Below are 72,089 nucleotides of genomic sequence, written 5' to 3' on the forward strand. Positions count from 1 at the left end.
CTGAATGAATGAGCTAGATGAGAGCCAGGAGATGACTTGGTAGATGATGACTGGGGGCCCAGAGAGGTCAAGTGCTACAGGGCTGCACAACAGAGCTGGAACGAAGACCTAGGGCTTTGTGATTCCCAGTCCAGGATTCTTGCTTTTGTGCTGGCGCTCATCTCTCCACTGCAGTGCTAGTCTGGAAACAACCTCAGGGAGACTTCACCATAATTAAGTTCACATCTCGAATATTGTTTTGCATGGGCTCCATGAGCTTTTCACACATTCTAGTCCTGTCATTTGCACTCATTCATTCATTCATTCATCCATTCATTCAGGGTTCACAGAAAGGAAACATCAGGGTATATCTCCAGAGGTGTTTGTGGGGGTGCTGTGTGCAGGGCAGTCCTGCTCTGCTTTGCAGTGGCTGGTCCTCACCAGGAGCAAGAGCTCATTCTAATCTGTTCCACTTCAAGAGGATAAAGACAAATTGGGTATCCGGGGGAGGGAACCGGAGTGGGGAGGGGACTTGAAAACAGGTCCCATAAAGATGATTGGGGGAAGTAGAGCAGTTGTCTTGAAGAGGAGGTTTGGGGAGCCTGAGTTAGAGAGGGCAGAGGGTTCTGCGCTGGTCCTGAGAAGAGGTAGAGACAGACTCCTGGAAGCTGTTGAGAGGGAGTAAGAGTGGACACTAACATCAGAGAGGTCCAACCCTGGGCTGGGCAGCTCTGAGGGGTAAGTGTGTCATTCCTGCTGAAGACCTTTCAGTGGAAGGGTCTTCCACTTCCTTTACTGTTAGAATGAAGGTCAAACTCTTTACCATGGCCTGTGAGAGCCCACATGCTGTGGCCTCCTGTCCCCGACACCTCCCCTTTAGCCTCATCTTATGCTACCGGGCCTTCCTTCTTTAGCTCCCTGATCACGCTTACCTGCCTGATCACGCTTACCTGCTTACAAGCAGCCCTTGCACATGCTGCTGCCTTTAGAATGAGACCAGTGAGATTCCTTCCTTAATGGGATTACATGAAATAATAATACCAATGATAACAGTAACAGCAAATACATTTAGAGCACTTCCCACACGCGAGATTTTAAGCACTTCATGTGTCTACTCATGTAGTGTGCACAAAAGCCCTGTGAAGTGGGTGATGTGCTTGTTCTCATTTTATAGATAGGAATCCAGCAGATTGTTGCTCAGGAAGCCAACACTGAGATGGACATGGGCATGCAGGCTGTTTAGGAGGGAGAGCTCTTGGGACCAACAGCAGTGGGAAGAGGAAGAGGCAGGAGGGGCCCAGGGAGATTTTGAGCTGTAACATGGTCTCAGCCAAGACCTCAGCTGGCCTCATGGGGTGCTCTGGAACTTGGATTGTCCGGAGCCATGAGGCCCGGAATTAGCCGACCTCTGTTGCTTGATCTCCGCAAAGTGGAGACAAGATGGCATATTTCCGGGTTCTTCATTATAAACTGTTCCCGCGCGTGCCTAAAACTTCTCCCGCGCGCGCCTAAACTGTTCCCGCGCGCACAAAACTTTCCCGCGCGCGCGCAAACATTTTCGCGCCCAGGAAGATATGCAGCCTACGGCGCAGGCGCGATCCCGCGCCTGGGAAAATTACAAACCCACGACGCATGAGCAATTGTAATTTGAGAAAACCCGGCCCCCCGTTACCGCCCAGGCCCAACCTCTTCCTCTGCCAGCCTGTATAAGACATTGCACCGCCACCATTAAACGAGACTTGATCAGGCTATTTGTCTTGTCTCCATTTCTCGTGTTTTCTTGTCTCCTCCATTCCCACTCCCCCTTCCAGGGTCCGTTCGACTGTCCTGCAGGTCGGGACATTGGATGGTCCTTCAGTTGATCCAAGTTGGGGTAAGGGGATTAGGCTTTGCACTCCTATGTTTATCAGACATCGAATGTGAACATGAACTTGGGTGAGTCAGTTTTCTTGATCCAAGCGGACTTCCCAGAAAGGACTGACAGTTGTGGGCTGTCTTGCCACAGCACTTCCAGCCACTGAGGGCAATGAGTTCTTCATTCTGGAAGGAGTACCCAGTGACACATCACAGCAGCCACCACAAGAACCCAGGCATGGAAAGGCCAAGTAACTGCCCTAAAGTCCTGCAGCTTTAAGTGGGGAGGGGGTATCAGGATTGGAACTCAGGTTACATTGCCTCCTAGGGAATTTTTGTATGCATTTAGAATAGTGTCTGACAATAAGTGCTCAATAAATGTTAGCTGCTCTTATTATTGTTGTTATAATTTTATAGCTGGAAAACTAGACAGTGGTGAAGTTCAATCATGTTCCCAAGGTCACACAGCTGCTGGGGACTAGAAGTGGGGTTTTAACTCCATTTCATTAGCTAGAAAACGAATGTAAGTCCCATTAGTGTGAGGACTTCTTTATCAATAGGGTCTAGAATGCCTGGCACATTGTAGGTGTGTGGTAAAAATTTGCGGAGTTAACTATTTGCTTATTTAATTAAAATATTTATGAAGCTTTGAGTCTGACTCCCCAGGCCTTTGTTCCCTCCACCAGCAGATTTGAGTGTTTTCTGTCCGACATTGGAGACTATCTGGTCTAAACACTCTCATTTTACGGATGAGCAAACCGAGTCTCAGAAGAGACTCACCCAAGGTTTCAGAGCCTCTCAGTGGCTGGTCAGGACTCCTACTCAGCTCTCTGGACTTTGTGGTCTTGTGTTCTTTTGCCCGTGTCAATGTGTACTGCAGCCGCCTGGAGATCAAATGCGGAGGCTGTCTCAGAAGGTCCTGGTTGGATCCTGAGTTTCCGGATTTCCAATGAGCTCCCAGCTGGTGCCGATGCGATGATGCTGGTCCATGGACCACCCTTTGAGAAGCAAGGGAGTCAGCGGTCACAAACATTTGAGAGCAGGAGATCCCCAAGAGCCAAAGCAGGTCGGTGCTATGATTTGGTGTTGAATGGCCGGGGCCTGTTCCTCTTCCTGCCACACGTAATCCAGGTGCTGTCAACAGGCAGCAGGAACACCTGGTTGTGGGGTCACAAATTCACTCAGGTGCCTGGCTGTTCCCTACTGAGCCTCTCCAGTGAATCAGTCATCTGTCAGAACTGGCTTAGACCACCCGGTGTGCCGGAGCTGTAGCAGCTGGGCCTGGTGGGTTCCCAGAAGGGGCGCCTGCAACATTGGCTGCACAGGCAAGTTGCAACTCTGACTCTGCTCAGGCGGGCCAGAGGCAGGCCTCAGTTTGAGCCCAGGATCTGCTACTTACTCACCTGGAGGTCTTGGGTGAGCCTCCTATGTCACTTCTCTGAGCCTCAGTCTCCTCACTTGTAAAATGGGATCATAGTACTTGCCTCCTCATAGGTAGCTGCGAGGCTTCAATGACATAATGCATGTAAAGTCCTCAGCAGGCACTTAGTAAATGCTTGATGAATATTTATTTCTCTTATGTTTATTTTTATGGGAGCTAGGTCTTCTAGAGAAATTCTTGGCAATAGGAAGGAAGGAGTGGAGGATTACTCAGCTTCCTATACATGGGGCTAGTAGGCATGAGTCAGGCTGGGGTCTGTGTGGGAGGGATTCCCACATCTTAACATCCACTTGTGTGTTCAGGCAGAAATCTGAGCATCAGCCTGGCCTCTGCCCTTGCCCTCACCCCCACATCCAGTCAATCACCAGTTCCTCTCCTTTCTAACTTCTGAGTATCTTTCGGTATCCTCTGAGTATCTATTATTTTCTGTGACCTAAGTAAACGGACCATGCTTGGTGATGTACTGGTATTTTCTCTAACTTTCCCAGGCCCCTGCAAGACTTGTGAGAGAGAGACCTTATTATATTCACTTTACAGATGGAAATATCTAGGTTCACAGTGGTCAAGCGGCTTCCCCGGTTAGTCAGTGACCACATCCAATGAAACCCAGGTCTGCTGGGTAACGGAGACTGTGCTTTAGATCCTACATATTAGTTCTAGGTAAGCAATCTGTGCAATGTGTTTTGCTTATCATTTTTATGCATTTATCACTTGATCTTGCCTGTGCCAGATGCCTCTCTTTGCCCAGTCATTGAACCAGTTTCCTAACCGCTCATCTCCACATTCCAAAGCCTCCAGCATCTCTGGTTGGGGGACAAGGTTTGACTGCCTGCCCAGGGTCCCGTGAGTCAAGCACATCTTTGGATCAAAAGTGACACAGATTTGTCCTGAAGTCCTGAATTTCCTCAGAGAAATAATAGATGATGAGCCTTTCACCATAAATGACTACTAAGCTCTTTGAAATCCTTTTCACACTTCCCCACTCCTCTCTTCACTGTCACTGGTCCAAGTCACCGTCATCTCTTGGATTTCTTTCTAAGTTTCTTGAATTGACTTTTTTACTTTTTCAATCTCTGCCTCACACCACAACTAGACCTTGCTTTATAAATGCAAATCAGATTCCTATTTTTTTTTTTTTTTTTGAGATGGAGTCTTGCTCTGTCACCCAGGCTGGTGTGCAGTGGCATGATCTCAGCTCACTGCAACCTCTGCCTCCTGGGTTCAAGTGATTCTCCTGCCTTAGCCCCCTGAGTAGCTGGGATTACAGTCACGTGCCACCACACCTGGCTAATTTTTGTATTTCTAGTAGATAAGGGGTTTCACCATGATGGCCAGGCTGGTCTCGAACTCCTAACCTCAGGTTATCTGCCCACCTCGGCCTCCCATAATGCTGGGATTATAGGTGTGAGCCGCCGCGCCCAGCTGCAAATCAGATTCTTACACTCCTGCATAAAACTCTGCAAAGACTTTCTTTTACCCTTGGAATAAAGTCTGGAGTCCTCACCCTGACCTACAAGGGCCTTTACAATCTGGTTCCCACCTACCCCCACCTCTCCAGCCTTTTCATGTCCATTTGTCCTGCCATTGCAGGCACATTAACTGTCTGTTTCCTCCCAGGCCTCTGCCTGGATGGCTGTTCATCCTGTAGGTCCCCTCAGCTGGGCTCTGAGCCTATGTTCTGTCCCTCCGAGAAGCCCCTGCCCCTCTCATTATAATGGGCCTCATGCTTTTAAATTGGCACATTGAATAGGTTGGTCTTGGTGAGATTTAAGCACGAAACGATTTTATTTTTCCTTGAATCCTTACCTTCACATGTGTTCAATGGAATACACCTTTATGGCAGATCTGAGCATTTTCTGGCCAGTTAGTCTTTTAAAACTGCAATCTCATTTCCAATTTGGGATTCATCTTTCTCCCTGGTCCAGGCAGGTTTTGGCATCTGGGTCTTTCAGGGTCATGAAAGCCATGGGTGGAACAGAGCATAAACATCTATTATGTGCTAAGTACTATATTTTAAACAAATGAGTGGGTGAAGGGCATGGGGCTTTGGAATTAATCCCAGTTTGGGGATTAAGATTACTTATTTCTCAGGATCTTGGGCAAGTTATTTGCCTTCTCAAAGCCTCAATTTCTTTATCTCTAACGTGGGGTTAATAATCTCTACCTGGCACTTTGGGCTGAAGAGTAAATATTAAATGAGATGATAACTACAAAGTTCTTAGCATAGCACTGAGTGCATAATTGGTGCTCCATAGATGCCAATTCTTCTTCCTTATCTGTGACCATGGGGATGGTAATCTACTCCCCCACCACAGCTGTGTTCACAACGGCATGGGAAAACATGGAAATGAGGGCTTACTAATTGTCATTTATTTTTTCAGGATTCCCGTTATGGTGTCTTCTAATGCCTCTAACTTTGCATTGTGCAAATCAAACTCTCTAAAAAATATAGGCCAAATGGATTGAGGTGGGAGAAACCCCCCTCCTCCTCTGTGGGGTCACACAGCTAGCCTGTGTGAGGAGGGGTCTTGCTCAAGTTGAACTGGCTATCCCTGCCCTCCTCATACCCCCTCATTATACCCTGCTAGGAACGTGAACTCACTGAGCAAGCTGTCCCTGGCTAGCTGCAGAGCCTGCACCTTGCACGGTGCACGTCTGATGCCCCTGCAGCTTTTGAAAGTGCCTCATCTGGGGAACGAGTACCTCTCCAGGTCTGGGAGCAGGAAATTAACCGTTCAAGGCTTTTAGGTCCATGAGCAGGTGGTACAGAAGTAGGTGGTTGGGACACATGCCAAAAACGATTGGCAGAATGTGGGGAAAGCATTTCATTGAGGAAGTAGAAATGTGTGCACATGGGCACATATGTGCGTGCATGTGTGCATGTGTGTTTGTGTAGGTGTGGGGTACTGGTGGCAGCTGCCACACCTCAGTTCCAATTTCCCTTCAATCATGTTCCACTCAGCACCCTCTCCCTAAGTCCCTGCTTTGTGCTGGGCTCTGTACTGGGTGATGGAGGCGGATACATGAGATAAGACTGCATCCCTGACCTCAGGGAGCTCAGAGTCTCACCAAAGACAAAGATACTCCCAGTTTAAATTTTGAATAATGTAATGTGTATTTTTCTAGGATGCGAAAGAGAGGTGGGAGCAATTTTTCTCTTGCCTGAATTAGATGTCAAAGATGCCATAGGCTTTTAGAGCTTAAAGGAAATTTAACAGGACTCAGGCCACCCATATATTGTGTGAGTGGGAAACTAGAGGCCCAGAGAGCGGAAGGAAGCTGCTTGAAGTCACACTGTCATTTGTTGGTAGGAACAGAGGCACAGCACACTTTGCTGATTCCTTTCTCCTTTTGCTAGCCAGTTTTTACTGCTCCTTCCACTTAAATGACATTGCGTTAGAGAAGTCCTTCTTGTTATCCCCTTGCCCCTTGCTAGGGAAAGGCCTCACTTTTAAACTCACTTGCCCTTTAAGCTTCCTGTTGGATAATGGATAATTACTCATTCAACCTTCTCTCTCCAATTAGATTGTGAGTCCCAGGAGAGTAGGAGCCACATCTGTCTTGTTCACTGCTCTATCTACAGCACAGTAGGTGCTCAATAAATATTTGTTGAGGGATTAAATGCTTCATGCCCCCAACATCTGTCCTCTGAGTGCATTGGGGTTTTCACCTGGCTCTTTTTTTCTGAGCATTACTAAAAAGGGTTGCATGGGAAGTGAGGAACAAGGAAATAGGAAATTATATGTTCAGAGTCCCCTCTGTGCCTGCCACTGGGTGATAGCATTTCCAGGTGTATTAGTCCATTTTCTTTTTTTTTTTTTTTTTTTTTTTTTTTTTTTTGAGACGGAGTCTCGCTCTGCCGCCCAGGCTGGAGTGCAGTGGCCAGATCTCAGCTCACTGCAAGCTCCGCCTCCCGGGTTCACGCCATTCTCCTGCCTCAGCCTCCCGAGTAGCTGGGACTACAGGCGCCCGCCACGTCGCCCGGCTAGTTTTTTTTTTTTGTATTTTTAGTAGAGACGGGGTTTCACCATGTTAGCCAGGATGGTCTCGATCTCCTGACCTCGTGATCCGCCCGTCTCGGCCTCCCAAAGTGCTGGGATTACAGGCTTGAGCCACCGGGCCCGGCCGTATTAGTCCATTTTCATACGTCTATAAAGAACTGCCGGAGACTGGGTAATTTATAAAGGAAAGAGGTTTAACTGACTCACAGTTCAGCATAGCTGGGAGGCCTCAGGAGACTTACAATCATGGCGGAAGGCAAAGGGGAAGCAAGCCACCTTCTTCACAAGGAGAAGTGCTGAGTGAAGGTGGAAGAGCCCCTTATAAAACAATCAGGTCTTGTGAGAACTCACTCACTATCATGAGAACAGCATGGGGGAAACTGCCCCCATGGTTCAATTACCTCCACCTGGTCTCTCCCTTGACACGTGGGGACTATGGGGGTTACATTTCAGGATGAGTTTTGGGTGGGGACACAAAGCCTAACCATATCACCAGGTGATCTCACTGGATCCTCCAGAAGCCTGAGTGCCTCACAGGGCTGGAGAAGGGAACAGAGTCAGGAAATGGGCAATGGGATGACAATGACACTCAGAGGCAGCCAGAGCCTTTCCAGGTGAGCTAGTCATTCAAAGTTCAGTGGGCCTTATGTCATCAAAACCAGCATGGGGAGGGCGTGGCTGGGTTTTGTTGGTGATGGTTCAAGCACAGGCACATCTTGGCAGTCCTGTTTGCTGGCTGGTCTGCTGCATGCCAAGTATTCATCAAATCAGTCAAGGGGGCAGTGGCTGTTGCCAGTGGCCTCTTAACAGTTCCCTGCTGGACATTCATTTGCTGTCCAGTATACTCAACCTTCCTGGAAGCTGAGTGTTGTCTTAGATAGCTGTGTGATCTTGGGTAAGTGCATATCCTCTCCGGGCTTCAAATGCCTCATCTGTAAAATGTGAAATAAAAGAGTACTCAGCTAATAGGCATTCCACGAGGATTTAATTTCTTGAAACAAGCCAAATGCTTAGATGATGATATTAATACCTAATAAGACCCTGTTCTCTCCCTAACATCTAGAACAGTGTCTGGCATTGAATAGGTAATGGTATGAGTTTGCTAGGGCTGCTGTAATCAAGTCCTGTTGACTGGGTGGCTTAAACAATGAAATTTTTTCCCGCAGAGCTCTGGAGGCTGGAAGTCCAAGAACAAGATGTTAGCAAGGTTGATTCCTTCTGAGGCCTTTCTCCTTGGCTTATAGGTGGCTAATCTCCCTGTGCCTTTACATTGTCTGTATGTGTATGTGTCCTCATTCCCCCTTTCTTATAAGGTCATTGGTCATTTTGGATTAGGGTCCATGCTGATGACCTGATTTTAACTTAATTACCTCTGTAAAGACTCTATCTCCAAAACTTTAGTCTATTTAGGAGTGCATTCTCTGTTGCAACTACACACCTCTGCTGTTGTAGTGCAAAAGCAGCCATCAACAACATGTCAATGAATGAACATGGCTGTGTTCCAATAAAACTTTGTTTATGAAACAGGCCATGGGCCAGTTTGCTCACCCCTGGCCCTCTGGGCCTCAGTTTCCTTATCCACAAATGGAGATAATAATAATTCCCTCCTTGAATTGTTGTCCCAAGTAAACACGATAGTTAACAGTCCTCAGCTACATCTTATTTAGCTCTTAATTTATGCCAGGCTCTCTGATATTTTTATAACATTATAAAGGAAACACTCTTGTACAAGAGTCCTGGATTAGGAATCAGGAGATTTGAGTCTATGATGGTATGTTTCTCACTATTTATGTAGTCAGGGGTAAGTGATTTCCCTTCTGAACTGAGTGTCTTCATCTGTAAGGCAGGGACCGTAGTGACTAGCTCAAAGGCAATAGGTGGGAACATGCTAGGGCAACACAAACCCACTCTTTTTTTTGAGATGGAAGCTTGCTCTGTTGCCAGGCTGGAGTGCAGTCGTGTGATCTCAGCTTACTGCAACCTCCGTCTCCTGGGTTCAAGTGATTCTTGTACCTTAGCCTCCCAGTAGCTGGGATTACAGGTATGCGCCACCACATCCAGCTAATTTTTGTTTTTTTAGTAGAGACGGGGTTTCATCATGTTGGCCAGGATTGTCTCGATCTCCTGACCTTAGGCTATCTGCCCACCTCGGCCTCCCAAAGTGCTATGATTACAGGCGTGAGCCACTGCGCCTGGCCACAAGCCAACTCTTACTGTTCCCCATAACCCACAAGGAAGAGAAAGGAAGCCACCCCATCGCTTGATGTTAGGTAAGTGTGGGAAGGCTTTTATTCAAGCTGCTAGATGGTTCCTGGCCGATTAAGTTGCCTCCAGGTGCCCCTTTTATCTGATACCCTGAACCCTCTTCTTGACCTCCTCATCCTTAGGCTCTCACCAAAGCATGACTACTGTAGAACTCAGACTCTCCCAGAGATTAGAAAGGAAACTTGCATAGGAAGTGCTTTAACTGGCTAAGGCAGAAGCATTTTTTTTTCCAGAGCTCTCCAACTTAGACAGTCCAAGGCCCCAAGGAGAAGTTTTCTTTTGGTGGGGCTGAGGTGGGACTTGCATGGGGGTAGGAGGCCAGGTAGAGGTTTTGCATAGCAATGCTTCTCACAGTGCTGGGCTGTGAGATGGGAGATAGACCTGGTCTGGTCTTAAGCAAATAACCTTTTCAGAGCTGTAATTTTTCCAGTGCCTTGCAGAACTTAAACATTTGCTGAGATAGTTTTAAACCCGATTCTTTCTTCTCTTTCTCTATTCATGTGTGTGTGTGCGTGTGTGTGTGTGTGCGTGTGTGTGTGTGTGTGCATGTGCACACAAAGCCGTGGAGGCCGTTGAAAGACTTTCTACTTTCTTAGCTTGCTTAGAGGACATGAAGTTGGGGAGTGAACATAACTGTGATCTCTCCAGCACTTCCTATGTGGCACTCTGCTAGGTGGTTTGTACACATGATTTCTTTTAATAATGAGATAGACATTATCCTTCACAATTTAAAGATGAGGAAACGAAGTCTCAGAGAGGCTTAAGCTCCCTCCCAAGGCCACATAGCTAGGAATGGAGGGAAGGAGGGCAAAACCCTGATCCACCTGGGTGTGAGAGTACATCGAGAAGGTCTCCATGATGGGAAACCTCACTCCATCCTTCCTACTGCTCAGTTCTGAGCCCCTGGTTAGGTTTAGGCTCCTAGAGGTGGAAGATAGAGCAGCAGTTACCCTTTGCCTCAGGTGTTTATATACCTCCACTCACTCCTGCATGGGGGATGTCCTTCGCATTGGGACTCCAGTTGCACAGAAATGCTTCCTGCTGAGTCTGGCTTTGGGTTCAGAAAGTCTCTCTAATACCCCCTCTCTGCATGTGGCCATTTCAACGGTGATGCAGCAGCTCTCACTTATTGAGCTGCTACTCTATGCAGGCAGTGGGCTAAGTGATTTTCACATTTTAATTCTCACCTAACCTTATGAATTAAGTAGGACTTCATATTTGTATGTTGCAGATCAGAAAACGTAGAGAGTCTAAATAATGCACCACACAGCTAGTAGGTTACAGAGCTGTGTAGTGCCTCTAGGTCTGTCCAAGTTTAAAGGCCATGCTCTGAACCTCTCTGCTTCATTGTCCTACTTATCACATGGTATGACACGTTTCCATTTATGGGTCTGAGTCTCCTCTAGTATGAGACTCCCTGAGAGCGGGGCCCTAGGTGGTGGAGAGATGCTGGATTTAGAGCCAGAAAGAACTGGTTGGGACCATGATTTTGACGTTTAATGACTGTGTGCCCTTGGCACTTAATCTTTCCAAAGCTCTGTTTTTTGTTTTTCTTTTTTAAGATTTTTGAAGTTGGGGTAATCATGTCCTGTATAGTGATATGATTATGGTAATACCACTCATGATAATATCAAAATGCCTTGTGTATGTGCCACGAATGTCAGATGATTGAACAAATTCAAGCTCAGCCTTCCTGCAAGGCTGACTCTGCTGATACCCTGGGTGCGCCCTCAAACTTGCAGTCCTGGGTTAGAGAGAGGCTATTTCTGCTTTCACTTCCTTACACGGACAAAGCTACTTGATAGGGATGCCTATCTGGTGCCGCAGGAGATGGCAAGAGTCCAAAATATTCTCCCCACACAAAGAAATCCAGCCTTATTAGGTTTCATATGACTCTCTCGCTTCCCGCTTCCCTTTCCTTTCCTTGACTAAAATAAACCTTGCACATCAAAATCTTACTCCGCATACCCTAAAGGGACAAGTGCCTTCTCTGGAACCCCTTGGAGTCTTGAAACGCAAAGGCTAACTCAGTCTCTAGCGAGAGGGGCTATTTTGAATTTCTCAAGAAACTAATTCAAGAAGTGTGCCCTCCCACTGGCTCCTACTCCCCAGTTTCCCACAGTTGCAAGGACATTCTGTGTAACAATTGGGACTGAAACATCAGATAGAAACTCAGGCCAGGCTGGGAGGATGCTGTAAACCCAGCCTCCCTGTCTGGCCTGAGTTTTGTTGCTCCCTGCCCATCCCAGCCCCACCCTGGCTTCAGGACACATAATGGGGGCTGAGGAGACACCCTTGGAATGGATAGGAGAGGTAAGCTGAAAGGGGCATGGGTTTTGAAATGCGAGAGGAAACAATTGGGCTTGCATCTCAGTGCTTTACTTTCTGACCACATGACTTTGGGTTTATCCCCAAATTTCTCTGTGCCCCAGCTTCTTTGTATGTTAGCAGGGATAGTGTTACTAATTTGCAGATGGGTGTTACATGGCATGTTATCAGAAAATTATCCTGCTTGGAGTCTGACATTGAAAAATCACTACTATTTATCAAACACCTGTCATCATAGATAGGTCTAGCCGAGCCCAACAGAGCCTGAGAACATAATCAGGCCTGCTCAGCCTCTGGCTCCTGGTTCCTGATGTGTTTGTGGGGTAAGGGAGCTGCTGTGGAGGTTTTGTTCATAAGAGACTGAGATGAGGGAGGAAGAGAGCGTGGGAGGGAGAAGTTGATCAAAACCGCTAAAGATGCTAAAGCTGTGTTTTTTACAAAGACCTTGGTGAAATTTGGGTTCTAAGTAGGGCTTTTTTGGAGCTCAGCCAACAAGGTAAAATACAGCTTTGGGGCTGAAGGCCCTTTCCCCAGTTATCCATGGAGTACGGAATGAGTGGAGGGCTGCAGTGAGGACTGAAGAGAGTTCAGTGAATTTGGTGCGTGATGCTCAGGGAGCTGTGGGAGGGAAGCACTGCTCTCACTGTGGGGATGGCAGCCAGGAGGAGCCCTCCTCGAGAAGCCTGTAAGCTGAGGATATCACTGAGGGTAGCACAGAATGTAGTGTTTGTGAGTCAGATGTCTCAGAAAAACCAGGCGAGACTTTGAGGAAGGCCAAATTCCTTTATCAGCATGTGAGGGCTCTGAACCAGTAACATCTGAATTACTAACGTGACCTCATTTGTGCCGCCAGCCTCCTGGGACCTGGGGACATTATTTTAGCTGAGGGTCCCAGGGTAGGGGATGGCATCTGGATCAGCTGTGGTGGACTTGGAGCAAACCAGCATCTGGCAGTGGCGTGAGCTTTCAGGAGGAACTCGGGCTACACTTTGCTAGTGACCACAGGCCCCTGCCACTACACTTGGCTAATTTTTATTTTTATTTTTTGTAGAGATAAGATATTGCTATGTGGTCGAGGCTGGTCTGGAATTCCTGGGCTCAAATGATCCTCCCACCTCATCCTCCTAAAGTGTTGGGATTATAGGCAAGAGCCACCATGCCCAGCTGAGAAATAAATTGTGTATGATAAAATTCTTCTGTGGCCTTCATTCAATTTCTACAACCATCAGCATTTTCCTGCACTTGGTTCATCCATCGAATAGCCTCCCCAGCTTTTATTTTCTTGTAATATTTTAAAACAAATTGTAGCCATCATGTCATTATGCCCTAAATATTTAAGTCTACTTTTTAAAAAGTGAAGGGTTTTAACCTAAGCATAGTATCATTATCACATTTAACAAATTAATACTTTATTGATGTCATCTAATACCAAGTTTCCTTTATTGCCTAAAAAGTGTCTTTTTACAGTTGGTCTACTGGAATGAGGATTCCAACAAGGCCCACATTGTTCACACTAATTCTTATACATAACATATAGTTGAGAAACTCTAAGCCCAATTAGGAGAAAAAAGGAAAGGACGATTATAATTGCAACCAATCATAATGGCTTAATGGAGGTAATGTTTTGAAAACTATTAATGTGCTTTTCTATTTTGCTTCCTTCCTTTCTCGACCTTTGCTCTAGGTGTCTTGAGGCATCCATCATCCGGGAAGAAGACTGTGATTTATAACAAAAGGAATGCAAAAAGAAAGAACAAGTTAATATTTCTCTTTTGGCATGTCAAATAGAATTATTCAGCAAGAAAATAACCTTGCAAGCCAGGTGTTGTCTTGAAAATCCGTTTCTAAATTGCTTCAATCCTCCCCTTTGGTTTTTCAACAATGCAGCCTGATTGAACCAGTTTATGGAGTTCCCCCCAAGTGCGGAGAAAATACCCACATCCTTTATTAGGGTATCTCTAAGAAACTGCAGTATAGAGGGCACGATGCAGGGAAAATCTGTCATTTTGGGGCCCTTTGTGATAGAGAGAAAGAGATAGAGAGAAAGGAGCAAGAAGAAGGTGAGAGAATCAGTTTAGATCATGTATTCTCCCAGCTTTGGCCCAGAAAGTAGAGAGGCCTATTGGATAAGTGGGGATATCATCAAGGGCAGAGGAAGCTTTTGTCCTTCTCCCTGCTTGAGACTCTGTGGAATAGACTGTCATCCTGGGGTGTAACCACATCCACATGGCAGTGTGGTATGATATGGCAGAGGGAGGCCTTGACACTTAGTTTTCCTGAGCCATTCTTATTTCCAATGAGGCACAGATGGACCCAGAAAATGGTGGGATTTTGGCTGGGGAGTATTACTAATGGGAGTCACCATGGTTGGGCAAGGTCAAGGTACTCTGTAGCAAGGGCTGCCCAGTGGACCACCTGGGCCCGGCCAGTTGGAGTCACAGCAAATGGGAAGGAGCCTAGACCCAATAGATGAGTCCAAAGAGCTGCAGAGAGTGAGAGCTAGCAAGGCAGTCCCCTGGGCTCTGATCAGCTTAGGAAAGCCTAGGCTGTAAGTTACTCTTCTACAGACACAGACTTCAGCTGTGAATGCCAGTAAGGTAAGATGCACGCAGGTGGATCAGGGACCTCCACCTAATCCTGCCTAGAAGAGTAAGAGGAATCTGACCTTTTGCCTGCTGTGAAGGTGTTCAAGCTCGACCTCTCCCTCTTCATATGCAGATGTCATCTTGGAGGGGAGCTAGAAGACTGATGCGTTTGAGAAACTAAGCCTTTATTTCCCCTTAGAGGAGACCATTCTTTGAAGGGACCATTTACATTATCGTGCAATATGAAGGTTCAAACCTTATTAGATATTAAAACAATCAGGTTGTCCTTTTGAATGGCTTTTGGCTATTTCCAAAAATCAAATGGGTTAGAAGACAAAGATTAGACATACTGAAATGCTTCTAAAAATATTCTAACTAGTGAATATATGAGAAAAGAATTAACCTCATTAATTATCCACTCAAATGTAAACTAAAACAACTATTCTATACTTCCTTCTTTGAAATTCATAAACATTGGAAAAAAATAGAGGAAATCTACTAGTTAGTAGGAACAAAGGGGCCACATGCTCTTGGTCAATCTGAGTTTAGATGGAAGTTAAATGTTGCTGCCCTGGCATAACACTAACATTTATTAAGCACTTTCTTTGTGCCTGGTGCTGTTTTAAGAAATTCAGGTGCATTATTTCACTAAACCTTGTCAACAACCTTACGAAATATATGCTATCATGGCCTCCTTTTATCAATGGGGAAACTGGGCCACAGAAAAAATAAATACCTTGTACAGTTAGAAAATGGCAAACTTGCCAGGTGTGGTGGCTCATGCCTGTAATCCTAGCGCTTTGGGAGGCTGAGGGAGGAGTTCAAGACCAGCCTGGCCAACATGGTGAAACCTCATCTCTACTAAAATACAAAAATTAGCTGGGCATTATGGCGGGTGCCTGTAATCCCAGCGACTCAGGAGGCTGAGACGGGGGAATCGCTTGAACCCGTGAGATGGTCGGTGGTTGCAGTGAGCCGAGATCACGCCACTGCACTCCAGCCCGGGCAGCTGAGCAACACTCCATCTCAAAAAAAAAAAAAAAAAAAAAGAAAAAAGAAAATGGCAAACTTAGGATTTGAATCCAGGAAGTCTGATGTGAGTGCCACTGGCCTTAACCCCTGCCCTCTGCTTGCCCACAGGTTGGGACACACTCAAACCCTTCTTCCTATGTGACAAACATCAGATCCTTACCACTGACTAGGGGGTGGGTGCGTAATTCTAAACCATCTCTTCTTGTCTCTATTTCAGTTTTAAGCCTCTGTAAACTTAATGCTTGTCGACAGATCTGTTTGAGGATTGATATGATATTTCTGAAAACAACTAGCAAAGACATAGCTGCTTGATCAGTGTTGCTTGTTGAACCCAAATCTTGCTTAATTAGGCAAATTAACACACTCTATTCTTCGAAAATTTCTAGGGAAAACTTGCCGCTTTCTTCCTGCCTTTCCACGTGGAATTTGCTGTTGAGGCTTCTCTGAATAGCACTGTCAGGCTCTGGATCATTTATATCCCCTTATCAGGGGCTGTGAGAGTTTAGGAAATCTTCCAGCCAAGCCCAAGAGATTGGCTCTTGGGCTCCAGTGATTGATCCACCACAAGAAGAGCATATGCTTTTGGGTAGCTGCTGCCCCTTCAGCCTGAGCCCTGGAATAAATACATGTGGAACAGACTTGACCACAGTTTGCCGCTACATTTAGCTGTCCAGCAGGCTGAAGTGGAGCTTCCCGGTCAAGCCTAGCCTGAATTGACTGAACCATCGTTGATCTGCAGATCTGTAATTGTGAGAATAAATTCTCATTGTCGAAAGCTATTGAGTTTTGGGGTGTTTGTTATGCAGCATTATGGAAACAAAAGCTGACAAATACAGTGGGTTGTGTTCTAAAGTCTGGGTGCAGGTTAAAAATGTGAACGATGGGACCTACACCCTGCTGCATCTGGAAACATAAAAGAGCATAAATTTAGGAAAGCAACATGAAGCTATATCTATATGAAGATCTTTATTTTCCACCTTAGAAAATAACCAGGGGCTGGACACATTGGCTCGTGCCTATAATCCTAGCACTTTGGGAGGCCGAGGCAGGAGGATCACTTGAGGTTAGGAGTTCAAAACCAGTCTCGCCAACATGGCAGGACCTCGTCTCTATTAAAAATACAAAAAAATTAGCCAGGCATGGTGGCAGGTGCCTGTAACCCAGCTACTTGGGAGGATGAGGCAGGAGAATTGCTTGAATCCAGGAAGTGGAGGTTGCAGTGAGCTGAGATCTCACCACTGCACTCCTAATAGTAAAAATTGGAAACCATCTTAAAGAATAACATTAGAATTATGATCTAGTAAACAATAGCCATATAATGGACTATTACATAGTCTGTTAGGATTAGGCTTAGCTAAGAAATACCTAAAATAGTGTTTTAAGCCAGATTGAAACTTATTTCTCTGAATAAGTGAAGTCTGGAGGGAGGCAGTCCACACTTGGTGAGATGACTCAGTAGTCAGCCTCTTTCCAGCTTTCCACTCCCCATCCTTAGAGTGAGGCTCAGTCTTCATGGCTCAGGATGGGTGCTGGAGCACCAGCCATCCATCACATCCACATTTCAAGCAACAGGATGATGTATGTATGCTGTCACTTTAAGGGGATATCTTAGAATTCCACATACAACACTTTGTTTATATTTCAGTGGTAAAACATAATTACAACAATGTTCCCAACTAAACATTTGGGTACCGTAACCATGGAAGAAAAAGAGAATACATTTTGGGAGGCACACATACACCTACTCATTAAAATTATAACCATGGAGACCTCCAGGGTGTTCTGCCTTACAATTTACCTTGGTGTCTGATAGCTACTGACTCTTTGCCTCCGTTATAAAATAACTACATTCTCAGAGTTTGTTGGAACAAAGAATGCCCGAGTGTTTCCCATGGACTGAGCATGGGCCATGTGTGAGAGGGAGCTAGTGTGAGTGGTAGAGGGAGAAACAGACTCTGTAGAAAGAGGTGAGAGGTGAGTTTCTGGGTTCCTTGGGGCTGCAGGAGCAGTGCATCAAGGGAACTGCAGGTGTGGGGCTTAGAGAAGCCAGGAGACTAGGTTCACAGAATGAGCTTTAAACACAGCTGAACTGAGAGTGTGATAAAGCTGTCTTATGACAGTACCAGTCCATTAAGAACTTCCCTGCCTCTCTCACTTTACCTCTCTTTCCTCTCTCCCCATCCCTGGGAGCGAAGAGGAAGAGGCACAATTAGTAAGAAGAGTGAGGAAGTGTGGAAGTATCAAGTGGAGAAGGAGGGAAGAAGCACCATACCTTTTCTCAACCTACTCCCCTGCAAAGAAAACTTCTGGCTTGCAGCAGACTCCTAGCTATGGGGAGGGGAAGTAGCTGACCCTTTGAATGAAAATTGGGGCTCTGATTATTCCATGGGACTTTTAATAGTTGAATTGAGACTACATCTTTGATTTAAAAAGAAGGTAGGGCTTTTTTTTTTTTTTTTTTTTAAATCACATACGTGTGAACAGAAGATTCATGAGAACTGTCATGGTTTTCATCTAGAGGCAGAGGAGGAACAATTTTTTCCAATGTATTTTAGAGGCTATTATGAGACAAAAATAAAAACACCACATCCCATGAGTCCTATTTGTTCACCATCCCAGTTACATATAGGGCAATACTTATGTAATCATGTTAGCCAAAAAGGCAATGTGCAGATTTATATAATATGACCCAACTATGTGAAAACACTGAGAAAGAGAGAGAGAGAGAGAGAGACAGAGAGGGAGAGAGAAAGAGAGAGGTGGGGGGAGGTGGGGAGAGAAAGAGGAGAGAGAAGAAAAAGAAGGCATGTTAGGAAATAGCAAAATGTTCAAAGCATCTTTGTCTGCCCTGGGATGGAGGGCCTAGGGGCAATCTTGTCCTCTGAGCTCCCCAGCCATTCATTATTCCATGGCCTGTTGGCTTCCATCTCTGCATCATAACACTTTTTAAATAAAAAATTTTCACCGGGCGCGGTGGCGCATGCTGTAATCCCAGCACTTTGGGAGGCCGAGGCAGGTGGATCACTAGGTCAGGAGTTCAAGACCAGCCTGGCCAACATGGTGAAACCCTGTCTCTACTAAAAATAAATAAATTAGCTGGGCATGGTGGCAGATGCCTGTAATACCAGCTACTCAGAGAAGAATCGCTTGAGCCCAGGAGGCTGAGGCTGCAGTGAGCCGAGATTGTGCCACTGCGCTCCAGCCTGGGTGACAGAGCGAGAATTTGTCTCAAAAAAAAAAAATTTTTTTTTGAGATTATTGGTTTATGTGTCTCTGTTTAGACAGTAAACTACTTGAGTAAAGGAAACATGGCTTCATTCAGCTTTCTCTCTACAGGGCCCAGAACAGAGCTTAGAACACAGTTAGTGTAGAATAAAGGTTAAACACTTATTAAAAAAGGAGGAACATTATTAAAGCAAAACCAAACAAAAACAATAAGCAAAGTTGAGGTCAAATGCTTTAGCTGGGTCGCCAAATGTTGCAATCATTCTCCCATCTCTACGCCCAATTTGCTTACCTTCCCATAATGCCCCTCGCCCTGTATTAATGATCTCTGCGCTCGTATTAGTTATCTGTAAACAGCTTGAGGATTGGACCCACATAATAACAATAATAGTATTTATTTGACACCTATTGCCTGCTGGGCAGGGTGCCAGGGCAATGCTGCCCACACTCTAATACATACCTGGGGTCTTGTTAAAAAACAGATTCTGATTCAGTAGGTCTGGGGCGGGCCTGAGTTTCTGCATTTCTTTTTTTTTTTTTGAGGCGGAGTCTCGCTCTGTCTCCCGGACTGGAGTACAGTGGCCAGATCTCAGCTCACTGCAAGCTCCGCCTCCCGGGTTTACGCCATTCTCCTGCCTCAGCCTCCCGAGTAGCTGGGACTACAGGCGCCCGCCACCTCGCCCGGCTAGTTTTTTTGTATTTTTAGTAGAGACGGGGTTTCACCGTGTTAGCCAGGATGGTCTCGGCCTCCCAAAGTGCTGGGATTACAGGCTTGAGCCACCGCGCCCGGCCGAGTTTCTGCATTTCTAAAGGGTGATGCCTATGCTGCTGGTTCCAGGACATGCTTGGAGTAGCAAAGTGCAAAGGACCTTGACTTATTTAATTCTTCAATCAATCCTTCAATAGGCAGGTACTATTTTACTCAATGCGTTTTGCGATAAGAAAACCGAGGGTCCAAGCAGGTGAGTGAGGGTTATGCACTTATTAGCAGCATTGGCGTTTGGACACAGTGCTGTCTAACTTCAAAGTGTGAAATCTTTCCACAGTTCCACATGCTCAGCTTGCACAGGGGGCCTCTTACGGGGGCCATTTTGTGCTATCAGACCCTGGAAGGAAAAAGAAAAGGGAGAAAAAATTGTGTTTCTAAAAATAAACCTTGGGCTGTGTTTTGGCTCTGGAGGAAGGCAAGGGTCTGTGAGGGATTACTGTCCACTGGAGAAAGCACGAGCATCCTTTTCCGGAGTGTGCTCACAGGTTCCTCTCATAGCCCCAGGCCTGCCAGGAAAGGGCTCTCAGCTCCAGCTGGGGGAGGGCCTGGATCTATCCCAGTCTGCTCAGTGGGATAGCACCAGAATGGAAGCATTAGCTTTAATGGGAAAGGCCTGTTTGCAGGGGAAGTAAAGTCAGTAACTCACACTTCAAGCACTTGCAGGTTCATTAGAATCCTGACAACCCTCATGTGAGGCAGGAGCTATTATCTCCATTGATGGGAAAACAGGGTCAGGCTGGCTCTCAAACCTGAGTCTTCTGATTCTTTCAAATCCTATGTGACACTACACTGAGCTCTTTGGGGTTCACAAAAGGAGGACCGGGAATGATGGAAAAGATCCAACATACTCCTCTTTGAAGGAGGGAAATCTGGGAGGAATGACCCTGGGTTCAAATCCTGCCATTTAGGAGCTATACTGCAGTGAGCAGGTTAGTGGGCCTCTCTGAACCTCTGTGTCCTTCTCTATAAAGTGGGTATAACGATTGTGTGTATATACATATCTACAGATCCTCATTATTCATAGATTTCCTATTTGCAAATTTGCCTACTTACTAAAATTTATTTGTAACCCCCAAACAATGCTCCTGGTGTTTCTGCAGCCATCTGTGGACACGTACACAGTGGTGATAAATTTGAGTTACTTGATGCATGTTTCCATCTGAGGTTGAACAAGGCAATTTCCTGCCTTTTCGTGATCTGTTTAGTGCTATGTTGTTTGCATTTTTGTGCTTTTTTTGTTGGCGATGTTGCTGTTTATGATGGCCTCAAGAGTAATACTAAAGTACTGTCTAGTGTTTCTAACAGCAAGAAGTCTGTAATATGCCTTCTGGAGAGAATGTGTGTTACATAAGCTTTGTTTGTGTATAATTTGCAGTGCTGTTGGATGTGAGTTCAATGTTAAATGCATCAACAGTATTTGTTTAATAAGGTGTGTTTAAACAGAAACACATGAAACAAAGTTATGTACTGATTACTTGATGATAATGCAACAACCGGAGGTTGAAGGAACCTAACTCTGCACTTTCCCTAGGAACAATGGTTCAGCATTCACAAATTCTGTGTTCACAGCAACTTTACAGAAGATAACTACTGCAAATAACAAACAAGAGTTAACTGTATATATTTCAGGGACATATTGAATGTCAGTTCTTTTCTTCTGCAGTTTTACTCGTCGACCTTTCTTGGAAAGGCCATGATGGTGAGCCTTAGCGACTGTAGCCATGGTCAGTGGCAGTGTGGAGGGGTAGGTAGAATAGTTTAGTGCATGAGTGTGAAATCTTCTTATAAGACCTTGAGCAATCTACATCACCCCTCTCTTTCCCACGTCTGCAAAGGAGTGTCTTTGTTGTCCATGTCTATAGGAGGTGATGATATGGTATCTGCTTTATGGTTTGTTATGAGGACTAAATAAGCTAAGATGTATAAAGTGTTTAGAACAGAGCTTGGTAAGCAGGGCTGGGACTAGGGTAAGGGGTCTAGGGTGCAAAAATCTGTGGAGACACTCACCCTGTGCTTGCTTGCCTCACTAAATTTTGTGCTCTGGGTTGGATGCAGTGGCTCACGCCTGTAATCCCAGCACTTTGGGAGGCTGAGGTGGGGGGAATCACCTGAGGTCAGGAGTTTGAGCCTGGCCAACATGGTGAAACACCATCTCTACTAAAAATACAAAATTAGCTGGGTGTGGTGATGCACGCTTGTACCCCCAGCTGCTTGGGAGGGGCAAGAAAATCGCTTGAATCCAGGAGATGGAGGTTGCAGTGAGCCAAGATCACACCACTGCACTCCAGCCTGGGCAACAAGAGAGAAACTCTGTCTGAAAAAACAAACAAACAAAAAAAACTTTTGTGTTTTGTGTGTCTTTCTCATTTTGCTGTTGTCCTGGCCCTGCTGGCAAATGAGTCTTAGTTACTGCTGTTATTAGCAGGAGGTCCCCTCTGTCCTTCTGGAAAGGGTCCTTGGGCCACTGTCAGCTGGCCTAGTTTTCTTTGAGGCTTGGCCATCACTATGGGTGCAGCATGCTCTCTCTTTGGGCCTCTGTTTCTTCATCTGTCAAATGGAGATGACCTCATTCTTGATATCCTTGACCACACTGCCCACCTCTGAGGGTGGTTGTGAGGATCAAACGAGATAATGGGTGGGCAAGCTTTTGCAAACTGTAAAGTGCAGGACAAACAGGAGGTGTTGTTACTTATCTATAATACCCCCTTCTAGCTCTGTCATCCATCAAACAATCACAGCTTGAGTTGAACCTGCTCATGGCTTCAGCCCGCACCGCCAGTCAGGGAAATGAGTTCCATATGGCTAACCCCCGTGGTAGGAAGGAGAACATTATTTTTTATTTATACTAAAAACTACGTTTGAAAAAGCTTCACTCCTGGCCTTTTCCAAATCTGGAATCCTGGACTTGGACTTTTACTTTGGTAAGGCTTACTTTGGTCTTTGAAGATACTGCCGTAATTTTATAGGAAGACAGAGATGAGACATTTGTTGAGGACCTATTGTGGGCTAGGCAATGTGTTAAGTGCTTTAGGTGAACGCTCAGTAGTCCTTAGAATAACTCTGCCAAACAGGTCCTTGTATTCTCATTTCACAAGTAGGGAAATGGAGGCTAGTGAGATTGAGTAGCTTACCTGGAGTCACAGTCAATGGTGTGGTCAGGATTTGAATTTGGTTCTGTCTGAGTTTAAAAGTGAGGATAGGGAGGTGTTGGAGGCAGGCATTTCTATCACTGGCAGGCTTGGGGGGGGCCCACACAGATTGTATATAACCTCTTTCCTCACCTGCTGGGTGACCTTGGGCAAGTTACTTGAAATTCTCTTAACCCTTAGTTTTGTTTTTCACCTGTAAAAACAGTGATCATAATAATGTTTACCTTGTAAGGTTGTTAGGAAATTTAAGCGAAGTTAATGTGTGGCTAGCATTTATCACAGTTCCCTGGCTCAGAATAAGTACTCATCAATGTTAGTTACTGTTTTAGGATGAGGAAACTGGCGAAATAAATGGCCCCTTGGTATGGAAGGATAGCTGTGTGTTGTGGGGTGCAGAAATGACGTACTTACAAATGCTCCCAGCCCCCTTCCTGTGCCTGAGGGGGTGAGTGCCATTTTTCAGGCTCAGCTTCTTCTCCATCCACTCCCTCTCCTTTGGAGCCTCTTGTAGTCAGCTCTGCTCAAGTCCAAGAGCTCACAGTCATTCGCATGTCCTCCGTCACCTGAGAGCATTATTCAGTACTTAGAAAACATTTTTTGCTGACTTCATGATTTTGTCTGTAGCTCACTTTGGGCCTTGCAATGAGAAGGAGAGGCCTTGAAGGCTGGTTGGGTGTGTGGAAGAGCAGAGACAGGGGCTTTGGGCAGCCAGGTCCTGAGCAGAGCACCTTTTCACTCGGGAGGTGCTGGGAGAGAAGCTAGGGTCAAAGCCTGGGTTCAGTGCTTCTTCTCCATGCAGAAAGGAGTGATTCCTCTGTGTGTGTGTGTGTGTGTGTGTGTATGAGAGAGAGAGAGAGAGAAGGAATGTGAGCAGGAGGATTGGGAGGGCTTGTGTAAGAGTTTGTACGTATTAGAAACTTGTAGAGCGATGATAAACTCAGTGTTTTTAAGACAGGAAGCGATTGGATGTGCTGGGTAGTGAGTGTGAGGATGTGTGTGAGGGAGTCCGTGTGTTTTCCCCGTGTGAGAGCGAACAGTGGGGGTGCAGCAGATGTGTGGCCATCAGTACGTGTTGGGGTCTGCAAAGGATTTATTTTGTCTCCCCTTCTATGGATCTGAGTGGGGAGGTCACCGTCCCAGTGGCTGGAATATGGAACAGAGCGGGTTGGGGAGTGGGGAGTTCTCTTTATTCCTGCACAGGAAGTCCCTTCACAAAGAGATTGGGTAGCAACGGATGCTGGGAGACAGCTGTGGCCTGGCCTAGTGGCCCGTTCCACAGAACAAGGAAGGGAAAACAGATACGGTGTTTGCACAAGAGATACTGAGAACCAAGTGCTTATGGGATTGTGGGATCAAATTCTTATGGGATTACCAAATTGGGCAGGCTGTGAGGGATGATCTGGAGAGGACCTACTTCCTCAATGTAAGGTGGGATCCTGAGGTCCAAAGGCAAAAGTCATTAGCCTCTGGTCACGGACTTGACCTTGAGCTTCACAGGGGCCTCAGGGGCTTGGACCAGTGAAAAGGAGGAGGCCCTGGCTGGTACCATGGAGTGGCTGTGTGGGTGGACAGGACGGAGGTCTCTGGGGGCAGTGGTTCAGTGCATAGATGTGGTGCCATCCAGAGTCATCTGGTGGGATGGCAGTGGGTGATAATCAGCTGGAAGGGGCACAGCAGCACTTATATGGCTGGTGGCAGAGTTGTGGGGGTCAGTGTCCAGCCCTCTACAGTATCTGGGAGGAGTCAGAGAGAAACTTGTGGCAAGGAACAAAGGGAAGACAGGAAATGGGGGTAGCGAACGGGGCAAACAAGGCAGAGGAAGGCCCATCTTGGGCTTTGCTGGAGGAACCCTGGGCAGCTGCATGCCCTCCCAGGCTGTTTGACTAGGGTGGCCAAGGCCTGGGTGGGCACAGTGATGGCTTATCCCTTCCATCTGCCCTTGGAGGCAGGCTAGCCTCATCCTGAGACACTCAGCTGACCCCACAGCAGTCCTAGGTGCACCCGAGGTAATCTTTCGGGAACCCATCCTCTCCTGTTTCATCCAAGTGTACTCATTCTGAATCCTTTCCTCTGGGTCTGAGCTCCCTAGTCCCTGCTCCAGTTGTGACACATCTGTGCCTCTCCTGGATTTGGTGCATAAGACCTGCAGGTGTCTCCCACCCTGGTCACTGTCATTGTTTTAGGCAGGGATTTCTGTGAAGGTCCCTCAGATAGGGCCTCAACGGGGCCACCCTGGCTCTGCCTTAGGAGACATAAGCTGTGCCCACCAGGGACCCCACCACCACTGTGGAGGATGTATGGGTGGTGGAGGCTGCCTCTCAAGCAGGCCACTTGTGGGAGAGGCCCTAGAGCTGTGTCTGAGGAGGCATGGCCCAGCCTGATGCAGGAGCCATGGGAGGAAGATGAGGTCAGTGCCAGGAAGTGGTGTTGTGTTGGAGGCTGGGAGGGAGGTGGCTGGAGGGTCAAATGAGGGGGGCAGAGTGCCCCGGAGTGGCAAATAGGCCGACATCAGCATGAAGGAGGTGCAGAGAGCTGAAGAGGTCTGAGAGAATAGAGCAGGGGATCTGGGGATCCAGTCTCCAGATGCTGGTCCTCCCAGTGTCTCCTGGGCAGGGAGAAATGAAGGACATCGGTCTCATTTGCTGATCACGTGTGAACTCATCTCCAGCAAAGAGGAAATGCTAGTTCAGGTTCTCTGAGAAGCACATGCCAAGAAGGATTACTTGTTCAAGAGATGTATTCGGGGAATGCTTATGAAGGTGAAAGGGGAGAGAGCAGGAGTTGGCAGGGCAAGCCAGCAGTCTTGTTGCGGATCTGTTACCTGGGAAAGCACAGGGGAAGGAAGGAGGGTTGGGCAGGAAAGTCTCAGACTGCAGCACACCTCAGGGTAGTCTTGGCCAGGCTGCTGTCATAGTTCTCAAGCCAAGAAGCCCACGGCTGGAGGCCCACATCTGGTAGGAGTGGGTGGGCACCAGCACCCTCACCGTGCCTGTCATTGGCTGGGTGCTTGTCCGGGGAAGGTTTGCCTCAGTGCACATGGGGTAGAAGGTGTAGAGGGGCAGCAGCCGTGGCGGTCACATCGGCATCCTCGGCTGGGCCTCCTGAAGGGCAGCTGGTGGTGTATTTCCGTGGCCTTTAAATGGCCTAAAGAGGCTGGGGGAGGTGGCTCCAAACTACTTCTAAGGGCACATGACTCTTCATATTGCCTCTTCCAAACACTCACTGGCAATTAGTTCCTTCATCCAATTCACCTGGCACTTACTGGGAATCTACAAGGTGTACTTTCTGTAGCAACTTTAAGACACGCAGTCTCTGCCCTCAAGGGGCCTGCTCCCTAGTGATGGTGATCACATGTGCTAATGCCATCAGAGTCATCAGAGGTGCAACGTGAGCATTGCAAGGGGTTGGAGGAGAGGGAGAAATGTCCACTTAGAAAAGTAGGTTGAAGGAGAGTTCAGGAAAATGGGGTATATGAGTGGGTTCTCCTGAGTGATTGGGATTTGTTGGTGGAGGGAGGGAAAGGGAATTTGGCTCCAGATGAGGTTGGTATGTGGCAGAGAAGAAGAGTTGGAAAGAGCCATGTTTGAGCAATAATGGGGGGCTCCTTTTGGCTTGAGGGGAAACACAAGGGCAAGCAGCAGCGGATAGATCTGGAAGAAGGGGTTGGAGCAGGCAAGGGATTTTATGCTATAACCTGCAGGGAGTTTAAGTATGGCTGGGACATGATCTCTCTGGGGCTTGAAGGATGCTTATATGATAGACCTAAAAAGTTTCATTAGTCTCCCACTCCTAAATTGTCCCAAACACTACAGCTAGGTAACTCAAGGTATCTTTCATTCTCTAACAACAGAGTCATTCTTTTGGCTAAATAATACCCTGTTTAATGCAACTTCTCTTTGATGAGATGACGGAGCAAGCCTACTCAGCAATCAGTCACACCTTGCTATAAATGAGTTTATCAGCTGTTTTCTACTCAGACTACTCACTGTTAGGAGGGCCCTTAGGAATTACGTAGTACCATCCCCCTCCTTGTTCACAGATGAAACTACTAAGAGTCAGGGAGCAGAAGTGATTCTCCAAGATTATGCAGCTGGTTGGTGCAGAGCATACCCTCAAACCAAGATCCCCTAACTGAGAGCACAGAGTCTGGAGGAGGAGGTGGGGAAGGTTTATAGTAGGCAGCAGAGGCAGAGGAAGGGGCAGTAGCGAGGGTGGGGTGGAGCAGGAATCTGTGGGAAGAGGGTGGGGAGGTCAGCAGCAGGGAGAAGAGTCCTGTAGTTGATTGTTTTTTTTTTTCTGGAGATGGAGTCTTGCTCTGTTGCAAGACACTCCCCAGAGGTGGTATTAAATCTGGCGGCTTCCACTCCAGGTTGCTCTGGCCCACAACTAAGTCCAGCTCTGTGACCTTGGACAAGGCATGTCCCCTCTCTGAGATGTTTTGTAGAACAGAGATAATAAGAGTGGCTATCTCACAGAGGTGGAGTAGCTCCACACAGGCTGGAGTGCAATGGTGTGATCGCAGCTTACTACAACTTCTGCCTCCAGGGTTCAACCAATTCTCCTGCTTCAACCTCCTGAGTAGTTGGGATTACAGGCATGTGCCACCACGCCCGGCTAATTTTTGTATTTTTAGTAGAGACAGGGTTTCACCATGTTGACCAGGCTGGTCTCGAACTCCTGACCTCAGATGATCAGCCCACCTTGGCCTCCCAAAGCACTGGGATTACAGGCATGAGGCACCGTGCCTGGCATGGCAGCAATTCTTGTACTTGAGGTTTTCCATATTGTTCGATTTTATTCCGTGTTTGTCTCTGCAGCTGAGTCCTGTAGTTGAAAAAGCACTGGTGCCCAGGATTGAGACCTGGGTTCTCTGGTTCTGTCACTAATTCTCCTTGCCACTAGCAAGTCACTTTCCTTCTCTAGGCTTGTTTACACAGCTGTAATTGGAGATAATAAAAGTGTTCACCTAGACTCATGGTGAAGATAAAGGAAATTAAAGATGTGAAAGTTTGCTTTAACTAAAAAAAAACCCAAAAAACCTACATAGATATATGGTGTTATATGCATATTATTCATAGGGGTAGGCTAGGGTTATGATGATGAGTAGATAAGTCACTCTATGTGACATACTTAGCAAGGGATAAAGTGCTTTTTTATAATTTGACCAAGAGCCAATTCATCCAGAAGGGATAAAGTGCTTTTTTATAATTTGACCAAGAGCCAATTCATCCAGAGACACTTTTGGAATGTGTTTAGGTGTAAATCATTTTCCTTAAGAAATCTGAACCTGAGCTGCTGTCCTGAGGCCAGAGTGTCGGGACTGAGCTCTCACTCCTGCCCCAGCCCCTGCTCAGTTCAGGGATCTCTGTGGAGGGCGGCTGCAGCTTAATGTTTCATACTGTCTCTGCTACTCCACCTCTGTGAGATAGCCACTCTTATTATCTCTGTTCTACAAAACATCTCAGAGAGGGGACATGCCTTGTCCAAGGTCACAGGCCTTAGTTGTGGCCCAGAGCAACCTGGAGTGGAAGCCGCCAGATTTAATACCACCTCTGGGGAGTGTGAGCGATGGCCCGAGGTCATTGTGTGTGAAGGCCTAGCACTGTGGTGGCAGAGGCAGGGGTGGAACAAGCAGTCCTAAGCTCTCACTACCTTCAAAGGACTCATGTTTTTAAGGAGATGGAGGTGTTAACATTTAACTGTGGCAAGAAAGTCATCTTTACATTCCTTTAAATTCCAATTCAATCCCATCTCCAACATTTACTAGCTATGTGACTTGAATAAATTAAGAATAACAATAATAATCACAAAAAGCTTCCACTATTTCATACTTGTCATTAACACCATTCTAAGTGCTATATATTACAGCAGCTCTAATTTTTTTCTGGTAATTTGGCAATAATTTGGTATTATTATTTTCATCTTGCAGAAGGAGTTGAAGCTTAGAGAGGTTAAGTGAATTTCTCTAAGTGTATCAGTCAGGGTCCAGTCAGAAGATAGAAAATGCACACTCATTGGAGTAGGGAAAGTTTAATATAAAGAGCTGCTAACTAGCAACAAGTAAGATTAACTACTGAGGGGTAAGGGTTACTTGAAATAATGCAGGAATAGAGGATTTAGGGAGCAGTACTACCCCTAGGGCTGAGGCAGGGTACCCAAGGAAGGAACACATCTGGAAGATAACACCCTCTCCTCAACGCTGGGATTCAGACCTCGTTGGAGGGGTGTGGCTATAGCCCACTGGAGGATAGAGAGTTTTGTTGAGGTGCCACAGTGGGAAACCAGACTCTGGGGTGCTGAGAAAACTCTCCAGGGATTTGTCCTCTGGGGGTGTGACAAGACTTTCTGGGGAGCCACTCCTGGAAGTGCTGCTGAAATTTGCTGGGAAGCTGCCCTCTGGGATGTCAGTGAAACATGCTAAGCTATGAGCATAACTGGATGTCCTTTACAAGCCGGTTGCTACTGACAAGGAGCAAGCAGGCAAACATGTGGAACAGGAAGAAAAGTCCCTTGTAGTGGGCCTCTAGTGCCCTCTACTGACAAAGCATAATATAATACCAGCTGGTGAAGGAGAAATGTTCATAGGGTCCAGCTGTAGCCTCACAAGACTGGGCAGTTGAAGGATGAATGTGTCACTGAGAGGCGAAACACTGATGACTGGCACAGTAAGTATTAGAACCTACGAAAACCCAGGCTTATCTGACACAAAAACCCAAATTCTTTCTACTATAACACTGCCTGATATGATTTGGCTGTGACCCCACCCAAATCTCATCTTGAATCTTAATCCCCGTAATCCCCATGTGTAAAGGGCAGGACCAGATGGAGGTAACTGGATCATGGGAGTGGTTCCCCCATGCTTCTCTCATGATGGTTAGTGAGTCTCATGAGCTCTGATGGTTTTATAAGCATCTGGCATTTCCCCTACCACCCAGTGAAGATGGTTCTACTTCTTATTGGCCTTCCACCATGATTGTGAGTTTCCTGAGGCCTCCCCAGCAATGTGGAACTGTGTGAGTCAATTAAACCTCTTTCCTTTATAAATTACTCAGTCTTGGGTTTTTCTTCACAGCAGTGTGAGAACAGACTAGTACACTGCCTTTTTTTTTTCAGTGCCTATGATTTTTATTGGAACATGGCCATGTTTGTTTACATATAGTCTTTGTCTGCTTTCATTGCTTCTACTGAAGAGATGTGTACTTGTGACTGAGACCTTATGTCAGAGTGCTTACATTCTGCCTAGCACCCTACAAAGCTCAGTGATGGAGTTATAATGCCACAACGTTTTGAGGGTTGTGTGTATCTCTTTACTTCAACATTTTATTTAGTTTAACTACCAGTTCATATCCAGAACACTGACTTTTTTGACCTTTAGTCTTCCCATCTCTACACTGGCAACAACAATACTTATACCTCATAGTAGGCTGCATGTATCAAATGAGATGACATAAGTGTAGGTTTGGGACATGACAGAAGTTCATTGAGAGTGGCTTACTGGCCTGCCTTTTTGATAGAACTCTGTAAGAGATGTGAGGCATACTCAAGTCCGTTTATCTAATTTCATAGGGGACAAAACTGAGGTACAGATAGACATGATTTAGCTCAGGTCTCAACACCTACCAATGGTGTTGAGGACAATAATTAGAATCTGGGCCACCTGACGTTTATTTCATTTCTATTCTTAGTCAAACTCTGCAGCTTCAAATTTGAGATCTTAGTTAGGGTTGAAGTAGGGAGAGGGTATAGTTCCATATGAAAGTATTTAACAGTGGCTGGCCTTACACTGAGGCCAATACCAAGACTTAAAAAAACATTTCCGAGGAGAAAAGACTATTTTGACCAGTTCAAAATTTTTTCTTAAAGATCAAGTTAGAGTTTTTATTTTATTACCAAATTCACAACATGTGACAAGTCAAATTCATTAACAATAATAACGTTTTGACATGGAGAGGAATAGAAATACATATTCCATTGCCATAAGAGTGTCCTCTTGGACTTCTCATTTCCATTCCCAATTTCCTCCTGTAATTGCTTGGAGACCTGGTAACAATATTCCAGCCTGAGTCATCTGGGAAGGCTACAGTCTCTTTCTCAGTTTTTCAAGAGTTTCCGCTTGTGGGTTTCTCTTCACATCTACATATCCTCTTTGGGGGATTGCAAACGTAAATCTGGTTTTAGCTGTGTCCTCCAAACTAATAATTGCCAAACCACTGTCTTTGGGTCAGACCTCTCTGACTACCTTCAGACCTCCCTTTCTAATGCCATCTGGGCATGTCCACATACATTTCTCCAGGCACCTTAACCTAGTAGTCCCTCCCACAATGAGCTCAGCATTTGCTTCCAGACCTGTTGCTCCTGCCTTTTGTCACTGCTTACTGCACTTTGGGTTTTGATTCTAGATTCCTATCATGAATCACAGGCCCTGCCTATGTTGGTCTCTGCTACTCTCTCTCATTCATATTGTGCCACTCTTCCTTTTACTCATTTTCTTACTTTTTCATTTACATCTTCAAAAGCCTTTCCTGCCCCAAGGTCATCAAACAGGATTTTTTTATTTGTTTGTTTTTGTCTGATGTACTTGTTCTCTGACTCTTTGTCTGGTTAATTTCTTTTCATTCACTAGGCTTTAGTTTAAATTTAATGTCTCCAGAGAGACTTTCTCTAAGTGCTCCTGCCCAGTTGTAAATTGGAACTTTCTTATTATTCTATTTCATGCCACTTGTCCTACTTTGTAAGTGTGTGTTTATCTAAGTGTTTATTTGGTCAATGATCTTCACTACCACACTTCAGAAGACAGGGTTCCTGGCCAGTTTCACTTACCAATAAATCCCTAATACCTGCTCAGTGTGCTTGACATATAGTGGACCCTCAGTAAATATTCATTAAATAAATGAAGAAGTAATTTGTTGTCATATACAACTCTGCTTTTCTCTTCATTTTTCAAATAAAAATGACTGGCAACTTCTTTTAACATTACCTCCTAAATATTTCTCAAGCTACTCCTTTTCTCTCCATCTTCATTGCCAATTCCATGGTTTAGGCTTCCTTATTTTCTCACTGGTTCTATCAGAGCACATTTCTAATTGGTCAGTGCATTGCAATTCTTGCTCCTCTCCACAGCTACCAAAATATCTTTTTAGAATGAAAATCTACTTATATCACTTTGCTGTTTAAAAAACTCTCAGTTGCTACTCATTATCTCTTGAAATGTGACCAAGATCTTCTGTAATGCCTTTCTGGCCTTCAAAAATTGGTCTTGCTTTACCTTTCTCCACCTTCATTTCTCTTTACTCTTTGCTGGAATGTAAGCTCCATGAATACAAGAGTATTGTCTGTTTTTTCACTGCTGTATCCACATTGCTTATGTGTCAGTTAGCTATTGCTGTATCACAAACTATCCTCAAATACTTAGTGGCTTAAAACAACAACCATTAATGATTTCTTATGAACCTCTAAATAAGCATGATCTATTAATCTGGGCCAGACTCGACTGATTTTGGCTGGGCTAGCTCATGTCTCTACCATGTATCACATCAGTTGGAAGGCTGGCTAGGTGCTGGCTGGCTTAGGATGACTGTGATGGGAAGACTCAACTTGCTGTATGTGGTTTCTCAGCCCCCAACAAGTTATCCCAGACTGTCTGGTGTGTGTATGTGAGGGGCAGGAGGATGGCGAGATGTCCAAGAGGGGAAGTGGAAATGTGTAAGTGTTTTCTCAAGCTTCTACTTATGTCAAGTTTGCTACTGTCTCACTGGACAGGGCAAGTGACATGGCCAAGCCCAGAGCCAGAATGGAAAAGACTGCAAAGTTACCAAGCCACTGGTAGATATAGGAAATCTATTCTTTGGGGCCACTAATACAATCAGTCAGCTACAGTCTAGAACAATGCCTGGCACAGTGTGATGTGAAATACATGCTTTTTAAATGAATATGTGATACTTTCTGAACATCTTGAATGAGCACAGTCTTTTCCATAGTCATACCAGAATACAGGCTGACTCCTAACCTGTGGTTCTCAATCTGAAGGTCATGATTAGACTTTGAATGTTCATGAACACCCTGAAGTTGTAGGTAAATTTTTGTGTGCTTGCACCTATATGTGTTTCTTTGGAAGACAGTATTTATATCTCTCACCAAATTCTCAAAGAGCCTCTGCCTGCACCAAGAGCTAAAAATCACTTTTAAAACCAAATAAACTTTTATATATTTTTGCTTTTGTATATGGTGTTTCCTTTGTTGATAGGTTCTTCTTTCCTTTCCCAAAATTGGCATGTTCCTATTCATCCATCAATGATGAATGGAGTTGGTTATCTTTTTGTTTGACCATATAAAAGGAAAAGAGGTCCTCATGCCCAAAACGTGTTATTGAAGATGAATAAACTTAAAATGAGGACAATGGCTTCATAGAGAATCATAAAAGGCCAAGATTTGGTGGGAAATTATTTTGAAAATGGAACAAATAATTGTCATGTTTATTTAATAAAATTGAGTTGCATTGCAATTATATGTGAATGCTTATGATGAACCAAGAATGAAATCAATTGTTTCTTCAGTACAGTTATCCCAATACATTGTATGCTAGCAAAAATGTATTCTTTACCTTTGGCCTTTGCAGCATGATCAACAACAGAGTAATTTTGTAAATATGATAACAGTCTTATTAAGTTTTTTTTGTTTATATTAGAAATATTTTCCTTTGAAGCACCTATCATGTCATTATCGTTTTTGATTTTCTTCGATGGCTAATGTGTCTAATTCTGCCATCTGTGATCTGCCAAATGTATCTAACTCTGCCAGATTATCACTTATTGGTGATTCTGCTTGTGATTTATGCAGTTCTTCTGTGTTACTTTCCTTGACTTCATGACATCCTGCATCTTTGGTAAATTGCAGTATTATTTTCTGGGCCATTTGCATTTTATATTCCTTGTATTATAGAAGGGGTACATTTGGCCATGAAGGAGAAGACTTTTTTTTTTTTTTTTTTTGAGGCGGAGTCTTGCTCTGTCGCCCAGGCTGGAGTGCAATGGCCAGATCTCAGCTCACTGCAAGCTCCGCCTCCTGGGTTTACGCCATTCTCCTGCCTCAGCCTCCTGAGTAGCTGGGACTACAGGCACCCACCACCTCGCCCGGCTAGTTTTTAGTATTTTTTTTTGGTAGAGACGGGGTTTCACTGTGTTAGCCAGGATGGTCTCAATCTCCTGACCTCGTGATCTGCCCGTCTCGGCCTCCCAAAGTGCTTGGATTACAGGCTTGAGCCACTGCGCCCAGCCCCCAGACACTTCTTTGTGGGTCATAATCATCAGTGTCAAACAGCATGTGTGTGTGTGTGTGTGTGGGGGGGGGTAGTGCTCTTTGAATGGGGGTTACGTTTTATAAATAGTAGGTGCTATGGTTTGGCTCTGTGTCCCCAGCCAGATCTCATGTTGAATTGGACTCCCATAATTCCCACATGTTGTGAGAGGGACCCGGTGGGAGATAATTTGAATCATGGGGGCAGTTTCCCCCATACTGTTCTCATGGTAGTGAATAAGTTTCATGAGATCTGATGGTTTTATCAGGGATTTCCACTTTTGCATCTTCCTCATTTTTCTCTTGCCACCACCCATGTAAGAAGTGCCTTTTGCCTACCGCTGTGATTCTGAGGCCTCCCCAGCCATGTGGAACTGTAAGTCCAGTTAAACCTCTTTGTCTTCCCAGTCTCAGCTGTGTCTTTATCAGCAGCATGAAAATGGACTAATACAGTAAATTGGTATCAGTAGAGTGAGCATTGTTGAAAAGATACCTGAAAATGTGGAATCAACTTTGGAACTGGGTAACAGGCAGAGATTGGGACAGTTTGAAGGGCTCAGAAGGAGACAGGCAAATGTGGGAAAGTTTGGAACTTCCTAGAGACGTGTTGAGTGGCTTTGTCCAAAATGCCAATAGTGATATGGACAATAAAATCCAGGCTGAGGTGTTCTCAGATGGAGATGAGGAACTTTTTGGGAACTGGAGCAAAGGTGACTCTTCTTATATTTTAGCAAAGAGACTGGTGGCATTTTGCCCTGCCCTAGAGATTTGTGGAACTTTGAACTTGAGAGAGATGATTTAAGGTATCTGGAAGAAGAAATTCCTAAGCAGCAAAGCATTTGAGATGTGACTTTGGTGCTGCTAAAGGCATTCAGTTTTATAAGGGAAGCAGAGCATAAAAATTTGGAAAATTTGCAGCCTGTCTATGCAATAGAAAAGAAAAACCCATTTTCTGGGGGGAAATTCAAGCTGATTGCAGAAATTTGCATAAGTAGCAAGGAGCCTAATGTTAATTCCCAAGACCATGGGGAAAATGTCTACAGGCCATGTCAGAGAACTTCATGGCAGCCCCTCCCATCACAGGCCTGGAGGCCCAGGAGGAAAAAGTGGTTTCATGGGCCAGGCCCAGGGTTCCTGTGCCATGTGCAGCCCAGGGACTTGGTGCCCTGTGTCCCAGCTGCTCCAGTTATGGCCGAAAGGGGCCAAAGTAGAGCTTGGGCTGTGGCTTCAGAGGGTGCAAGATCCAAGTCTTGGCAGCTTCCATGTGGTGTTGAGCCTGTGGGTGTACAGAAGTTAAGAATTGAGGTTTGGCCTAGATTTCAGAAGATGTATGGAAACGCCTGATGCTCAGGCAAAAGTTTGCTGCAGGGGTGGGGCCCTCATGGAGAACCTCTGCTAGGGCAGTGCAGAAGGAAAATGTGGGGTCAGAGCCCCACCACAGAGTCCATACTGGGACACCACCTAGTGGAGCTGTGAGAAGAGGGCCACTGTCCTCCAGACCCCAGAATGGTAGATCCACTGACAGCTTGCACCATTCACCTGGAAAAGCCGCAGACACTCAATGCCAGCCCACGAAAGCAGCCAGGAGGGAGGCTGTACCCTGCAAAGCCACAGGGGTGGAACTGCCCAAGGCTATGGGAACCTACCTCTTGCATCAGCATGACCTGGATGTGAGACCTGGTGTCAAAGGAGATCATTTTGGAGCTTTAAAATTTGACTGCCTCACTGGATTTCAGACTTGCATGGGCCATGTACCACTTGGTTTTGGCTGATTTCTTCCATTTGGAAGGGCTATATTTACCTAATACCTGTACCCCCATTGTATCTAGGAAGTAACTAGCTTGCTTTTGATTTTACAGGCTCACAAGTGATAGGGACTTGCCTTGTCTCAGATGAGACTTTGGACTGTGGACTTTTGTTTGTTTTTTGAGATGGAATCTTGCTCTGTCGCCCAGGTAGGAGTACAGTGGTATGATCTTGGCTCACTGCAACCTCCGCCTCTCAGGTTCATGTGATTCTCTTGCCTCAGCCTCCCGAGTAGCTGAGACTACAGGTGCACACCACCAAGCCTGACTAATTTTTGTATTTTTAGTAGAGATGGGGTTTCACCATGTTGGCCAGGCTGGTCTTGAACTCCTGACCGCAAGTGATCTGCCCACCTTGGCCTCCCAAAGTGCTAGGATTACAGGCATGAGCCACCACGACTGGCTGGACTGTGGACTTTTGGGTTAATGCTAAAATGAGTTAAGACTCTGAGGGACTGTTGGGAAGGCATGACTAGTTTTGAAATGTGAGGACATGAGATTTAGAGGAGCCAGGGGTGGAACGATACGGTTTGGCTGTGTCCCCCACCAAATCTCATCTTGAATTGTACTACCATAATTTCCATGGATTGTGGGTGGGACCTGGTGGGAGATAATTTGAATCATAGAGGTGGCTCCCCCTATACTGTTCTTGTGGTAGTAAGTCTCACGAGACCGGATGGTTTTATCAGGGGTTTCCACTTTTGCATCCTCCTCATTTTCTCTTGCTGCCACCAGGTTAGAAGTGCCTTTCACCTCCTGCCATGATTCTGAGGCCTCCCCAGCCATGTGGAAGTGTAAGTCCAATTAAACCTCTTTTTCTTCCCAGTCTCGGCTATGTCTTTATCAGCAGCATGAAAACAGACTAATACAGTAGTACAATAGTGAATGTTTTCATGACTTTGCCTCCAACCTGACCTCCTAATGGTGGGAAGTCTGACGATGAACACTCAGGCCCTGAAGATGTCCTATAGAAGTCTGCTTCTCAGAGCTTGCCCCTCCCCATATTTATTCCCCAACATTCCTTACACTGGAATCCTTATGAACTATTTTTGTTTTCTGAATCTAATAAATGTCCCCCATGCTAAAGGTTGTCCAAGAATGCTGGCCTCCCAGTGGGGCCCAAGCCATCCTTTCTGGACATGGTCTTGTGAGACAAAGAACATGTTCTCTCTTTTGGTCCCTTGCATTTTCCAGGTCATGCCTTACACAGACCTGTAGAATATTGGAACCAGATGGACAACATTTATTCAGTGTCTATTCTGTGCCAGGAATTTTTTCATATGTGCTGACATTTGACCTTCAGAGTTTTCCAATGAGGTCACTGTCTTTTTTCATCCCCATTTTAGAGATGGGTGTATTAGTCCATTCTCACACTACCATAAAAACTGCCCAAGACTGGGTCATTTATAAGGGAAAGAGGTTTAATTGAATCACAGTTCTGCAGGGCTGGGGAGGCCTCAGGAACTTATAGTTACGGTAGAAGGGGAAGCAAACACATCCTTCTTCACATGATGGCAGGAAGGAGAAGTGCTGAGAAAAAAGGTGGGAAAAGCCCCATTATAAAACCGTCAGATCTCTTGAGAACTCACTATCACGAGAACAGCATGGAGGTAACTGCTCCATGATTCAATTACCACCCACTGGGTGCCTCCTATGACATGTGGGGATTATGGGAACTATAATTCAAGTTGAGATTTGGGTGGGGACACAGCCAAACTATATCAATGGGGCTCAGAGAGAGTAAGTGACCTTTATCAAGTCACACACCAAGGAGTGGAGCTGGGGTAAAGACTGTTGTCCTTTCCTAACTCCAGGCTCTTTCTCTCAATTCACAAATGAGAAGACCTGGGCTTAGGAAAGGACTTGCCTGAGGCACATCAGTAGGTTAGTGGCGGGACTAAAACTAGACCACATGCACTCTAGCTCCCTGTTTATCTTATTCCACTCTGCTTTTCTTCTTAGACTTGTTATTGTATAGCTATTGTTTCAGAAGAAGAAAACTAATTTCACATGAAATTATTTAAAAACATCCACACGCTTACATAGTTGCACAACCAAAATGTTCCATTTTATTTACAAGTGGTTTTTTTTAGCCTTTTAAGACTTCCAATGATACATTTATTTCATTACTGAATTGGCAACATATGATAACTCAAAATTCATCTGATTCATCAAACTTTCAACACTCTTTGACACAGGGAATATATTGTACTGAGATTTCATTGTCCTAAAACAGCTACAAAAATTGATATGTGATTAAAGAGAAGTATCTGTCTAGAAGCCAGGTTTTCTGATTCCAAGTCTAGTGTCCTGCCCAAACTCATATTATTTATTAAAGAAAGTTATATTTTTTTACTGATTAATGTGAGAGCTATAATTAGATAGTATTTGCTATGTGCCTGGCACTTTCAATGTTACTTTGCATATATTAAATCATCTAATCCTTAGAATACTTACCATACGATAGATATTACCATTTCTATTTTATAAACAGAGGCATTCACAAGGGAATATATTGATAATACTAAACATTCACATATATTTTCCAGTTTTTGTAAAGATTTATTTTCTACTTTTAACTCTGGAATTACTACTCCCCCTAAATTTCCTTCATGTTCCAAGATGTTGTTATGCTAGGGTTTGATAATGTGTGAGGTGTCAGCTAAGATACTTTTGACAGTAAGGAATAGGATACCTGCCTAACAGTGGCTTTAAGAAGTAGGCAGTTCTAAGCTGGTTCAGTGGCTCAATAAGCAAAACTACCCATTCTCTTTCCACCCTTCTGTTCCTCTTTCCTAGAGCACTGGCTTTTGTCTTCAGGTTTGTTGCCTCGGGATTTAAATAGTCCTACCTTAGTTTTAGTCCTAAAATGTCTAATTTTTAGAGACAGAGTCTTGCTCTGTCAACCAGGCTGAAGTACAGTGGTATGACCATAGCTCACTGCAGCCTCGAACTTCTATTCTCAAGGAATCTTCCGGCTTCAGCCTCCCTAGCAGTTGTGACTATAGGCACACACCACTACACTTGGCTAATTGAAAAAAAAAATTGTAGAGATGAGGTCTTGCTTTGTGGCCCTGGCTGGTCTTGAACTCCAGCCTCAAGTGATCCTCCTGCCTCAGCCTCTCCTGCCTCAGCCTCCCAAAGTGCTGGGATTATAGTTGTAAGCCATAACACCCAGCCTCGAATGGTAATTTTCAAAGGCAGGAAGCCAAGGGATGGCCAGAGATGCCAGAGTATCATCTCTGTCTTTATCACTTTTTATTAGGGAAGAACATTTTTCCCACAAGCCTTCCTGTATTTTTTTTTTTTCTTATATATCACTGAGTTGAACAAAGTCACACGGCCACTCCTACTTGTAAGGAAGGCTGGGAAAAAGTGAACTTTGTATTTTTAGCTGTGGGGTGTGTGTGTGTGTGTGTGTGTGTGTGTGTGTGTGTGTAGCTGTCACCACGAAAAAAGCGGGAAGGAAATGGCTATTGGGCAGTCAACCAACAGTTTCTATGATATACAGTAAATTGTTAGTGGATAATTATCTTTCAATGCGGTCTCCAATGGGTAATCTTGGGAGGTTGTCAAGTTAAATGGTAGAAGTTCACGGTTACTTTGAACATTTAGATGTCATAATTCTATGACTTGAAAATGCTCAGTGGATCAGGAATCTTTTCTCTCTCTCTAGCAACCATCCTTCCTGTGAGGTTTTTGTATGAGAATATGGGTACCACTTCTTGCCTTAAACCTTGTCCTACAGTTTATTTTAGCTGAAGAGTGTAGGTGGAATAAAGGACCACCGTGAGGCAACCTCAGAACCCTGGGACTGAAACAAATAAAAATACTCATTTCATAAAATGAGATCAGTGACGAGATGAGCCCCCTCAGAGATGGATTTGTCCCAGGCCCAGAAAAGGAAGAGCAGGTGTGTAAAGAGGGCCTCAGCATCATCCTGAGGGAGGGGTGGCTGGGGATATCTCTGGGAACTCGGCCCTTCCTTCATGGGAACATGCCCCAGGCATTGTTGGCTTCTTCTGGGAGCCCTCATTGGGGGAGAGCTCTCTCTGTGGGCCCATCCTCAGAAATTGCAAAGCAGATGTTTGCTTTGGGGAGGTAAATGTTTTCCCTTCTGTCTTACTTTCTTTTTTTTTTATTTTTATTTTTATTTTTTATTATACTTTAAGTTCTAGGGTACATGTGCATAACGTTTATATCATGTATAACTCCCCAGTGCAATCCCTCCCTCCTCCCCCCTCCCCATGATAGGCCCCAGTGTGTGATGTTCCCCTTCCCGAGTCCAAGTGATCTCATTGTTCAGTTCCCACCTATGAGTGAGAACATGCGGTGTTTGGTTTTCTGTTCTTGTGATAGTTTGCTAAGAATGATGGTTTCCAGCTGCATCCATGTCCCTACAAAGGACGCAAACTCATCCTTTTTTATGGCTGCATAGTATTCCATGGTGTATATGTGCCACATTTTCTTAATCCAGTCTGTCACAGATGGACATTTGGGTTGATTCCAAGTCTTCGCTATTGTGAATAGTGCCGCAATAAACATACGTGTGCCTGTGTCTTTGTAGTAGAGTACTGTCTTACTTTCAAAGATCAGCAGAGAGGGCTATAAGATCAACTGTCTAGCCTGCCTAGTTTGGAGGCCAGTTTGCTGGTAGGCCCAGGGCTAGCATGCCCATTGCTACCTTCTGTCTGCTTCTCTGATGGGCAAAAATGTTTCTTTTGGTGTGATCTGGTGGAGGTCGGCAGGGGAGGGGAGGGGAAGGGTCTCTTCTGTCCTTCTAGAGTTTGGTCCTCACTCTACATAGTGGAGGCAGCAAAATGCAGTACATTCTCCAGAGAACGGCCACATTCTTACTCCTGGAGTTAGACCAAAGAGAGGCAGAGAGAGCACAGCCAGCACCTTGCCTGGAGCCAGGTCTGTAGCATTCACCTGTCTGGCAGGTATGCAGGGAGCTCCTGCTCTATACCAGGTGCCCAGTGAGTAGTCAGCCCAACAGAAGAGTCAGGCCCCACACCTCTAAGTCTAGTGCCTTTTGTTCTATTCATGTGAAAAGAAGAAAGAGACTTAACACTGTGCACGTTCTGTATGCATGGCATTGTATTGTTCCTATTTTGCTGGTAAAGAAATGGAAGATCAAACATGTGGGTACATGATCACAGCTACACAGGGGGTGGTGAAATCAAGGCTCAAACTCAGATTAGTCTGTCTCTAAAATTCACCATCTTCCCACTTCAGTCAATAAACTCAACTCAGAAGACAGAGCCTCACTCGTCCAATCCTTTGGGTGAGAACCTGCTGTATTTTAATTTTCCCATGATGGTGAGGAGAGAGGAAATGTTTGCTGTTCTTTCCACCATCATCTCCTGATGTAAATGGAGAGCACAGGAGAAGAGAAGAACTTCGCATCCATTTAGTTCAGCTCGACTCAATTCAACCTTTCTCAGCACCCACTGCCACCAGGCACAGTGTTGTGCAGTAGAACCCAGAGATGAGCATGGCATGGCCTTTGCTCTTACAGAGGACATTGTGACGTTCCAGCATCACACACAGGACTTCCAAAGTGGGTCTCACAAGGTTCAAGGTATTTGGGAAGGTGATTTGTCCCAGAACCCCTTGAGGAGACTGTAAAAGTCCAGCTAATCCAAGGTCTATCCTAGACTTGAAGAATCTTGGCCTTCGGGGGCAGAGCTGTGAATCTGCGCGTTCACCAGCCCCTGGTGATTCTGATGCATGCCAACGTTGTGAACCTTCCTGTCATATGGACATAGTGGAGAGAGAAAATACAAGAAACTGTAGTTGTTATTCCTTAAGGTAGGGGCAAGATGACATCCCAGATAAGGACAGACTTAGAGAAGGGAGGAGGAACTTCACAGTAATTCCTTGTGGGACTCATCTGTCAGGTACAGCAGGCACAGTGCCTCCGACCCACAAGACTTTCAGCGGACCAAGGCAATATTTTAATTTCTTTCAAAATCAGAAGGAAAAAAGTTCCCTGAACATGGAATGTTTTAGTTTTTTAGAAAAATGTTTTAATTTTTTTTTCATGTCAGAAAAAAAGGGGAATTTGTAGGGGTTATGGAAATCTATTAAATTTTGCCAAAAAGAGAAAAACACCTCAAAGTATTTAAAATTATACCAGTAATAATTTTTAATATTAATCTTCTTATGGAGGGAATGGCTCATAAGACAGAAGTGCATAGGGCTGCGGTGGGAACTGGCCACACACACTGGGTTGGGTGTGGTTTGATTGTAAGTGGGGAGGCTGGGGAAGGAGGCAAGGGCCACCCTCTGGAGGGTCCCAACTACCAGGCTGGAGAATCTGGACCTTATCCTAAGCACACTGAGGACTGCTTAAGGGTTTAAACAGGGAGATATATGGTTAGATTTTCATTTGTTAAGGCAATCCCTTTGCAATCCTCATCTGTGGGGCTGTGGAGGGATTGGTGTGAGACTGGTGTTAGGGAATCCTGAAGGAGACAGTGTGTCTAGGGCAGAGGTGCTAAGGAGGAGATGGAGGCAGAGACCAGAGGATGCAGAATCAATGGCACCTGGTGAGAGTTGATTGGACATGGAGGCAAGAGCGGCAGATGCCACGGATGTCTCAAACAAATGATTAGGATTGTAATCAATAACCCTCATAATCAGCACAATTCTGGCTTCATAGTATACTTCCTGCAAATTACATTGGCTTCCAAACATGAGAGCCTGGCCATTCCCACCATGATCCCTCTGTTGTATGGGCTTTGTTGAAGTTGGTCATCTTTTGCTCTACATTATTGCCATCTTCAGGGTCCTGGATGGTCCCTCTCACTGTCTGCTCCCAACTTTACTGTAGTAGTTAGGATAATGCTTACTCCTGTAACAACAACAAAACCCCACCCCCGCCCACCCTGCCAGCCCACATTTCAGTGGCTTAAGGTAATCAGTTCCTTTCTTTCTCACCTAATAACTCAATGTGGGTGTTCCTGGTTGGTAGGTAGCTCCCCACCAGGTTGTGAATCAAGAAGGTGTCCCCTTCCATCTTGTGGATCTGCCAACCTCTAGGGCCTTGGAGTCCTCTTAGCTGGAAGATAGGCAAACAAGAGGGTGGGGGAGGCCCACCTGATTCTTACCAGCCTTCATCTGGCAGTGACATCTATCATTTGCAATCACATTCCATCGTGGATGCTCATCCCCAGACCCACCTGGACATAAAGGGACTGGGAAACTTAGTCTCTGTTGGGTGGCTGCTTCCCATGGCAGCTCCAGGTTGTAGATGGACAATCATGAATTTTACCACCACACCCCAGGACTATTTCCAGCCCTAACCGTGAACACATCGAGGCTGCATAACAAGTAACTTTCAAGGCATTCATAGCCCATTTGTCACAGCACATTATCAAATGTGATAATCGAGGTACAAAACATGTGAAAAACCCCTATTGTACCTATTAGGTTAAACCATATGGTTTGTAGATCAAAACCAGTCAAAAATTGACAATTTCATATGATTCAACCCAATATACTAGAGAAGTGCTTCCAAAAAAGTTTTTGTTGGAACTCTCCATCATAAATTTGGGAAAATATTGCAGTGGGAGACACTATACTTGATACTCCTCTGGGAGATTTAAATATGCTTTAGTCAAGTAAGAGCTCTGAAACATTCCGTATGCAAGAAAATCCCGTGCTGTTTCTTAGTTTCTTTAATTAGTGATTTCCTAAGAAATTGTTGCTTAATCGGTGATTTCCAGGTTAATTTGTGCATATAACTCATTTTTCCCAAATGCCTCTTCAGCTCTCCTCAAATTACTCTTCTATCTTATGCACTTTGGGAAATTTCATGGAACACTGAGAAAGTCCATTAATGAATCGTTTTATCTAGCAGAAAAAAAAAAAAATAAGATTTCTCTTTGCAGAAATCCACACCAGGCACATTGGTGAAAATGATAACATTTGTTAAGTGCAAGAATGACTTTAAACTAGTCACACATCTTTCTGAGCCTTAGATTTTTCAACTACACAAGTAAGATGACAAATTAAATGAGAAGACCCATTTAAAAGAGCTTAAGAAGAAATTGCGTGTGTGCTAACTTCTTCCTTCCATTAGCATCCCTGAGGTTGAGGAAGGCAGCTCCTTGCCACGTATAGGACACCTCCTTTCAGCAGCCACATGTGGGATTGCTCAGGGCCTGACGTGCAAACATGTGTAAGCCCAGCTTCTTGAGAGTTCACATGGATATTTGGGTCAGGCAGAGTTATTTTTATATATTCAAAAGAGAAGAAAATAAAGAGCAACATCCTCATGTTGACACGAAATGGCTGCCCTGTGACTCTGGGCTGGAGGTGGGGGGTAGTTCTGGGGGTTGGAGAAGTGACCAAACCTAAAGGGCCACATGGAACCACTTTTTCATGGTCTAATCTGGGAACCAGAACACTCTGAGCTTGGAATAAAGTCATGGTTCTGGTTAGAGGATTGATTCTCTGGGGCCAGCGTGGCTTCTGGCAGAGCCTTGGCCTCATCTGTCCTTCCCCTGGCCTGGTCTCCTTCTGGCAGCCTCATCCCCAGGTCTGGCAGAACCCCCGGAACAGATCATTCTCCTGGCCCCCAGCAAAGCTGTTCACTGACTTCCAAACATGTGTGACTAGTTTGGCCATCTGGGCCTGAGTCCTCTCTGCGAGGTGGGCTTTGTTGGGTTGGGTCTTCCTTTCCCCTACACACCTGTCATGGCCTTCAGCTGAGTATACTTACCTGGTTCCCCTGCAAAACCTCCACCTCCAGGGCTCTTTCTAGCACTAAGAGGACACAGCAAAGAGAGCTGATTTAAGAATGGATACTGTGTCTGTTTTAAATATTGCTGTGGATCTAATGCCTTCTATAGGACCTCCTGCTGGCAGACCCATAATGGTCCTCAGAGCCAGAATGACCAGGTTTGAATCTTGGCGTGGCCACTTGTGAGTCATGTAACCTTGGACAGATACTCTAATCTATCTGGACCTCAGTTTGTTCTTCTATATATTGGGATAATTGCTGTTGTTTCATCCATCAAACCATTACACATTCATTGAGGATGTTTTTCTACATGCCTGGCATTGGCGACACAAAGATAAACTGTAACTTGTCCCTGTCTCAAGCAGATGATATTCTCTAGATAAAAAAGAATGTGAAATTGCCAAGCCCACGGCTTAGGGACCCAGAACCCAGGGAAGTGTAAATAACTGAGGCTTTAAAATCAGACCCTCTGCTTGAATTCCAGCTCTGATACTGAACAGCTGTGTGATGTTGGGCACAATCTTTGTGCTTTCTGGTCCTCAGCTCCCTCATCTACTTGAGGAGGCTGAGACATGAGAATTGCTTGAACCCAGGAAGTGCAGGTTGCAGTGAGCTGAGATTGCACTATTGCACTCTAGCTTGGGTGACAGTGCAAGACTCTGTCTAAAAAAAAAAGAAAAATAAATCAAAAGGAAAAATAAGTTAGTTGAATTGGTTACTTGAAATCATGTAATGAAGCCAAATGGATGCCGTGGCACTTATAATTCTATCCTGGATATACTGCATTGAAGATATTTTGAGGAGTCCCGTGTTTTCTTGGGGAAAGGGCCTGAGCTTGACATCTAACAGACTTGTAATCCAATCCCAGTTGTGTCATTTACTGGCTGATTGACTTTGAACCAGATACTCAGTGTCTCTGAGCTTCCTTGGCCCATCATAAAATTTAGAGAAAAACATGCACTTTGCAGTGTGGTGAGAATGAGAGAGTGCTTAGGTGAAGTCCTGGCTTAGTCATCCCTCACCACTTGGTTCTGTGACCCAGCCAACTGTGAGTCCATTGGGAGCAGGCTCTGCATCTGGCTTCTTGTTTTCTGTGAGGCCTAGCACAGGATCTGGCAGAGAGCAGATTCTCAGTGAGCATTTATTGAATGAATGAATGAATGAATGAGCAGGTTTCAGCATGATGCTTTGTAACCTGGGCCCCAAAAGGGGCAGTATAATTTCCTTTGTTGCAGGTGGTGTTTAATGGGGAAATGCAAAGAACTTTGGACCCAGATATAGGCTGGACATATGAATTGTATAACATAGACCCTGCTCGTCAATAACTGTAAGTCCCTGGGCAAGTTAAGGCGCATCTTGGAGCCTTGACACCTCAACTTCCTCATATGCGAATAGTCTTGCCTAATTTGCTGGGTTCCAAGGAAGTCCGAAGAATTTCCAGCTGTGAAACTACTCTGTAAACTCTAAAGTGCCATCCTCACGTGAAGGGTTGTTGTTGCTGATAGCATTTGTGAAAGGCCACAGAGCTGTTGACATCTGCTGCTTGGCACTGGCTGGGGAAAAGGTCAGAGGGTCCCATACTCATGCATGTGAACTTCTGGGATTTTCTCATTCTGGGAACATTATCAAGAGGCACCAGTTGACTCCCTTTGTCCCCAAGGGAGCAAATATGCTTGGCTCACTGTCCCTGTGGACATTAATGAAGCATTTGTGACAGCACAGCAAAGTTTCCAGAATATCCTAAAGCACCTCTGTCCAGTGCTTCATAGTTAGCACATCATCAGTACACCTGTTATTTCGTTTATTTGATCTTCCTAGTGACTCTGGAGGTCACTGTGGATAGAGGGATTATTTCTATTTTATAGGTGAGAAGGACAAAACTTGGAGAAGCTAGAAATGTGCAAAACAACACAGAGGTAGGTAGGGGCAAAGCAACCCATGCTTGCCGACTCTAGTTCTGATACCCTTTCCATTCATTTCTGTGAGAAAAAGCATCTTGATATTACCCAGAAAGTAAAACCTCCATGTCTGATTTGTCTTGCTATTCCCCATGGCACTTTGTCCTTGCTGGGAACATAATAGGTATTCAATAAACATTAGAATTGTAGACTCAATGAGTGTAGGTTTTGAACACTCAATCAATGAGTGTAGGTTTTGGATACAGACAGATCTGTATTCAAATCCTGATCAGCTGCAGACTAACTGTGTGACCTTGGACAAAGCATGGTACTTCAGTGCTCTGATCTTCAAATTCTTCCTTTGTCTAGGAGTGAAGGGTGTACCTCCTGTCTGGGGCTGCAGTGAGCATCAGTGGAGAGAGCATCCCTAAGGCATCAAGTACTCAACCTGGAACATAGTAGGCACTTAGTAAACATTGGGATTTCTAGCTTACAAAAGCTCTAAAAACTGGCCTTTAAACCCTTTCATTTGAGTGAAATGAATGGAGGGTGACTGTGAGAATTCAATTCTTTTTTACTGCTTTCTGCCTCTCTCATTAATCTTTAAAATCATATGCACAAAAATGGTGATGGGACCACATGCTTCTGGTTCACTCATGCTTGGGTTAGCAGGCATTGTGTGGTGGTCAGAGGCCTTAGGCAGGCTTCCTGCTCCATGGCCCTGACTTCCTTGGCCCTGCAGAGGTGGAGGCTCCCTTTGCCCTAATCCAGATGCACTCCTACATTGAATCAAAAACAGGGCACTTGCCCAAACTCACCTGGAAAAAAGGCAGATTAAACCTCTACCTCTTATCTGTGCAAAATACACTATACCTCAGGTTGCTGGCAGCTGGGTCCTGACTGTGTAAATGGTATGGTCCTCTGTCTCATTTGAGTTTCACAAAGAAATGATTAATATACCCATTTTACAGATGAGAAAACCAAGGCCCAGATAACCATTTAACAAGCTTTTATGATGTGTCAAGTACTGTGTTAGGTGTTCTGTTTGCCTTCTCTTTAGGGGGAATTTAGAGATGTGGTTATTGAGGCTTAGGGATGTCAAGTAATTTGTTCAAGGTCACACCATTAGTTAGGGTAAAAGTTAAGATGCTCCAACAGAAACCTCAAAATCCCATTTCTTTTTTTTTTTTTTGAGACAGAGTCTCGCTCTGTCACCCAAGCTGGAGTACAACGGCGTGATTTTGGCTCACTTCAACCTCTGACTATCGGGTTCAAGAGATTCTCCTGCCTCAGCCTCTTGAGTAGCTGGGATTACAGGTGCTGGGATTACAGGTGCATGCCACCAGGCCTGGCTAATTTTTGTATTTTTTAGTAGAGACGGGGTTTCACTATGTTGGTAATGCTGGTCTTGAACTCCTGACCTTGTGATCTGCCCACCTCGGCCTCCCAAAGTGCTGGGATTACAGGCATGAGCCAACGCGCCTGGTCCCTCAAAATCCCATTTCTAAAATAAGATCGATGTGGACAGCACTGTCATGTAATGGTCTACTCCAGAGCCACGTGGATGAAGTAGATGGGGTGTGTAACTCTGCCCTATGAGTTACTCAGGTATCCAAGTCCCTTCTAGTTTTGCTCTTTCCTTAGACTGTTACCTCCTCCATCTGGTTGAAGGTGTTTCATTAGCACCACATAAGAATTCCAGTCCATAGGAAGGTGGAAGGAGAGGAAGTGGAGGGGAAGCAATTTCCATGTATAGTTAATTGGTAAGAACATAGCCACACCTAGCTGCAAATGAGTGGGGGCTATGTAGTTGCAAGCTGGCAGCCATTTGCCTATCCCAAACTTAGAGAGTGGAAGTGCTCTGTTAAGACATATGTGTGTTAATACACAGTGAGTAGCAGAGCTGGGTTTTGAACACAGATCTGTCTTATTCTTTCCATCACTCCACAGACCTTGGAGAAGAAGGCAGATTCTTCTGCTACTCTCTATTTTTCCAACTGTCTTGGTCCACATAGTAAGATACCTGCCGATATTAGCATAATAACTGAGCATTTATGATGTGCCAGGCACAGAGCGCTTCACCTTAATTGTTTAATGTAGCCTTCCATCAGACTGAAAGTTTTGTGTAAAGATCTCATAAAGGGCCAGTTGATCAGAAGAGCTTAGTGACGGTGGGATTGAGGACAGGGCATACCCACTTCTTAGTACTTCCCTGTAAATCCCAGTGCTTAAAAGCTTGGGGCCCATATGTACTCTTTTTTTTTTCTCTTATTATTATTATTAATATACTTTAAGTTCTAGGGTACATGTGCACAATGTGCAGGTTTGTTACATATGTATACATGTGCCATGTTGGTGTGCTGTACCCATTAACTCGTCATTTACATTAGGTATATTTCCTAATGCTATCCCTCCCCTCTCCCCCCTCCCCCTCCCCACAATAAGCCCCGGTGTGTGATGTTCCCCTTCCTGTGTCCAAGTGTTCTCATTGTTCAATTCCCACCTATGAGTGAGAACGTGCGGTGTTTGGTTTTCTGTTCTTGCAATACTTTGCTGAGAATGATGGTTTCGAGCTGCATCCATGTCCGTACAAAAGGACACGAACTCATCCTTTTTTATGGCTGCATAGTATTCCATGGTGTATATGTGCCACATTTTCTTAATTCAGTCTGTCACTGATGGACATTTGGGTTGATTCCCAGTCTTTGCTATTGTGAATAGTGCTTCAATAAACATATGTGTTCATGTGTCTTTATAGTAGCATGCTTTATAATCCTTTGGGTATATCCCCAGTAATGGGATGACTGGGTCAAATGGTATTTCTAGTTCTAGATCCTTGAGGAATCGCCACACTGTTTTCCACAATGGTTGAACTAGTTTACAGTCCCACCAACAGTGTAAAAGTGTTCCTATTTCTCCACAACCTCTCCAGCACCTGTTGTTTTCTGATTTTTTAATGATTGCCATTCTAACTGATGTGAGATGGTATCTCATTGTGGTTTTGATTTGCATTTCTCTGATGGCGAGTGATGATGAGCATTTTTTCATGTGTCTGTCGACTGTATGAAGGTCTTCTTTTAAGAAATGTGTATTCTTTAAAATAAATCATGACACTTTCAGATGGTGGACTATTGTCAACCCATGCAAAGAATGAGGCAGATATTTCTGCACTGATAGGGAAAGATTGCCTAGTGATATTGGTAACGAGAAAAATAAAGGTGTAGAACATTGTCTATAGTGTGTGGCCGATGGGTAAACATGACCACTGGTTTCTCTTAGTGGAGAAGACCTCTTGAAAGATAGGCAAATGATTACTAATATTGATCCTTTCCCATAAAGACAGCAGATGCTGGGAGATCAGGCATAGGAGAAACATACTGCACACATCTTTGTACCTTTCAGATTTTGTACCACGTGATATATTTCATATTTAAAAAAAGTAAAAATAAAAACTAGACTTTGAAGTATAGAGATACCTAGATAATCTTAGAAATGTCCTTCAATCTTTGGTTCCCCAGTTTCTTGACTTGTAAAATGGGGAATAAAATATGCATAATAATAATAATTTATGTTTCTATATATAAATTACAATTCACATCTGCCTCACATGAGAATCAACTTTGGTAATGCCCATAAAGGGCTTACGCAATGCAGGACAAATCATTTGTGCACAATAATTGCTAACTATCATCATTATGGTTTCTTCTTGGAAGAGAAAGAGAGTAGAAATTCTGTTTGTTTCAAAGAATGGACCCTTGATCAAGGTTCTGGCATTCTTTTTGGCCCCAGGAAGGCTTGCATACAATGAACCTCCTGCTGAAAGATCTTGGTTCTTCATTTCAGCTGTCTTTGGGAAGTTCTTGCCTGGAACTTGCAAGAGACCGTTTGCAAGGTACCCACATGCTAAAACTGGAAACTGGGAGAGGATTCTTCAACCTTGGACAGCATGATCCCTATTGGCATCTGGATGCCTTGTAGCCCATGACCCCTTCTGACCTTTGGAGATACCAAGACCTAGACTGATGGATTAGAATAGCTCTCAAAATCATTAGTTCAAGCCCCTTATTTGATGTATGGGGCAAGAGAGGTCCAAGAGTAGCCTAAGTTTGCGTAACAAATTTGTTAACAGCGCAAGTCTGGAACCTGTTTCTGAGTCCCAGCTCAGGTTTTTTTCTACATTTCTTAGGGATGCTGTCAGGTTAAACCCATCTCTTTAACCGATACTGAACTGTGTTTTATTGGAGTTTTTGCTTATTGATGCTTCGCAAACAGATATTGGGCATCTAGTGTGTATCAGGACAGTGAACGAGGCTGGGGTGAAATGGGATGAAAGATGAGTTAGACCTCATCCCTTCTCTGAGGAATGGGCTATAGGGTGAGGGTAGAGGGTGGGGAGGGGAGTAAATCCCATCTAAGTGGGAAGGACAAAGTACTGGGAATTCAGAGAAGGAAGAGTTCACATGAGGACAGGAGAATCAGAGGGTGCTGTATGTTCATCCATTGTCATTCATTCATTCATTCATTCCAGGACATTCTCTGCAAGAGGGAAGGCTGTATATGTATGTCGACTACTCTCTGCCAGGTAAAATGGTTCAAGTTTTCACATAGCATGATCTGATATAAAATAATAAAGAGGCAACTTAGCCGAGTGGGAAGATTATAAACTTGATTTTCGGACAAACCTAGGTTTAACTCCTCGTACCACCATTTTTTTAGCTTTGGGACTTGGGTAAAATTCAGTTAACTTCTCTGAGCTTGCTTCCTTATCTGTCAAATGGGGGTTAATTATCAAAGAATTATCCCGAGGGTTGAAAGGGATGATGTTTGTAAAACCATTCCACATATGGCTTGGCACAGAGGAGCCTCTAAATAAAAATGCTGGCTTCCTTCCCTTCCTGTATCCTTGAGAACTATTTTTTTTTAAGAGACAAATTATTGCCTATCAAAACTTTTAGAATTGGACTGTATTTTCTGAAAAGGGAACACTAATCTGGTACAATGCTCTTGAAACTTTGCTTACCTAATCTCTCAGGATCAAAGAGTAGGATGGCCTCTTTCCCCTTCATTTTATCGAAGATATCCCATCGCTAGCTGGACTTAATCTGTAAGATTGCATCAAAGAAAACTCTGCTTTGGGAAATGTGGTGGCCCTTCTCTCGGGAGTTGGGCTTCCGTTTTCTGTGGAGCCAGAAGGCCAAAGCTCCAGTGATGCCACAGAAGATCATGCCAGGTTGACCTTGGGCCCTGAAGGCCTGTCCTATGCAGGGTTCCCACCTAGGATATTGTTTGGGGCTGAACTGTGTTCCTCAAAAAATATATTGAAGTTCCAATCTCAGGTACCTCAAGATGTGACCTTATTTAGAAATAGTGTCATTGTGGGCCGGGTGTGGTGGCTCACGCCTACGATCCCAGCACTTTGGGAGGCCGAGGTGGGCAGATCACGAGGTCAGGAGATTGAGACCATCCTGGCTAACACGTTGAAACCCCGTCTCTACTAAAAATACAGAAAATTAGCCGGGCGAGATGGTGGGCACCTGTAGTCCCAGCTACTCGGGAGGCTGAGGCAGGAGAATGGCGTGAACCAGGGAGGTGGAGCTTGCAGTGAGCGGAGATTGCACCACTGCACTCCAGCCCGGGCGATAGAGCGAGACTCCGTCTCAAAAAAGGAAAAAAAAGAAATAGTGTCATTGTGGATGTGTTACTTAAGATGAGGTCATACTGGAGTAGGTGGGCCCTTAATTCAGTGTGACTGGGGTTTTTATAAAAAGGCCTGTGGAGACACAGCCACACAGGGAACCGGGCATGAGACAAAGAGGCAGAGACTGGAGCACTGTGGCTACAATCCAAGGAAGACCAGGGATAGCTGGCCACCACCCGAAGCTAGGAAGGGGCAAAGAAGTATTCTCTCCTACAGGTTTCAGAGGGAACATGGTGCTGTGGACACCCTGATTTCAGACTTCTAGGACTGTGAGATAATACATTTCTCTTGTTTCAAATTCCCCAGTTTGTGGTGCTTTGTGATAGCAGCCCTAGAACTGAGTAGATATTTAATCTCCATTTTAAAAGTGAAGAAATTGAAGCTCCCAAACATCCTCATTTCTATAACACCAACAGTTTAGTATAAGACCATAGGGGCAGAGAGTTTATTGAAGGAATGTGCAAATCAATGTCTGTGGCTCAGGGCAGGGGTGTGCATTGCACGAGGTCACATGGGTAGGTGGAGGCAGAGTCAGCTATAGGAACTGTGCCTGGATGCCCAGCTAGCTGTTTGCTCCATTAGGACAATAATAATAGCGACCATTTATTTTCCTGGTTAAGAGCCTGGGCTTTGGAGTCTAAGCCTTGGCTTCTTCACTTGTGGCTTTTTGTCTAGTCCAATAAAGAAGGCTTCAATAAATGTCAGCTGTTATTGTTGGTATTTTATTATTACTAAATTCTTATATATGAAGTGGCTTACATACATTACTTCATTTAATTCCCATGATAGCCCTTGGGACAACTATTATTATTATAGTTTTGCAAATGAGGAGTCTGAGGCTCAGAGAGTCTCAAAAATTGCCTGAATCATCCAGACGGCAATAATGGTAGGGGCAGCCTATGATACGCCATGCAGCTTTGAGTGGCCTTCAGACCTTCTTTCCAGCTCTTTTTTTTTTTTTTTTTGAGATGGGGGTCTTGCTACGTTGCTCAGGCTGGAGTGCAGAGGCACGATATTGACTCACTGCAACCTCCACCTCCTGGATTCAAGTGATTCTCGTGCCTCAGCTTCCCCAGTAGCTGGGATTACAGGCGTGTGCCACCACGCCCAGCTAATTTTTTTGTATTTTTAGTGGAGACGGGGTTTTGCCATGTTGGCCAGGCTGGTCTCAAACTCCTGGCCTCAAGTAACCCACCTGGCTTGGCCTCCCACAGTGCTGGGATTGCGGGTGTGAACCACTGCACCTGGCCTTTCCAGCTCTTTTTAATACATGCAATGCAAAAGGATTTTTAGCCATGAGATATATAGAACTCCTATAAATCACTAAGAAAGACACAACCAGCCCCATAGAAAACTCGGCCAAGGGTGTTAAACATACAGTTCACAGATATCCAATGAAAATGAAAAGATGGCCAAGCTTGGTGGCTCATGCCTGTAATCCCAGCACTTTGGGAGGCCAGGGCAGAAGGACAACTTGAGCCTAGGAATCTGAGACCAGCCTGGACAATATACTGAGAACTTTTCTCTACAAAAAATTAAACAAAATAAAAAATTAGCTGAGCGTGGTAGTGTCATGTGCCAGTAGTCCCAGCCACTCAGGAGGCTTAGGTAGGAGGGTTGTTTGAGCCTGGGAAGCAGAGGCTCCAGTGAGCTGAGATTATGCCACTGCACTCCAGCCTGGGTAACAGAGAGAGATCCTGTCTGAAAAGAGAAAAGAAAAGAAAAGAAAAGAAAAAAAAAGATGCTCAGCCTCATTAGTAATTAAAGAAATGCACATTAAAACTATGATGAGATGCCATTTTATATCCCCAAGATAAAACTGGTAAACATTTAAAAATCTGGTAACAAGTATTAATAAGAATATGGAGTCATAGGAATTCTCATACACTACTACAGGAGTTTAAATTGGTAAAATCACTTTGGAGAGAACTTTGGCAATAGCTAGTGCAATGGACTGAATGTCTGTGTCCCCATCCAAATTCATATGTTGAAATCGAATCCCCAATATGGTGGTATTTGGAGCCTTTAGGGGGTGATTAGGTCATAAGGGTAGAGCCTTCATGATTGGGATTAGTGTCCCTATAAAAGAAGCCAGAGACCTAGCTGACTCTCTTTCCATCATGTGAGGACACAGTGAGAAGCTGGCAATCTGTAACCTATAAGACAGCCCTCACTAGAACCTGATCTTGCTGGCACCCTGACCTTCAACTTCCAGCCTCCAGAATGTGAGGAATAAATATCTGTTGTTTAAGCTACCCAGTCTATGGTAAGTTGTTATAGTAGCCTTAATAAAGATAGTTAGTAAAGTTGAAGATGTATAGATCTTATAACCAGGGACTTCACTCTTAGGTACATTTCTCAGAGAAACCTTGCATACATGCATAGAGAAATATAGAAAAATGGCAGCCTTGTTTACAATAGAAAAATATCGGAAATAAGCTTTTATTTTTAATTTTTAGAGATGAGGGTCTCACTATGTTGTCCAGGCTGGACTTAAACTCCTGGGGTAAAGTGATCCTCCTGCCTTGGCCTCCTATGTAACTGCGACTCCATGTGCATACCACCATGTCTGATTTGAAAATAACCTATGAGAATTGCTAAAATAAATTGTGGTGTATTTCTATATTCATATAATACTATTCATCATTAGAATGAATGAAATTCGATTACATGTATCAATTGGGTAAGTCTCAAAAACTATGTTGAGTGAAGGAAGCAAGTCATTAGGAGAATCAATGCAATTTGCTCAAGTTTAAAAACCCACAAAAGCAGTATTACTGTTTTATAAATACATATGTTATAGAAATATAAAAATATGAAAGAGAATGCTATAAACGTTAGGACAGTGGTTTCCTCTGGGATGCACAGAAGGGAATGAGATTAGGGAGGATGATATCAAGTATATCTGTAATATTTTAATCCTTAATACAAGTGAGAGATATGCAGATGCTTATTATACTGTTGTTGATACTTTTTATATGCCTGAAATCATAATAATAATGTACTTGCATATCATTTCCATATACTTAAAAATAGAGGAGATAAAGCTTCTCTACAGTCAGAAAAATTTGTACTTCTCTAAAGAACCTCTGAGAGACATGATAAAAGGAAGAAATGCAGGCAGCAGTCCAGTGTTTTCAGTATTAATTGGAATTTGGATCTTAATTTGGGTGCAGAGGAAGCAACTAAAAGTTTGTGGTTGAGGAATGATCTCATTTTTGGCTTGCAAGGCCTTTGAAACGCGCCTCTGTTTCTCTTAGTCATCCTCATCTGACTGTCCAGGCTCCCAAGTTTTTCTTCTAGTAACTTCACACTTTTGGTAAGTTCCTAGTTATACCACTCACACCTCCGTGCAGTTGCTCATGGCTCCCTGTGCTTAGCACTTCTTTCTTTCTAGCTGATCCACACTCTCCTTTCCAGAGCCAGCTAAGGCAATGCTATCTCTTACCAAGTTTATCTTGTTTCCCTCAGGATGGGTTAGGTTCCCCTCTGAACTCTCAGAGCTCCCTTTAGTATTGATGGCACAATCTTATTTCATCTTTGTCTTTCTGGTCTCCAGTGAAGTGCTGGAGTCAGCATAAGTGCTCAGGAAATGAAAGTGTTGTTAGAGCAAGAAAGTGTAAACGGAGCATTTGTTCAAGTCCCTTCTAGAACTACTGACTTCTAATAATGACTCACATGGTCATAAAATAACATCACAGTGGGAATTAGATCCTATAATCCTTTATAAAGCTTGGGTAAAAACCTTGGCAAAGAAAACTCTAAAAAAGGGGTAGGACTGGGTGATGGGGTGGGTGTGAGGTTTGGAGGGAGAACACAGAGATGGGTCCAGACTTAAGAAGCTTCCTGATAGCCACTTAGCAAGGTGGAGTCTGCATAGAAAAGAACCCAAGTCTCTTCATTCCTGGCCGGGGCTCTTTCTTTTGTTCTACTTTCTGTGGCTTGAGAAAACAGCTGCTCTGTATCATCTTATTAAAATCTCTTCCAGTACTTAAAACAGGAAATGACTCTCCAGTTCTTGTGTAGTGAAACTGGGTCAACTATAACAGGTGGCTTGGAAGAACCTATGATAAGAGGCACTAGAGAACAGACAAGCCTCAGGAAAGCAATATTAAACTTGAGCGGGGTCTCAGAAAGGTCTTTGTAGTTGAATCAAGTTAAAACAAGTTTGGTTCCGAAGGTCTGGTGACTCTTCTAAACATACACATCTGGATATTGAACTGAATTGCAATAGAAATCCATCATTGAGGATAATCTAGGGACAAACTTTTGTGCAAAAAAAAAAAAAAAAATGATTGAATGATGAATTATCATATAGATGATGTTGACCAGCTGTTCATCATTAAAATACAGAATAAGACAGAGGCCATAAACAAGATAAGGCTTCCATGGCATTAGAAGAAATGTGGATGGATGTGCCAATTATCTTTGAATCTCAGGGCCAACCTAGGGCCTGGAACATGGCAGGTTTGCACCAATATTTTCTCACTGAATGGGTGAGCGCTGGAGAAAACGCATGACTGGAAACAGCTTCACCAGTCACCTCTTGTATTAATACATCTGGTTTGGAAGAGAGTTGGTGGCAAAATAAAAAACAAGACTTCCTACAAGAGCTTTTACCATGAGGCTAACCAGAAACACCAAATCCATGTCATCAGTGGGATTAAAACCAAGGGAAGGCTGGGCAGGGTTCTTTTTTTTTTTTTTTTTTTTGAGACGGAGTCTTGCTCTGTCACCCAGGCTGGAGTGCAGTGGCCGGATCTCAGCTCACTGCAAGCTCCGCCTCCCGGGTTCACTCCATTCTCCTGCCTCAGCCTCCTGAGTAGCTGGGACTACAGGCGCCCGCCACCTCCCCCGGCTAGATTTTTGTACTTTTTAGTAGAGACGGGGTTTCACTGTGTTAGCCAGGATGGTCTCGATCTCCTGACCTCATGATCCGCCCGTCTCGGCCTCCCAAAGTGCTGGGATTACAGGCTTGAGCCACCGCGCCCGGCCGGCAGGGTTCTTAATGGTTGAGAAAGAGGAGTTTCTGGGTTATGATAGTAGCTTTCCAGTAGTGCTTGATTTAACCACCCCCCCCATCAAAATACTCCCAAACGCAGAATAAGACATAAAGTTGCGACAGCCTGGAAGGAATGACTTTTCATGAATAATTTGGAGGTCTCTGGAAGGGATTTTGTCTTGCCACAGCGTTGATGGAATGGGATTGAAAAATAACCAACACTGACCTCAAAAGTAGAACCACAGCATCGGACTGGAACATCTACGCACATACCAGAATGCCTCGCCGCCCATTGCCTGGGAACAGCACTCTAGAGCAGGCAGGTTCACTTTCAACTGTTCCTACTGTCCATCTGTGCCTCTCTTTCTGCATCCATTTGCTATTACTCCCAATCACGCGCCATCCTGGGATGCAAAATTGGCAGTGAGATAGGCACAGGGGGAAAAGCTGAAGAAACATAGTATTCTGGGGAAGAATGCTGAATTGGGTTTAGACATTTGAAATTTTACAAATTTTTCTCTTTGCATAATTTCATATATTATTGCAAATACTAATATTATTTAATGTTAATATCTAACTACAGAACAAAGGGGATTGATATTTGAGTATGATACTGTTGGCTAATGTCCTTATAGCACCCTAGAATTTAAGAATAATTCCACAGACTATTTCAGTCCTCCACCCCACCTTTGCCACCATCATTTCCACTACCAACAAACCCATGTTTATTGAGCACTTATTCCCAAGGCTCCTCTGCAGCAAAGGAGAGATGCAGGCCGCTTTCACATCTTATAATTTGTGGTGATGTATCAAGTGAACAAGTGTCATTAAAACAGGGTGACAAAATATCATCTACTTTAAATGGTGACAGGTAACAAATTAGCACTTTAACACCAAAACCACATTCTGTTAACTTGTGTTTTTCAGCATGCAAAAAGTATAACAATTGAAGTAATTTTGGCTAATGTAAAATGTTAGTTTTTTTGGTGTAAAATAATATGATTTAAAATTTCAGATCAAACAGTACTATAGCAGTTAAACCAAAATGAAATAAATAGATTATGAGTGAGGCATAGTGATAGTGGTACAACTGTACTCTTTAACAGTAATTAGCAGGTTTATAAAATATTATCTCAAGATGTAGTACAGATGATATATACAGGTAGTCTGACACAAATTTAAGTAATATGGTAAATAATTTCTGCTGCCCTGTCGATGTATTTCTTTGGCTATACGTCACTCCCAGGGCAGAAAGTTCTTCAGATTAGCATTAACTAGCTCTGTGGTTTTCTACCAATGTACCAATCTCTTTGGCCTTCTGCTTTCTATCAGTGCAATGGAAGGCTGAGTGTTGGACATCCACATTCATCATCTCAGTACTCTCCAGGGTCATTTCCTTAATTTGGCTGACCAGGCTAGTGACTCTCTATATCTTTATCTGCAAATATGACAGATTGGACTGGCTAAACTGTGGTGCTCTACCAATTCAGAGCCTATGAGCTCATTTCATAGAAAATATATAATTGAATTGAAGATATGGTCATCTCATGCTGCTGCTGTAACTGCTGCTACTACCACTACTGCTGCTACCACACTTATGCATGCCCAAGTGAGACTAAACTATTTAGCCCAGGAGGGTACCCCAACCTCATTGAGGGCAGTGTACCTAGCAATAAGTAGCACTCTGAGGGCTCATCTTACAGCCTGCAAACCCCACTCATAACCTCATGCCTCACCCTATCAAAACCACTAGGAAATAGCTTCTCTGGCATTGGATGCAAAAATTGTGGAATTTCCTCTCCCAAGAATTGTTAGGCAGTTCAATGATTTTGCTAAAGAGGTGCCCACAAAGACTTTGAAAGAGAAGGAAGGTTGTCTTCTGAGGGTTTTACTGTAAATCAAAACATGGTGGACACAAATATGCAAGAACCACCCTCTGAAAAGTAGACTAATTTTAAGACCAGAAGGCCATCAGCATATCTAAAAAAGAATGTACTAGTTGAAAAAGGGTTGGCAAGTCAAAGGACAGAAATGAACATGAATTACTGAGGCAGCACTCCCTCAAGCCTGGCTCAAGATAGAGGCATTCCAGATCTAGAAAACCAAGAGGTCATTGTGCCACCCGACCCTGGGAAACAACAGCTCCTGTTTGCTGAGCATGGATTCTTTGACAGGACAGTGCGAAGTGCCTGTCTTACAATATCCCATTTAATATTCAAAACAGCCCTAGGAGGTAGGTATCACTACCGCTATTTTATAGATAAGTAAACTGAACTGAGGATCAGGAAGGACACAGCTGCTTATGGTCACACAGCTGACGATGCTGGAGCCTGAATGAGACTCAGGCTGTGTGACTCCCAAGGCTCTGCTCTGACCACTGTGTGCACTGCTGGGCAATCTCCAAAGGAGATAGACCCGGATGAAGGAGAAATCTCCTTCAGGTCAGTCTCTGAGGGAGATAGACCCAGATGCTTCTTTGTAGAGAGCAGGTGCTATGGACCCAAATTCATATATTGAAGCCCTAACTCCCAGTGTGATGGGGACTTTGGGAGGTGAATAGGTTTAGATGAGGTCATGACAGTGAGACTCATGATGAGATAGTGTCCTTATAAGAAGGACCATCAGAGATTCCCCACTCATACCTCTCTCTCTTTCTCTGCCTCATGAGGACACAGTGAGAAGGCAGTTGCCTGCATGCCAGGAAGAGAACCCTCATCGGGGAACCACATCAGCCAGAACCTGGATCTTTGACTTCTCAGTCTCTAGAACTGTGGGAAATAAATTTCTGTTGTTTAAGTGCTCTGTCTGTGGAATTTCATTATGGCAGTGAGCAGACTATGACAGTAGGAATCAAACTGATCATGGGCAGGACTGTCTGGTCTTTAGGGGCTATTTCTCTAGAGGGAAGACTGATGACAGTGAGCATTTGAATTCTACAACTGCTGCTCTCTGTGGTTCCAAACCTCTGCTCATCAAACATCATTCAGGAGGTCAGCCAGAGTGGGAGCATAGGGGTTTCAGGTTCCCTCAGGAGTTCCATTTCCATTGTCAGTATATTTAAGGGCATCAAGGTGTACGCATCATGGGCTTGGTTAGCCTAGGTCCTTCCCCACATATTGGTACATTCACCCCAGGAGTGGAAGTCCCTGTGTGCGGCCTTCTGAACTGGTCATCCTGCCTTCCCTGTTAGTGTCCTGACTGCTTTTAAAAAGTAGGAGGGGCCCGCTTACCCTCCACTCTGTTCTGCAGCTACTCAACTGCCCTCCACCCATCCACCATGGCCTTGCTGCACTCAGGTTGCATCCCCTCCTGGATTACCACTGCCTTCCAACTGGTCCTTGCCATGGCAGCCTCCAACAGGACTAGCTCCTGGTGGGCCCATGTGGAGATGGGATGTCCAGATCCTATCTTGGGAGTCACCAAAGCCTTTAAGAGGGACACTGATGGCAAAAAGGTGAATCTGGGAATTGGTGCCAACCAGGACAATACTTGAAAGCCTTATCTGCTGTCTAACATCTGCAAGGCAGAGGCCCAGACTGCCACAAAATATTTGGACAAGGAATACCTGCTCATTGGGGTACTGGCTGAATTTTGCAAGACATCTGCAGGAGTAGCCCTGGGTAAGAACAATGAAATGTTGAAAAGTGACTAGTTTGTCACTGTGCAGGCTATTTCTGGAACTGGGGCCTTAAGGATCAGAGCTAGTTTTCTATAAAGAGTTTTAAAGTTCAGCTGAGATGTCTTTCTGCCCGAACTATCCTAGGGAAATCACACACTTCAGGGATGCTGGCACACAGCTACAAGTTTATCAGTACTATGACCCCAAGACTTGTGGTTCTGACTTCACAGGCACTATGGAGGACGTTTCAAAAATACCAGCACAAAGTGTTCTTCTCCTGTATGCCTGGCCCCATAATCCCATGGAAGTGGACCCTTGTCCAGAGCAGTGGAAGGAAATAGCAATGGGATGAAGAAAAAGAATCTCTACGCTCTTTGACATGGCCTATCAAGGCTTTGCCAGAGGTGATGGTAACAAGGATGCCGGGGCTGTGTGCCACTTCATCAAACAGGGCATTAACATTTGTCTCTGCCAATCACATGCCAAAACATGGGCTTATGGTGAGCATGTGGGAGACTTTACTATGATCTGCAAAGATGTGAACGAAGCCAAAAGTGTGGAGTCACAGTTGAAAATCTTGATCCATCCCATGTATTGTAATTTTCCTCTCAATGAGGCCTGGATTGCCTCTACCATTCTGAAAACTCCAGATTTATAAAAACAGTGGTTGCAAGAAGTGAAAATATGGCTGACTGCATCATTAGCATGTGGACTCAGCTGGTTTTCAACCTCAAGAAGAGTGACTTCTCCCACAATCCTCCTCTCAAGAAGGAGGATTCCTCCCACAACTGGCAACACATCACTGACCAAGTTGGCAAGTTTTGTTTCACAGGGCTAAAGCCTGAACAGATGGAGTGGCTGACCAAGGAATTTTCCCTCTAGATGACAAAGGATGGCCACATCTCTTTGGCAGGGGTCACTTCTGGCAACGTGGGCTACCTTGCCCATGCTATTTACCAGGTCACCAAGTAATGTCCCTGGTGTGAGGGAAGAGAGACAACTTTTCTGTTTTCAGCCTCTGCTCTTGTGAGCTTTGCACAGAGGATGAGGGAGGGTGGATGGTGGTAAATGGATCATTTCTTTCAACCACAATGTATAACTCTCAGTGACTGTGATTCTCAGAAAAGAACATGTGGTGACACAGGGCAGAGACACCCATGACTGGCATCTGGAACTTTGTGGCTCTAAGCCAAACTCTTCCCCAACCTTTTATGGCCAAGTTTTCTGAAAGAGTTTACATGTGCAAGAAAGTCATAGCACCAAAAAAACCTTGTCAATCATGCCCTTGCAATATTTCAGAAGATTTAACTGAAGTGTCGTATGGTATCAGGGGTTCCTTATGAGAAACAGCACTCATTAGAGGCTTTGAGAGAAGACCTAGTTCTGGCATTAATAGCCTCATGTTTGTCCTCCCATGATGAAGCAACCTTATCAATACACCGTATTGCAGAAACTGTACTTTATGAAAATGAATGAGCCCCTGCAGCAAGGAAAATAAAAGATGCTGTTTCCTGTCTTATTGAAGTAAAAGAGAAGGCTCTCTCTTCTTTCTTGTTATTGCTGTTCTTTTCCTTATGCACACATATTTTTATCTAACCTAGATGTTCATCTCATTCTACTGCTTGCTTGATCATAACCTCATTTCTATTGGGATTTATTTAAGAACAAAGAACATAATTTTCTGCTCATGCCATACTCTCAGCTTTCTTGGCAAATAATAGTGGAGAGTAGAGTAGCACTTTATCTCCGCATCTTCTTCATCGATTGTGTAATTGTCTCCTGTTGGGTTGTTGCCTCTACCCAGTTAGACTTCCAGTCTTCATTGAATGTGGTTGTACAGTCACTATCTCACATCATGAGTCAGGCGGTGCAGGATAGTGCCAGGAAAGAGGATATTCCAGGCTTCATGAGCTGCCCGCTGGACTCAGGCTTCACCCTTTGGAAAGACAGCTACCATCTGCTCTAATCATATAGACTTATTGCAGCTTAGTTTCTCTGTTAGAATAAAATTACTGTAGAACCCCCACCCCTCCCAAAGTGGGAGAACCCTGCTGTACTCACTCTTTAGTTACCATTCCAGTGCTCTCTAGACTTCTGTAGCTATGCATCCAAGGCAGATAACACTCCAGTCCATGATGATGGGGCTGGCAATGATGATAAAAGGTAGTTTTTATTGAGTCTTTTGTATGTGGCAATTCAATTCATTTTAAACAAAGCTAATACTAACAAGCCTGGAGACCACAGGAAGGGTTTGCAGAAGATGATGTGCAATCACCTAAATTTTGAAGAATGGATAAGATGTTTACCTTATAGAAAAAGAGGAAAAAAATCCAGGCATAGAGAGGAGTCCAGACAAAGGTTTGGAGGTTGGATCTGGCAAAGTATATTCTGCGAACTCAGTTTGGCATGCATGGCTGAGGCAAATGGATCACCAGCTTTGGTGACAGGAGGGAACAGACAATTGCTTTTGTTAGGAAGGTAATAGATGAGGTGCTCATGGAGACAGCCAGTAAGGTGCAGGGTGTGGCAGAAGCATTATTTTCCCATATTCTTCGGTACTGCCAGATGCTTTCTGAACATCTACCCTCCTGCTGATGTTGTTGTGGCTTGATTCTCTTGTGGGACCAGGCAATGGAAGAGCTAAGTGTAACTGTCCTTCAATTAAACCAAGAAAACCTATTCTGGACACTGGGTTAAAGTGAATCTTGTGCTGCTCAAATTACAGGACAAGACGAGATGATGTGGTGTGAAAAGGGGAAAGGTGAGAGAAGTAAGACTGATTGAGTGTCAGTATGAGCTGAGCCCCGTGATAGACACATCATCCACAGAGTGTCATTTGATTTTAAGAGCCCCAGCAGGTTTGCACTAGTATTTGTAGATGAGAAGATTCAGAGAATTTCCGCCCAAGGGAGGAAGTAGTGGCAACTGGATTTGAACCTAAGTTTGTGTCACCCAATTGTCTCCAGCTATTTGACTCTTTAGGAGGTCTTAGTTGACGTTCCTCTTTGGTAAACAATGTGCTGTGTGGATGCAAGTGAGTCATTTACACTCTCAAAGCCTCAGTTTCTAGACCTATACATCTGTCTCCTTAGAGGTTCACTTTTATTCTTCTCCTTGGACTCTTATAGAAATCAAATTTTCCTGACCCATGACAATCCTTCAAAAGTATGAAAATAGTATGCTTTCTCTGAATTTTCTCATTTTCAGGCTAAAAATTCTTGCTTCTTTCAATTGCTTTTCCTCCTTGCTATTTGTTTCTTTGCAGTTAATATATGGTTGCCCCCAAAGCTAATGCATAGTGCCTGAATTAAAGAAGAGGAACATTCTCCTCAGGTCAGAGTACCTCTGAATCAAGGATTCAGCTCTGAGGCCATGAAGCATGAGGGAGCTGGATGAATGAGTATGCATTTGAGAAGAATCTTCCATGGAACTGGTCTTGTTGACAAGGAAAGTGGAAATAAAATGGACCTTTCTTTATTCCTTTAATGCCAAAACAGGAAGCTTTCTTCAGAGTCCCCCTCAAGACTATGTTCTGAGGATGTGGTGGCTCACACCTATAATCCCAGCACTTTGGGAGACAGAGGCAGGTGGATCTCTTGAGCTCAGGAGTTTGAGACCAGCCTGGGCAACATGGCAAAACCTCATCTCTACAAAAAATACAAAAATTAGCCAGGTGTGGTGGCATGCATCTGTAATCCCAGCTACTTGAGAGGCTGAGGTGGGAGAATGGCTTGAGCCCAGGAGGCGGAGGTTGCAGCGAGCAAAATTACACCACTGCACTCTAACCTGGGTGACAGAGTCAGACCCTGTCCCCCACTCTCCCCCACAGAAAAAAAGACTGTGTTCTGACAGGGCACATGAAATCTCACATTGAGATTCTGAGCAACTTCAAGGCTGTAAAGGAATGCAGCTAAGGGGCTGGGAGACTAAGTGGAGAGGTTCTAAATCCTGACTCATGATGCAGAGCTTTGCATGAGCTATTGCTCAATTTTTGGCAGCAGGTCTTTTAGCTGGATCACAGGTTGATCAAGGCATAGCAAATGACAAGTAGGGGCGTGAACCCATTTCTATCATTGGTTGGCCATGATCTTGTGCAAATCCTTTTCCTTCTCTGTGCCTCTGTCTCCTCATTTGCCAAATGAAAGCATTGGATTAGAATCTGCAAAGGCCAATTCGTTTCATTATATCAACATGTCAATGACTTGGAACATTATGTTGAGAAGCATGAGACTATATCTGGGCTCTACAGTAAAGAGCTTTGTGAGGGATTAACAATATTAGTCAGGACAGCAAGTGATATAGTTTGGATATTTGTCTCTGCCCAAATCCCATATTGAATTGTAATCCCCAATGCTGGAGGTGGGGCCTGGTGGGAGGTTTTTGGATCATGGGGGTGGATCCCTTGCGGCTTGGTGCTGTCTTTTGTCATGGTGAGTTCTCTTGAGATCTTGTCATATAAAAGTGTTTGGCACATCCCTCCCCTGATCCCATTCTCTCTCTCTTGCTCCCGTTTTCGCCATGTGACAGGCCTGCTCCCCCTTTACCTTCCACCATGATTGTAAGTTTCCTAAGGCCTCCCTAGAAACTAAGCAGATGCCAGCAACATGTTTCCTGTAAAGCCTGCAGAACTGTGAGCCAATTCAACTTCTTTTCTCTAAGGGTCTCATGTTTCTGCGTTTCAAAAGTTTTTGGTGTTGGATTTGTTGGATAGGTGAATTTTGAAATTTTTAGTTGAAATAAAATGAAAAGTGATAGGATTACGGGTATAATAGTAATAGATCATGTGGATGTGTCTAGTTGGGGCATTTCAGTGGAAGGATCATAACTTTCAGTCTTTAACTTAAAAGGTTAATGCTAGTCAGCTCTACAGTGATATTATAATATAGATGTTGCTCAATTTTCAAAGTGTTTTAGGGGTACCAGTTCAAGAACAATGGGTATGAAGCTGTGATTAGATCTACAGATTTCTGGGAATTGACCGTGGTAAAGACCTGGCCTTGTAGATGTCAAGGCTGCCTGATTTAAAAGTCCTGAGATAGCATCTGGCTTTAGGTCTCATGATGGTACAGCTCATGAATATAGAACATCTCCTGATGCAATGGATGCAAATTGATATTTCTATGGGGAGGACTACTTGATTATCAACTTCAAGTAGCCACAGTTCTCCTGGTTTTAAGTCTGTTGTAGGAATTACGTAGGAATCAAACTTTAGGTCTTCATAATCTGTGTATTCATAGCTTCGGTATCATTGGTGTCCTATAGTTTTGATGGTAAAGGAGGGGTTATAATTTCATCTATTATATATAATATACATAATGATGAAAGAGCAATTAAAATTAAGATAATAGCAGGTAAAATAGTTCATACCATTGTGTTTGTGTGAGTTTAGTTGTTAATATCAGGGAGATAATGTAAAGTACTAATGAGCTCATTAAAAAAACAATTATTAGGGTGTGGTCACGAAAGTGAAGGGGTTCTGTGATAGGTGATGTAGCATCTTGGAAGCCTAATTTAAATGGATATGCTCTGAAGATAGAAAGGGTTCTAACCTATATATTAACTTTGGCAAAGTTATGTGATTATTTTACTATAATAACTCTTAGCTGAAAAAGTCATCGTAGTTACGAAGTTGTCTTGAACCCAGTTTTGGGAGGTTCAATTTCTTCCTTTCTCTCATAGGCTTTCATATAAGCAGGTTCTTCAAATGTGAGTTATGATAGCAAGCAGCTGTAAAGTCATTCTAGGTTTGTGGTTGATAGTTCAACTACTGAAACGTCTCGTTTTGAAGCAAAGGCTTTTCAGATTATGAAGATTATTAAGCTTGGCCTCCCAGCTAACTTTGGTAGACAAGTCCTAGAGTAGTTTATGATTGGCTAGGTTTGGCTATGTTGGGCCTTGCCCATATGCAAGCCAATCACTGTGGCCAGGAGAGAATATTTTGATTGATTAGACTCAGGTCACATGCCCTCAATCTTGTGGCTAAGTGGGTAAAGGACTGACTAACAGCCCCACTTAGATTTCACAGAATGGAGCAGTGCATTCTTTCTCTTAAAAGAAAACCAAGGAGCTGTGTATGCTCAGCAGAAGGAGTTTGGGAAAGCCTTTTGGGCAGAAACAAACCTGTAGATACATACTAACTCCAGCTACATGAGTGGGTAGAGGCAATTTGGCACCATACAGCTCACACATTTGTCATCACAGAATTCCATTCAGGCCCTAACAACCCTTACATTCTATTCTTCTGAGTAAATAGCTCAGAACAAATGGGACTGCACTGAAATTCAAGAGGCCTGCAATTGTCCATTCATTTTGAGTAACAAGAATCAAATGAATGGCAAGGTTGGCTGTTATTCTTCTCTGCTCTTGGCCTCAGTTTACTCATGAAGGGGTTGATCTTGTCACCAGAGGCTCTCTCGATGTTCCTCTCTGACATCCCCACCCCCTCCAGTGCCCTAGAATTTCACCCCAACAGGCCCTGAGTCAAGCCTACCTAGCGCCAGCAGGACTCAGCACTCTCTGCTTACCTGGGGATACTGTCTCTGAGCTGGCTTGTTGCCTTAGACCTGGTAACTAGGGTGCCTGGGGTGAGCTCTCTGAACTCCAGCCTGCTCCTATCCTTGCCATGTTGGCCCCATCTCTTGGTTGGATAACAAACTTGTTTTTCTCCATCTTCACCAAAAGAACAATTAATCCCAAAGATTTGAACTGATAGCATGCTTTTATAACTCACTGAATCTGGTGCTAACGAAGCTCTGACGCTTCTTCACGTAGCTTTAAGGGCAACCACTTGGAATGCCCACTCCAAAGAGGAAGCACATCTGTAAATAGTACAGAGAAAAGGAATCTTCTGGGTTCTAGTCCCGTCCAGGCTGATTCCTTTGTTTCAAGCCCTGCTCTCTCCTTCATCCCATGTAAAAGCATTGTTTGATCAGATTTTTTTCACCATTGCAACCATTCCCCAGTTGCCACTGGGTGATTTACTGAGCGACATCTGTGCCCTGGCCTCCTCATTCCTCTGAAGAATGCGCTTTTGATGAGTGAACAACAATTGTAGCTTGTTTTCTCCAGTCCCATGGGACTTGGGGTTATTTGAGTTTAGAGGTACACAAAGACTTTATAAACACTGCGGATTTATAGCCACGATTGGCTGTGATTGCTTTGTTAGCTCATGGCATGTGCTGGGTGTGAGAGCCTGATTCGGGGCTGGGCTGAGGAGCCTGAGCTGCGTCTGCCTCAGACACCTGTAGACGATGAAGTTCAGCAGGAGAGAGGCAGTTACTCATCCTCCTGGCTCTGCATCCAATGACTTCACCACCAGAAAATCAGCCTTAAGGCCCTTGCCAAGGAGCAGGGCAGGAGAGCAATCAATATTTCAGTCATTGCCGACACTGCCAGCAAAAACAGAAAGGGAAGCGAGGGACGTGGACATTTTCTGAGCGTCTAACTCAGAATCTTGTTTCAATTTCACGATGTCCGAGTGAAGCCACTAATATCCTGCTTCTGTCTAAGAGAAGGAAACAGGCTCTATTGTGCAGGAGTGAAGCCCTTCTGTGAAGACACACATGTGGATTAGTGCTGAGCTCTATCTCTGGTCCTCTCCCAGGGCTGCACCTAGAACTCAGAGGGCAGGTGACAAGTCACTGGGCTGAAAAGAAGAGGCCACGCAGCATGTCCAGCAAGCCTGGCACCACTGGCCCTGCTGGCCCTGGAACCCACTGCTCCAATTCTTGGATTCTGGTTATTAGCCCGTAAACTGGAGCAATTAGGGATTCTGAGGATCTGGTGGGGGTGGGAAGGCAGGGAGACAAAAGGCAAGGGGAGCTGGCAGAGGAGGCATGCTAGGATGCCTAGTGCCCCCCACCCACTATGGGAACACAGGGCTCGTTTCTGGAGCAAACTCAGAGAGGCTTGCTCTTTCTTCTTCACACCAATAGGAGGCAGCAGAGAGCAGTAAGCGTTTAGTCTTAGTTCCCCAGAAAAGCCCACTTTTGTTCCATTTCTTCAGTTTGTGATTTGGGCAAAGTCATTCACTTTTCTGGGCCTAAGTTTCTTCATCTAACTGAGGATAATAAACCCTTCACAAGGCTTTTGAGGCAATAATTAATCCCAAAGATTTGAACTGATAGCATGCTTTTATACACCGCACCTGGTGTTAATGAAGCCCTGGTCCCTTCCTCGTGTAGCTTTAAGGTGAACTACTCCGAAGGCCCACCCAAAAGAAGAAGCACATTTGCAAATAGTATAAGGAAAAGGCATCTTCTGGGCTTTAGCCCTGCGCAGGCAGTCTAGGCAGAGATCATGGATTTAAATCACTTTATACATCAAATACAGGCCCTCTTAAATTTTAAAGCTTCTCAGGTCTGTTGTCTTGTACATAAATTTCCTTTAAATTCTTTCTAGAAGTAAGGAGACTATGAAAAATCAAATACAAATAAAAATAAAGGGATGATTGTTGTAAAAATTTATCTGATAATTGTTCTGAGACAACACTTTTTTTTTTTTTTTTTTGAGACGGAGTCTCACTCTGTCGCCCAGGCTAGAGTGCAGTGGCCGGATCTCAGCTCACTGCAAGCTCCGCCTCCCGGGTTTACGCCATTCTCCTGCCTCAGCCTCCCGAGTAACTGGGACTACAGGCGCCCGCCACCTCGCCCGGCTAGTTCTTTTTTGTATTTTTTTTTTTTTAGTAGAGACGGGGTTTCACCGTGTTAGCCAGGATGGTCTCAATCTCCTGACCTCGTGATCCGCCCGTCTCGGCCTCCCAAAGTGCTGGGATTACAGGCTTGAGCCACCGCGCCTGGCCACATTTTTTTTTTTTTTTAATCTTGGAATTATCAAAAACTTCTTGGAACCATAATTGGAAAGGGAGTGACATTCATTCACTTGAGAAATGCCTAATGATCATCTCTACGTGCAAAAACACTTCGGACACAAGAAGCTCCTGCCCTCACTGAGCTTCCATTTAAGTGGGAGATGTAGGCCTTGACTGTTTGAATTTAAGCATGTGTGCATGGGTGTACCATTAAGTTTGGAGATTCTAGCAGGGGGGCACAGCTACTTGTATGCCCTTGACCAAAGGCTAGTCCTCCTCTACTGGAGATGGTCATTCTCTTTGAGGGTGCAGCTTTGGGAGGGACTCACATGGAGTGGTGAGGGAGGAAGGGGACACCCGCCTAGCCAGCCAGGTCAACCAAATCAACCCTGGCAATCAATGGGGTGACAGATGTCACAGCCAGATCACCCTCACATCCGAGTGTACCCTTAAGTTATTTAATTTTAATAAGTGTTAATGAGAAAGACTGACCACCCCAGGAATGTAGATAGGGAGACCTAACCCAGAATTGGAGAGTCAAAGAAAGTGATGTTCAAGCTGAAATATGAAAGATGAATAGGTCTTGGTGCAGTGGAAGAGAAAAAGCCATTCCAGGCAGTGGGAATAGCAGGTGCAGGCAGTGGGAATAGCAGGTGCAGGCAGTGGGAATAGCAGGTGCAGGCAGTGGGAATAGCAGGTGCAGGCAGTGGGAACAGCAGGTGCAGGCAGTGGGAATAGCAGGTGCAGGCAGTGGGAACAGCAGGTGCAGGCAGTGGGAATAGCAGGTGCAGGCAGTGGGAACAGCAGGTGCAGGCAGTGGGAATAGCAGGTGCAGGCAGTGGGAACAGCAGGTGCAGGCAGTGGGAATAACAGGTGCAGAGGCTACAAGGTGGGACAGTAATAAGGAAGGGCATGTGCTGAAATGCCAAGAGTACACCTTGCCTAGACATAGACATTGAATAGTCATGACTTTTCTACCTACATGAGGAAAAATGACCACAGAAATATTGGGTAGATTGAAAGTATAGAATTTTATTTTTAAATATTCATTGCAGATCAAAATCAATATCGTCAACTTTAGGAGCATAAAAATGTATTTAGTGTAATTTTCTATGCTCATATGATAATATTTGGCATAAGGATAATGAGTTAGTGGAAACAAATTAATTTTCAAGAACAATTATTTAAGGACTGTACTCTTAAAACTGAGTTTTCCTCTTGAATTTTCCATTCTGCCTGTCCTGACCATGATCTCATCGGTGGCACTGAGTTGCCTTGTGACCTGGTTCCAGTGCATTTTTCTAAATTTGTTTCTTGTCACTCTCTCCTTTCACTCTCTCTGTTCTGCACAATTGGGCCCCTGCGTGTTTTCTCCAGGCCCTCACCTCCCAGCTCCCATACCTACACCCTGACCCTTCTGCTAGCTCACTTGTCTCTCTCCTACCTCCTGAATACGATCCCAGCCATCCTGCAGGCCCAAGAAAAATGCTACCTCTTCCTTCCTGGAACCCAGCATCATGTTCCCCAAGCACACTCCCTGTGGCCACTTATGACAAGGAGTACATGCCGTGTCTCACATCAGGGTCATCTCTGTCTGTACCTGTCTCTCATTAGACTGTGAATCCCTTCAGGGCAGAAACCACATTAACTTGAATCTTTGTGCCCCCTTTCAAGACTCAGTACAGTGTGGCTCCCGCTATGATGCATGTCATATCTAGTAGGTGCTTAATCCCAATTTATACCTCCCAGGCCAGCTGGGAAGGGCAAATGGGGGCAGCAAAAAGCGCAACTTGCAGGTGAGAAGGAACAGAGGCCCAGGCAAGGGATGGACTGGCATCGGAGAGTGCGTGGAGCCCCCTAAAGATGTCCAGGGATATGGGGGAGGGCCCTTGACAAGTGGTTGGGAACCTGATAACAGGCAGGTAGAAGCCATCAAGTCAGCAGTGTAACCATTAGTCATACCTCAGATGAGCCCACAATTGGTGAGACTCAGAGGATATTTGGATTACATTTGCGTAATAAACGATGCACAAAGAAAAGCTTGGACAGTAAACATCGAGGCATTAATGACTATCTCTGGGTGGATGGATTAGTGATTTTATTTTCTTCCTTTTGGTTTCTCTGTATTTTCTGATTTTCCTGAAAGGAACATGTGTTGCTCTTATAATAAGAAAAAAAACAATAAAAGTTGTTTTTAAAAAATCAAATTACAGTACACATTTTGCCTGGGGACACGCTTAGGAGAACAAGCATTTTAAACTAAGTGGTCGCCAAAGTACAAAATGTTACAGTCAATCCACAGATGATTCTCTTCTCCCCCTCCCCATGGCCAGGAATTGGGCAAGCAGATCATATGGGAATTTACTTGTGAATGTGGATAAGCCCCCTGTAGCGTGCTTGCACAGATGGCCATACCACGGATGAAGCAGTAATTAGCCATGTAAACTTGCTTTCCGCAGTTTTACCAGCATCTACCTCTCCAGCTCCTTCCAGGAGGAGTCGCTGTGGCTCTCCTCTCCCTGGATTGGCCCCACTCATTTCCTGAGTCCTGCCTGACCAGGATAGGGCACACACGGTGGGCAGGAG

At 44.6% G+C, this 72,089-nt stretch overlaps 1 long non-coding RNA gene and 1 pseudogene across 1 annotated transcript; both read left to right on the plus strand.

Moving 5' to 3' along the window:
* The first annotated feature begins 9,389 nt into the window (after positions 1–9,389).
* Positions 9,390–16,218, plus strand: LOC117093799. The gene is made up of 3 exons (XR_004441242.1): positions 9,390–9,545; positions 13,553–13,690; positions 15,872–16,218. It is a non-coding gene; the product is annotated as an uncharacterized LOC117093799 (long non-coding RNA).
* Positions 16,219–60,352: 44,134 nt separating this feature from the next.
* On the plus strand, positions 60,353–61,666 carry LOC117093800 (annotated as a pseudogene).
* Positions 61,667–72,089: the final 10,423 nt, after the last annotated feature.

The sequence above is a fragment of the Trachypithecus francoisi genome, unplaced genomic scaffold (assembly GCF_009764315.1).
Source record: "Trachypithecus francoisi isolate TF-2019V2 unplaced genomic scaffold, Tfra_2.0 Lachesis_group12, whole genome shotgun sequence".
NCBI classification, from domain to species: domain Eukaryota; kingdom Metazoa; phylum Chordata; class Mammalia; order Primates; family Cercopithecidae; genus Trachypithecus; species Trachypithecus francoisi.